Genomic DNA, 72089 nt, shown 5'->3' on the forward strand with positions numbered 1-72089 from the left:
TCAGAGTAAACAAAATCTATCCATCTATCTATCTATCTATCTATCTATCTATCTATCTATCTATCTATCTATCTATCTATCTATCTATCTATCTATCTATCTATCTATCTATCTTGTACATTTTCTGCTCTGTATTGAAAATGTGCAAGGTCACATTTCAAATTGTGTCATTTCCACACACACACACACACACACACACACACACACACACACAACACACACACACCATAACTGCAGAACAAGAGGTTAGCTGCAGTTCACATCCTCACTTGTCCTTCTTAAGCAAGGTTGGCAAAGGATCACTCCAAAAATGTGTTGAGAGAGTGTAAGCAAGTGTTTGTGTGGGTTTCTGGGTTCACAAGAGTCAGTGAGTGAGTCTGTATTCTTACCAACACTAAGACTGACTGACTGTATGTCTGTGCCTGGGTTCCTGTGCAAATACTGAGAAGGTATTTGAAATGCTGAATGTGTGTGTGTGTGTGTGTGTGTGTGTGTGTGTGTGTGTGTGTGTGCGCTCACACGTTGAAGTTTGAGTAACTCTTGCAGGGGGAGCAGCTACAGTTGACAGAGTAAAGTAGCTGGATGTCACTTTCCCAATAATGAGTCAGGGTCAGATGTTTTCAGAGGAGGAGGGGAAGGTCAAGAGTTTGAATAGGACAATCGACACCCTTTGCTTCTACACACACATAAACACACACATTAATCAACTCCTATCTCCTTCCTCTACCTTTAACATTTCCCCTCTAGCTTCTTTCCATTTCCTTTCACCCTTCACCACTCTCCACTTACTTCCTCTAAAAGGGAAAAAAGTCAAGTGTGTCCATCCACATGTGAGTGTGTGTGTGTGGTGTGTGGAGGGGTAAGATGGGAGTAAGATAGTCTCAGCAGGAGGTCGCCTTTGCCTGAAGCAGACCCAGAAGAAGAAAGAAGAGAGGGGCGGAGAGACAGAGTTAGGCAGGAAAGAAAAAAGGGGTGAATAAGGCTACGTTCAAACTGCAAGCCGTGGTGATCGATTCTGATTATTGATCAGATCAGATTTTTTGGGGTTTGGGACGTTATTTTGAAAACATGGTCCATTTCAGATTCCAGTGTGAACAGGTTGGAAGCCAAATAGCTGATCCGAACAGTCACAGTCGAACGTGGAGTGAAAAGCTGGGTGTCGTAGAGAGGGGGGAGACAATATCATTTAAATATGGGGTTAACGTCACACATTCTCAGTCTCTGCTGGAAGGTATTCATGTTGTTAAACACATGAACAGTGAAAAAATAGCTGTGTTAAGAATGAAAAAAGGGAGCGCTAGGGAGAAGTTCAAACCATGGCTCCTTCCTCACCTCCGCACAGCTGGCCCGTTACTGCGCGAAGTGGGTGTGAATGTCGGATTGTCAGTTTCAGAAAGTTACAGAAATGGTTAGACACAGCCCACACAATTCAAATGTTGACGAGATGTTGGGGGAGCATGGTACCGAAGCTGTTTAACCATTCAACAAACACCACTGCTGAAGAACACCAGACAGATTTTAAAATTCATCTTTTTCTCTCAGTTTTGATCGATTTTCTCTATAATGGATACACCTGGAAACTGACATTTAAATGAGTGATTACAGAGAAAGTTGTTTTAACTTTTCTGCTAGGTTTAGCTGTATTACTCTTCTTTATGTCTTTGAATGTGCACAGAGGGCTTTACAAAAACAACATTACACTTTTAGATTGAGCCGGTTTAGTGTGAAAAGTCTAAACATTGGAGTATGCTTCTGCAGGTTGCACATAGGCGTAACAATTTTAGGGTTTTTGAGTATAACATTTACTTCCATGACGTCACTCGTAGGTTTCTGAAGAGCTGTTGTGAAGTGTGGTCAAGTTTGGAGAATTTAGACATAGGCCCCCTTATGCTACTTTTCAAAATTGATTAATGAGTCATAAAAATAAAACATCACTGATTTGTATGATGAATTGTTGAGGAAGGAAATGTCTTTAAGTCTGGTGGTATGGCAGCGAAAGCTTCTGTTCCTCTTCCCAGATGGCAGCAGGGAGAACAGGTTGTGGCTGGGTTGGGTTCTGACTTTTAGCATCCTTTGGGCTCTGCTCAGACAGACAGTTTCTGTTACTTCCGTGCTGGCTTCATTTACCAGCCAGTTGCTACATGCATGACACACTGGTAAAGACTTGGGCAATGTGTGAGCCTCTACGACCTATGGTTACCAGAAATGGAGTAAATAAAAGCACTGTTACTTCCAAGAAATTTCACTCAAGTAAAAGTAAAATAGTACATCAGTAACACTGAGTAAACATTACTGCCTTTTATGACTAACCGTACCCATAAAACCCTTTGCTGTATAGGTCTGTGAAGTCTTTTTTTGTGTATCTTTGCAGAAGTATAGTTTCAGTCTAAGAAGGAAGAGAGACAGATAGAAGAAGCAGCAGTAGTGAGAATGAGAGAAGGAAGAGAGTGAGAGATGAAGAGAGAGAATGAGAAACTGAGATAGTGTCAGAGGGAAAACCTAAATACCCCCTGCTGAGGAAGAGCTGCAGAGAAATGGATGAGAGAGGTGATGGGGGGTACTTAGTGGGAGGCCCCTCTTTTGAACTAGATGTCAGGAGAGGGAGAGAGAGAGAGGGAGAGAGAGAGAGAGAAAGGGGGGGCATCGCAGAAAAGATCAGAATGTAGCAGAGCACATTAAAGAGGGAGAGATCACAACAGAGTTAAAGAGAAGAGAGAAAAAGTAGAGACTGATGGTCATAAAAAAGAAGACACTTCAACAGCTCCAGAAAAAGGAGGAGGAGGAGGAGAGGAGAGGAGAGGATGCTGAAGGTCTCACCTCCTCCGGTGCCTCTGAGCTGCAGCCAGGTCTTTGATCCTGCACTTCATTTAGCTCCACTGTAGGAGACCCTCCCAGTCTGATGCACAGGATTAAAGGCCCATTCCAGAGTTTATTTGACATATAAATTATTATTCACACAGATTCACAAGGAGTGTGAGTTGAAATTGACCTGTGCTATGTTTGAGAACGCTACTTGTGGCATCCTAATTCCGAATACAGCATGACATGCTTGTGGCTGAGCAATGTGAGAAGTCAGAGAAGTCCACAAGTCTGGGTTTAGTCCGCTGCTGTTACATGTCACATTTTTGTGCCCTCCCAGGTTTCTTATTTACAGATATACAAGCAAAACATGAATGCAAATTTGAAAACAAATAAACATTTACTTCAGAAGATTTGTCTTTGACTTATACCACCATCAATACACAGCAAGGTAGCTGCATAAGTATCATGAAGAGCTATGAGAAAACTGTACGCTTTTGTAGGACACCATAACCACTAATCATGAATTATATTGCAATCGCAATATCTGTCAAAATAATCACAATATGATATTTTGGGGCATATATTGTGCAGCCCTAACACTTTGTATAGCTCGGAAGAGGAAAAAAGTTCTCCATCGTCAAATGGTTTCTGCAGGTTTCAACAGGTTAAATTTAACACTTTTTAAGACCCTGTTAAGACCATTAATTAAAGACCTACTGTAATTTACTGCACACTGGCAAAAAAGTATGATGGATACGAAGGAAAATCAGTATTGGTTCCATATTGGTTTAATTTGTAGTTTTACAACATGAGCAATACAAATTTTCCCCAGAACACATTTAAAAGCAAGACTGAAATATGCAACTTTATACGTATCATGTTAACTTCATTAATTCAATCAATTTTGAAGACCTGTCTAAAACATATTTATAGAATTCAGCTAAAGTTGGAACACTTTTGGTTATTTCACATAAGAGATTTCTGTATTTGTGTCTTTGTCTCTACTTTTCTCACTGGTCTGAAATGGGCAGAGCTTATTAAGTCAGAAAATCTAAATCTGATGGCAGTCAGTGTGTTGTTCGTTTTATGTTGCCAGGATTTAACCACACCCAGACAGTCTTTATGAAGTTTTTGTGAAATCTGACTAAATCACATATCAGGATGTTTTTTTCCCCCAAAAAAAGAACAGCTGGTACACACAAATGACAATACATGTACTGTGACAGCTCCATGCTGTATAGACTTCACAGTATCACTAGGAATTAAGCCCTTACAGGACTATTCTGCATCCCAGGATTTACAACCAATGCCTGTGTTCATTGCCAATACAGGAACTAATATGCCCTTTAGGCAAGGTAAAAAGTAACGGTGGGTGATGGGTGTGTAGCTAATCTGACTTTCATGCCTGTTTATTAACTGTAACCATGATCTTTCCCTAACCTCAAACTGTTTAAGTTTCCAGTTTTAGTTGCCTGACCTCACCCCTACCCTAGTTTTGGAAAGTTACAGAAATGGCTCTGCAAAGCCTGTTGGGCATATCACTTTTAGATCAGCAAGAACTTGGTACACTCAAATGTTGGCACAGCAACTATAACAACAAAATACTCAAATTCAAGTATAGAGACATTCGAATCTATAAGAAAACACCGTGAGACAGCTGAACCATCATCTGGCATGAGTGCTGTTAAGGACTGTCAGAGAATCTGAGACAGATGGCAGATCTGTGGCTGTTGCTATGCACAGTGTATGTCATGGCACCAGTGTCATCATCTACGGCTAACACAGGTCACATTGTGCAAAAACAGTTCAGCTTCCCTGGCTCTTGAGAAGCATGCAAGATCCATAATTTTAGTTTTTCCCCTCCAGCATCAGGCTGCTCAAAGCACTTTGGGTTGATTTTTCAAGAGTTTAGCCACCTCTTTGAAGTCTGCAAATTGATTCTAAAGCTGCCCTGCAAAAAAACCCAAAAAACATTAAGGTGTCAAAACATACCTCAGCTTTAAAGCAACTCTCCTGAATTGGCCCAACCACTGTGTCCTCTATCTAAAATCCCTATTCTGTCTGGGTCTCATTCACCTCAGTTAACTCTGTGGTTGTGCTGAGATCCTCTGCAGTACTCCCTACTGTGTTTATAAATGTGCGTAATTCCCTAATCAGATTCAAAGCCTATATAGATCTTTAGAAGAAGTGTGCATGTTATCAAGTTAAATTGAATTAAACAAACGAGCGAGGATTTGAATTTTAATGCAATTCTTTTGTAGAATTTGTATACAAGCTGAATGTGACATAAGACATCAAGCACTTCAGTCCTGTTTCCTGAAGGCCCTCTTCTGCATTGTGAGGCTCTTGACTAACGTATCCTGTTTTTCCATGAACTATCTTAGACTTGTATGGCTCAGAGTTAGAAGGCAGTACACGCTCTCTAATGTGAAATGAAAACTACCTGTGCACTACTTAGCGAGTACCTGACATGCATTTACATTTGATTTTGATGTCTGTGTTGTCGGAGTTACAGTGCTGTTAAGTGACCAGACATCAAAAGCTTTGTTTATACTAGATTAACACCAAATTCCTCTTCTTGTTGACTCTGCCATCTGGAAATTCTTCTGATTTGTTCCCATTACTGACTGAGAAATCTGTCTTTTCTTGTTATCTTCTGTCAAGAAAAGGAAAAAAAAAATGTTGCCCACATTTATATTTGTACTGAAGTGTCTGTTTCTCTTTCTGTTACTGAGGAATTTTAAACATCTATTATTTGCCTGGTGCTGTTGAAACGTTCGGTCATAGTGTGTGAATAACACAAAAACATACAAAAAGTCCCTAGTGCTTGTGATCCCAGAGTACCAGGCTCTGACAAACTAATACAAGAGTGGCATTAACAACAATGGTGCTGTCCTGATGCAGTAAAATCAATGTTTGATTTTATCGTGTATTTAAATAATTTTCCTGTATTGTTTTGAAGCATGTGGGCTTGATTTATTGAAAATAGTTTTAGTGTAAAAATAAAGGGGGGTTGAAAAAAAAAAAAATATATATATTAAGATGAAATTAAATTATTTTTAAAACGTAGGTTTTTATTTAAGATATAAACTTTGAAGATCTGAACACTAACTATATTTAGAGAGCCTTCACTCTCTGATACACAGCCTCATCCCGCATTAGAAAAGTACACAATGAAAACAATCTAAGTTCATAGAATAATGGCCAAGCGGCAGGGAGAAGAAAACACAGAATTTGTCAAAAAAAAAAGCCTATTAAGTATGATTGTTAAAGATATAAAACATAGAGACAGAGAATTGTTAAAATATCAGGAACAATCATATCTAATGTAATAGTCACAGGAAAAAATCTTCTCAAAATTCATACAAATTGCTTGTTTTACACAAACTCCACAAATCATGTCAGTAGTCAGTAGTTGTCAGTTTTATAGATACTGTCAATGGTTTTAGGCAATGATTAAGAAAAGGGGTCCCTTAAGGAAAAAGGTTTGGAGACCACTGCCTAACCTGTGAATGGCCCGCCCACTCTTTAACAGGTGGTCTGAGGTGCTGCTCATCAGCAAACTCTCATTAGTTTGCCCCATGTTGCTTACATAGCGTACTGTAGGAGGCAAGAAAAGAAAAGAGAAACAAGAGAAACCACAGTAGTTAAATGGGTGAAATCATCAGCTTGCTTGGCTAAACAAACTCTTAATCCAAGAAATTACTATTGCCAAATATGGCGGAGGGACACTAGTTATATGAGGCGGTGGATAGGTCAAAAACTAAACCACAGACCCCTCAACAAGGTGGGCTTTTCTCAGACATAACATAGCTGTTACTGCTACTGATGCTACTCATGTTAGAGTAATATAAAAACCAGCTAGTATGATTTATTATATGATTTGAACCGTCGGCTCTGAACGCCACTTCAAGATGGAAGCCCAGTTTCCTGTCCACCTGTTGGCAGCCAGACATCTTCCCAACGGATCTGCTTTACTTCATAGAGCTACTGTAGTCTAAGTACAAGCTTAAGAGAAGTTATGTGCATCTGCTGGCTGACTGTCACTACATATGTGATGCATATGTTTGCATCGATATTAAGTTACTTTCTTGATGTGGGCTGAGCTTATTTTTGTCTTTGGCTGTTGTTTGACAAGTGTGATATGATGTTTAAATGCGTGTTGACTCTGGTGAAAGTGACTAGTTTTATTATTATTACTGTTCTGTTATGAGATCTGATGTGGGTGCTCCTCTTGCCTCTGTAGGAATGTAAATATTGCTGTTTATTGGTGGTGGAATTTAAATAAGTAGCCTATATTTAAGTTACTTCAATATGAATGTGGAATACTTTTCTTTTCAAGTCACTTTCTACTTATGCTTATAAATAAACTTATAAATATTGTAGGCAAGTTAATAACAATTATTTGACAGCTTTAATTACTTTAGAAATCAGGATTTTGTCCTGCTTTTATATAGTAATACGTGAGTATAGTACACTAATAGTATATAATATTGATCTAATGATATAATAACTAATAGTATAATGATCACAGAGGCCAGTTTTATTCATTGAGACTGATTTTGAGTCTGAAACTGTTTTAAGTACATTTACCTGATTATTCTTGCATACTAAAAAAAAACAAAACTATTGTTTTAAATAATTGTCTGCTGCATTGCTAAAATGATTTATCCTGCTGTTGTTTGTCAGTTGGACTGGTGGGTTGTATATTTATCCACTTACTCCCATTAGAGATTATTTTATGGAATGGTTGGGGAAGGCCACATGGCGGCTAGTGTTCGACCCTCACATAGTGGACATGTACTGTAATAACTGGAGTCCTGCTCGGTGTCTAATGAAGTTTTGGCGGGTATGTTTATTAAGGTCACTGCAGCCCCTGCTGCGTTGAGGTTGGTGTTTGCTTTTGGGGAGTGACAAGGTCAGAGCTGTTCCATGTGAGTTTGCTAACTGGACACATTTTCCACATAATATTAAAGAAGTATTATCAAATTTTGCTGTTCCCATCCACTGAAATTTCAGTTCATGATTATGAGTCATCAAAAATACTGTTATGAAACCGTGGCAGCCAGTTGTTTCTCTCCTGTCTCTCTTATCTTATCTTTCAGCACTCCTCTCAGCTGTAATAATATATTGAGGTAAAACCTGTGATGTGCCACTTCATCCACATCCTCTAAAAGCTTCCCAGCTTTAATTGCGAGTAGAATTTCTTTAGACACTAAACCAAGCACATACTTCAAAATCATCAAAATGTCAGTCTTTTTTTTTGGCCTTTGCCTTTATTTGATATTGACAGCTGAAGATAGACAGGAAAGGGGGGGTAGAGGGAGTGGGGATGACACGCAGCGAAAGGCCGCAGGTCAGACTCGAACCCTGGGCCGCTGCTGCAAGGACTTCAGCACATGGGTCGCCAGCTCTACCGACTGAGCTAACCAGGTGCCCAAAATGTCAGCCCCCAGTTTGAAAACCGCTGTTTTAGTAGAGTTTGGTGTAAGCAATTGAAAAACAGATTCCCACATTAAGACCTTTCTTACATGAAGTTCAGTTATTTTGGTACCTCTCTCTCAAATGCTTCCCTTCTCTTTTTCCCTCTCTCCCTTTTAGTTTGAATAAATGTTATGATTTGAGTGTGATTTCTGGAGTGATGGATGACTACAGTGCCCAGAGGCAACTATTTCAACTTACAAGCCTGCCTCTGTTTTCAAACCAGCTTTCAGAAGACACCCACATGTACACACACACACACACACACACACACAGACAATGGAGTTGGTATCATTAGTGTTCACCACTGCTCTGCTTTTGACTGGACCTCCTAGAGATACACAGTGACTGCTGGGATGAGTATGTGTGTGTAGGGCATTTGAAATGAGTGTGGGTGTGCGTATATCGAACTTAATTTGTCTCAAACACACTGCCCTCATCGGGGAAGAATTATGTTTTCTGTGTTGTTAAGATGCATAGTGCCTCTCCGCCATCGCTTAGTGTTGCAGAGGAGGGAATAATATGCCGAATCTCATTAGCAGGGAGACTGTGACATCTTCAGTGTGCTGCTTGTACCTTAACCACCCGTGTGTGTGTGTGTGTGTGTGAGACAGTGGATTTAGCTGTTTTATTTATGCCTATCTATGCATTTGTTTGCATCTGTCTGTTAATATGCATTTGCTATTGCATCTCTTCTTAAACATTTGTGTGTGTCTGTGTGTATGTTCCAGTCAATATCTGGCAGTTAGTATGCGCTGACTGTAGGTCCAGATTACCGTTGTGATTGATGAAGCTGTGTACACACTAGATCTCAGCGCTGTATGCCAAAATGGATCAGCCATTCCCTCCATTCTGTTTTCTCATCAGCTTCTTCCTTGTTGTCCTCTTCTTCCTCCTCCTTCATCCTCCCTCCCATTCTTTTTTCCTCCGACTCTTTTCCGTCTGAGACCATAATCTTTGACGAGAAAAGGCTGAAAGCTTAATTTGATTCAGAAAGCAGTGTCTCAGTGCATGAACAGACTTGTCGATGTTTGAGCTCTTGAGTGTGTATGCGAGATGGCTCAGGTGCTTGCATTGATAACAGTTACGACCTTGCTGAGTGCTTAACTTTGACTGCCTCTCCTTCAGTTCTGATTCTATTATTCTAGCGAGGAAAATTAATTGACACACATTTTCACAACTGATTAAATATGCTTTTTCAAGGTTTTTCAAGAATTTATTATTATTTTTAGTGTAATTTTATTTACCAGAAGAAGCTGGAGATTTGCTGCTTCTCTCATCATTGTAACCTGAATCTCTTTGAGTTGTAGACTGCTGGTTGGACAAAACAGACAATTTGAATATGTCACCTTGGGCTTTGGGAACTGATGTGTTGTTTTTTTGACAATTGTATTTGTTGTAGACTAAACAAATAATTGATTAATTGGAAAAAAATAATCAACAAATTATTTGATTCTGGCCTGGCTTTGCTGACCACTGTGTAAAAACTACAGTGACTCTGTACTTCTAAAGGGGAAATTTCTCTTGTAGACAGCTTTAAACATATAATACACATAAGACACATAACTCATAAAAAAACTAAATAAAACATATGATAATATATTTATATATGTAAAACAGGGATGCTGAGCAATTTAAGAACTGCACAATTGATCAGGACTCTTTAATTTCATTACATCTCCTTTCCACCTGAATTTTTTCCCTGGTTTGCTAACAGCTGTACTTTTGAATACTTCGCATCAACCCCGAGCAGCCGATGCCCCGCTGTCCGGCTTCACACTACCCTCCGTTAACTTTCACTTCCATCACAGTTAGTGTAATGGTGTGTGGTCATTTTGAGGTTCGGTTAAGTAAAGTTTACAGCCTGCCATGCTGTTGCTCCTGCATTGCTGAGTGTATATCATTACGGGCCGCCACAGTCTATAATTAATGGGAAAGGTTTCTTGTACGTGTATATTAATACCTGTCACGTCTGGAAGAATTGAATTCTTCTGTAATTGCGGTACTGTAGAAAAATTAAAATCACGTTTTCAGAACCTTCGACTTGGTACCTAAGTATCGATTCTGATGACATTCCTCAGGTTGGCTTAACTTAGTTAATTGTTACTGTGACCATTAAAGGCTGGCCTAACATCAGTTTGTTGTTTGTAATATACACTTTTTCCATTATTTTTCTATTTCAAAATAGCTAAGCTGCTCTGCAATCTTTCCATAGGACCCCTGCCAACTGCAGCAGGGCCATTATCCCTGGTTTTAAGATTTCAGACAATTTGGATATGAGCAAATTCCTTGTGGCTTTATCTGGTAGTCTCTGTATTGTGCATAGGGATAAAAAGGCTGAATTACTTGCTCAGTTCCTGCTTTGTGACTGCAGTTCATCTTTGGAAAAGGTACTCTGTCTTGAATCTGCTCTCCTGCTTTCCAGTTCAAATCGATTCTCAGTGTTGCTCATGTTGTTTTTTTTATCAGTGCAGGTGAGATGGGACAGTGTATACCAGCAGTTGGGTGATTAACGTCTATTCAAGTCCGCTACAGGCAAGATGATTACTTAGTATACAGTAGAGATACCAGCACCGTAGCAAGTGCAAACTGTGATCAGAGCCTGTGATGAGAGCCCGATGCAAGGGCAAAAATGCAATGGTAATGGAGGGAGTGTTAAAGCCTTGATGTTCTTCCAAACTGTAATTGGCGCTGGTCATGTGCACCTCTGCTCACCAATGGTGTGTGTGTGTGTGTGTGTGTGTGTGTGTGTGTGTGTGCGCACGCTTGTATGTGAGACCTTAGAAGGGCAAGTGGAGGTGAATGATCACCTCGTCCTGCTCTGTTTAATCGGATGGAGACTATGTGCCCCTGGCTACGACTCTCTCTACCAACACACACACACACACACACACACACACACGCACACACACCCCTAGCCCATCAATGACTCGTGTGTAGCACTCAGCCATTTGGAGTCATTTCAATGCAACAGTCATTTTCCTTCAGGCCACTAAAGCTGTTGATTTGCCCAGGGGCACATATAATTTTTTGCAATCTGAAGTCTATCTTGCTCCACTTCTGACTGATAGACTTGGTGACTCTAGATGTCTCTCATTCCTTCCTTACTGGTTCAGTGTCCTTTCTCTTTTATACCAGTGGCCCTCTTGTTTTTTCTCTCTTTTTGCCTCCTCAGATTGTGGAGGAAATATTTTTAGAGCAGGTGTGAGATCATTTACACCTCTGTGGTGTAGAGGCACCAGTTATTAAAAGAAAGCTGTGTTTTTAGCCGTATTCTGGCAAAATTATGTGAGTGTTTGGAACATGGATTTTAGATTTGTTTGATTTGTTCTGCTAAGAAAACTCTGCTATTTAAAGCAACCACTTTTTTCAATAGTGCCATCTTCCTTGTGATTAGTGCAGAAACTCAACAGAAAATAAACCAACAACTGATTTGATAATATATGCATACATTTCCTAGTTCCAGCTTCACAATTTTAAGCATTTCCTGCCTTTTCTTTGTCTTATGTGATAGTAAACTGCATATGTTTTGATTAAGGACTGTTGGTCAAACTAAACAATACATTTGAAGATCCTCCTTGGGCTTTAGGAAACTGTGGCCAAACAATCAATTAATCAAGAAAATCACTGTCAGATTAATTGATGATAGTTATTTGCGGCCCAAGAAAGTAGACCCCTTTGTCTCAGGGGACTTTATATACTCAATGTGACATGCTCTTATTAAAGAAATTAGATCAGTCTGTAATGAGAATAATCATATAGGCCTTTTTCACCGAAGACATTTTGACCTCACACAGTATGAAATGAATGTCATGGCTCCCTGGAACATCGTGATGTTGTTAGTAACACCTGTGCTTTTCCTTCTATGACAAGTTAAAATGTCATGCTGTGGAAAAGGTCTGTTCTTGTCCTTGGAGACTGCACCAGATAGTTCATTACACTGAACCATCTGGGAAGTCATCGACGGAAACAGTGTGGAAAAGGGCAGGCACTTTAAAAAAAATACTCTGCAGGTAATTAGATGAACCATCTGTCTATCACTGTCTATCAATAGCAAAATACAACCAAGCAGATCAACCAACCATATAACATAGTCAAACTCTTACCAAAGCCAGTTGGGAGAAGACATCTTTTCTATCGAGAAAACCCTTCTTAGTTGTTCTTCACTCTTCTATCAGTGCAGATATACTGTCCAGTTCTGATAGAACTGATCCTAGCAGCATCCATGCTAACCTCTGTGAGAACCGCTATTGTTGTTTTTGAACGAACACTCACTTTTCCCAAATGTAGCCGTAGGTAGGGTAGTCGTGTTGAAGGGATTTTCCCTGCAGTGATTTAGGGTGGCATGATATGCGATATTACCACCACTTTTGTTGTTTTTGATAATTACTTTTGTAAGGGGTACAACAAGATAATTCTTCTAAGTATTTGCTTGTACTGATCATTTGCACTCTTCCTCCCCCTGCTGACTGGGTCTGTGAACCTGTTAACTGATGACTTTCAGCTGAATAAAATTGCCAGTTAAAGAGGGTCACTCCTTAAACCCAGACAGTGGATAATTACAGCCTGTGTTTTCTGCTTCAAGACTGCTGGTGTCTCCAGTCGAGAGTTTTTTTCCAGAGTGAGGTGGAGGCTATGGGAGTTTCTCTTGTCTGGTAATGTTTACTGGAATCCTGCGGTTAGCTTCTCAATAGTGTTATTTCGTTATTGCGGTTATTACAACAGCCCTAGCTGTAGCTGTACTGGCCAGAAACACAAATGGAAGCCTGACAAGATGGATACTCACATGATCTTGTGATTTTGCGAATTCAGCTGCCTCTCAAGGTTATTTGGAAACAGCTTTTGACAAAAACAATTCTCAACACAATGTCCAACCACATCTCGTGGCCTTCCTCAGTGGATGGAGTTGCTCAGTTTTAGGGTTGCAAAATTCCTGGAAGTTGGAAACTTTCCATGGGAATTAATGGAAATTAATGGGAATAAACTGGATATTTTTAATATTGCTTGTTATAATACTGTTAGTCTATAACAGGGAACTTACATGTAGTTGAAAAGAAACATCTTGCTTAAAACAACCTGATTTAATGCAACTTCAGTTGAATGTCCTCCCTATATTCATCAATGACATGCACACACGCAGTAATCAGCATAGGCTACTACATACTTGCCAATATTAATTTTTTAAAATATGGGAGTTTTTTCTTTTTTTGGGGGGGGGTTAATTGTATTGTACACATATAACCATAACCATAGCCATAGTAAATCAAAGGCAGCATGCTAGCCACCATCATATGTTAAGCTAAAGGTCAATGGTTTGGGCTACTACTTATGGTGCTATCCATTTGTCTCGTAAATCCCCCGCCCGAGTTGCTCTGACGCGAGGACGTGACGTAATTGCCTGGCTTGTACCACTTGTAGCGTTCCATTTGTCTTTGGGCATTACGAGTCGGAAAGAACATGGACGCCACCAGGGCAGCAGCTGTCTTGTTATTGTTTGTGGCTCATCTAAACAAGCTCAATGTGAAATAATATGTTTTTCTACAGAAACACTAACATTTCAAGTAATTCCGTTATTGCAAGTCTTACATTTCAATAATATTTTGCCATTTTTGCCTATTTCAACTTCAACAAGTGCTGTCGCGTTTTTCTCGAGCCACCAGGGGCAGTGGCAGGCTAGTGTTATTGTTAGCTACAAACCAGCTCAAAAACAAAACTTTACATGGTATTGCACGCACAGCAACACCGTGCAATGCATAAATTGGTGACCGGACTAAAGCAGCAATGTAAACAAGTGTGCAAGAGCATTTAAAATCGACATTAAAACAACCAACGTAGTACAAATACAAAGAAAACACATTTCAATATTGTATGAATTACCCAACTTTTCCAGTTAATTCTCCTAAATTCCCATTAATTTCCATTAATTCCCATGAAAGTTCCCAAATTGGAATGTTTCCAAAATTCCCCAGCTTATCTTTCCATAGAAAGTGTCTGGAAAGTTTCCAGAAATCTACCGGAAAATTTCCACCCCTTTGTAACCCTACTCAGTTTTCACAGAGATGGTTTAGTTATTATCACATGAACTAAGAATTTAATTTCACTTACATGAAAAAAAGTATTTGTACCTGGGGGAACTTTTTAAACCTTGAAATGATTCAGTTTGATACACAGCGGTTATATATGGGATGTTTCTGCTACGAGATGGTTTCTGATGTCGGATGTGAATGACGTCCTTGAGCTTTTTCTGGCCGTCCGCTGACTCTTGTTCAATGACTTGAACCCTTTTCAAGTCAGCACTGTGTTTGTTTGTACAAAACCAATCTAACTGAATAAGAAGAATAAGAAGAAAATGGTTTACTAATTCAAATGCAAACTGACTTAGAATTTGAGTTACCTTGGTTATCATCCTGTGGGTGTTTGCTGTGTGGGCCTTTTGTCTGCTTGTTGGAGCATAACAAAAATTGCAGCAGGTGTAAGACACTGCAGAGGTGTGTTCATAGGTTTATGGAAACTTGAATTATGGTAATGTGTGTGTTTGGGAGTTTGCATGCAGATATGAGAGGTCCTGTGCAACAGTGTCTGAGTGCTCATTACCTGCTAAATTACCCAGGATCCTGTGGGAGGTCTGCCCTGTCTGTGCTGCTACAGTAACTCAGTAGTATATGGAGAAGCCCAGACTGCAGACTCTGAAGTACTTCACAACCCTGGATGACTGGACCTGACTCTGCATCCAACTCTGATGCTACCATGAGAATTGAATTGTATTCTATGTCATGTAGTGTTTAAAATGGAATCAAATTGGCCTGTTCAGTCTGATCTGCTACTCAGCCATTTTTAATTTGTTTATCGGGGGAATGTCTGACTGAGAACAAATGCTGTTTAGACACCCTGCTTTAGATTCTTGATTTTGGTCTACCCTGTACAAGCATAACTCTCTGTTGACCACTGAGAAACTTGACAATTGACTTTGCTCAAGGGCACTCCAGCAGTAGTGGGTGTATTATACAATTATACAGTAAATATTTCCTAACCTTTAGCTCTATGATCTTATTGCTCCCGTCAGTCGTTGTTTGGTTCAAGCCTCCTTCACTCCCTCTTGTTATTGTAATATTTTTCATCAAAGTGTTTTTCCTTGCTCATTGATCTGCACTGACTTTTGTGAACTGTGTGATCAAAGCTAGATCCTACCATACAGTCTGAGGAAATGACCCCGACCCCCCCCAGAGTATTCGGGCTGAGCTGTTATGGGTTTAACTTCTGCTTGAAATTAGCCACATCAGATCAATACCACAACAGCTCAGCCAATTTATCGGTCTTGCTCTAGTATTAAGAATATAGAATGTTTTTACAGAAAGTTTATCGAAGCTTTTATTGGAATATAGAAATACAGGGCTGTTTTGTGCTGCATAAGACAAGTTAAAGCAACTTCTCTTTACTTTACTGGCTGTATTGTCTACCGATGTCAGGTCTTGTGTGACATTTCCAAGCAATCAATATTTTGTTTGCGTGTGGCATTTGCAAACAGTTCAAAATTTGATATGTTTGCAGATTTAATGGTTTTGACCAGGGCGTACTAGAGAAGGTTGAACCAGTGATCCAGACTGTAGAAATCTCCAGATAACACATGCTGATTACACACCATATATAGATGCTCGCTTACAAGAAATCTTTGCAGCCTTTTAAGATGGAGCCAAGAAGCAAATGCCAGAACGCTTGTGAGGCTGTGGAAAAGGAAATTAATCCATGACCTTGAGTTGGAAAGGTTGAAGCATTGTCAGGCTTGTGGTGTATCGCAAGGACCTGACAGTCTTGTTATAAATGAAACACAGTTATTTACCAGTACACGGCATCTGATATAAGCAATCATTGTTCTACATTTAGAGAAGTCTTTATTAAAAACTCAGATTGGATGTTCGAGGGAATGGTGTGTGAGAGTGGGTTTGATTTGATGAAGTGACTTTAACCACACTATTCCTATAAGAAGTCTGACTGTTCTGACATCAAGGAGCACTTATTACATAGATGGGTTCATTACATATGAAAGTGTTTTTCTGAAGCAATCTAGTGGCTACCTTCCTGATAGCTACCTTCTCGATTGTCCCCAAAAGTGAACATTTTGTTGCTTTTTATTTAGTTGAAGTAGTTTATATTTTTGTAATTTAGAAATGATTTAGAGACCAATGCACGCCAAACACAACAACCAAAAAAGATACCAATAAAAGAGGAGTAGTTAAGATGATAAAGGATAGCAATTAAAGCAATAAAAAATAAAATTAAAGCTGCAAGCAGCGTTGGGCGGGACCTCGCTCTACATGCAACTCGTGGCGTGCTGCTCCAGAAGCTGAGGGAGACAGCTCTACATTGTCACACGTTTTACAATGGTCGCAAATATCTGGTCAAAGTAGTTAATAATGTCTCACTTTTGGTTTTGGGTATGGGTGCACATTTTTTGTATGTCTATGTATGTTAGTTTTGTGCATCTGGGTGATAGTGTTATCTGTGACGCTTTTTGAAGTTTTCTTGGGTGAGCTATAGTGTCATTATGACACACTCATGTGCAAGAGGTATATCAGATGGATTGTATTTTAACAGGAGGTTTAGCTAAATGGTCAGCTAGAGGTGTAGGAGCATGGTCATTTGCAGGTGTAGCATTTAGTGGATCTGCAGTAAGAGCAGAGCTGTAAGAGGATCAGGCTGAGTTTAGCCAGGAGGATCATCATGAGCAATAAGTGTATTTCAGGAAGATCAGAGCCACCACGGGAATGTCGTTTGATATTTTTTTTAAATAACAAATTGTTTATAGCTTTTTTGAATTAAATGTAAAGCTTTGCATGTATTTCCTGTTACACACTGCACATATTAGAAACTACTCTAACTGAGTTATGTTAACACATTAACTCAGTTTCCCTGTGGATCTACCTCAATTTTATAACTAAAGCACTAAAGAGGTGGGTAGAGTAACCTAAAATTGTAGTCAAGTAAAAGTTCTGTTACTTCAGAATAATATGAGTCAGTGAAAATAGATGCGGTTTTGCGCGCTGGATGGAGCGGGTCATATTATTAAATAAATGCGGGACCCGCGGGTTGGACAAAACCCCATCACTAGAGATCTATGCCATTCAATGTGAGGCCAGGGGTGTTCCTCCTCGTCTGTGTCTGCATTGCCGACAGTTGATTCTGACATTTTTGTTTGTTATGACTGTAAAGCTAACCCTTGCCTCCGCTGAGATTGAGTATGGTCCTGTGACGGATGAAACGGCACAACTACGTTTGATTGGTGAAACACAGTCACGTGGTAGAGCCTTTAGCGAAAGTCTCTCTCTCAGTCAAAATAAAACATTAAAATGAGGCGTACGCGGGGGGATAAAAACTACGATGCGTAGAATACCAAAGAGGTCAAAAGAAAAGTAACGAGCTCAGTGTCGCCTAATGTAGCGGAGAAAGAGTACAGTTTCTTCTTCACAAATCTACTTAAGTAAAAGCAAAAGTATAGTGATTTAAAAGAACTCGTAGAAGTATATTTTTTTCAAGAACTTACTCAAGTAAATGTAACGGAGTAAATGTAACTCGTTAGTACCCACCTCTGACTAACATTAATGTTATTGGAGATTAAGATTAACTTCCAAATGATGAAAATATTTATTTTCTACTGATATTATGTTAAGAAATTAGTATCTCATCTTTTCAAGTCATATTTCATTTCTACACATACACTTTTACATAACCACCAAATAAACAGTAAATAAGCACAACGCACAAATAAGCCACACTAAAACATTTATTATCTAAAAACTATGTACAAAGTCTTATTTACATTTAGACACTGGTGTCCTTTTGCAGCTCTGGTCTGTCTTTAATCTTGCTGAGTGCTGTGGTTCAGCACAACATCCTGTTGTTGGCTACGGCTCCTCCAGGGTGACTTCAGCCTCTGCCTCCTCATCTTCTTCCTCCTCCTGGTTTCCATCATTCGTTTCAGGTTGCATCTCCCCTTGAGGATCCTGCCATTGACCTGCACACATACAAAGAAATATATATTCTCAATTGTGACAGAATGGTTTTATTCCATCTAATGTGTTGTTCAAAAAGTTCACCCACATACATTATTAAAACATAACAAACGTACCATCTCTGACGAAGAGCAGCTCCGTTTCTAGGTCTTCTACCTGTGTTTGTAAGGCAGAGTTGTGCAATCTTAAGATTAGATAGACTACAAATGAACAATATAATTTTTTAACACTGTCATAATAAAACCCCTATAAAACAGAAACACATGTAATACTTACAGAAGCCAACTGAAGCTCCCGCCTGACGCTTTCAACTACGCCTTCAGCGGCCAAAGAGTTGTATCTCGCCATGTTCTCTATAACAACATAAAATCATAATCAGGTTAACCCACTAATGCATACTATCAGCATTGGAATACAGAGGAAAAAACATTGCAAATCACTTTCTCACAGGCACATAAACTACAAATCACGGAAAACACAAATGCGACTTACCTGTGAGATATAGAAGCAACACAGTACATCAGAGACAAAACTTGCGCATGTCTTAGAGCGAGGACTTACTCAAAACACATCCATGATTACAAGCCTGTACGCCTATTTCTTTTATGTCAGCACATATAAGCACGAATCACATCCATCCTTTTAGACATGATGACTGCAGCAAAACATGGCAGGAAATACAATTCAGCACCAAAATTGAGCGCGTCATTACATTAGAAATAGCCTAATTTTACACATGATCCATGATTATGACAATACAAAAAAACAAGAAACAAAAGAAAAAGGAAATGCATGGGAAAAAACAGAACTTTGCCAATATTTTAGAGACCCCCCACAAAATTTCACAAATCATGTTTTCAGGTGAGCTCATGTCTCATTAAGGGGGGCCGAGAACCCCCTGGGGTTCACTGTCTGAGTGCCACACCCTATCACTGCCATGATGAGCATCAGACAACTATTTACATAGCTGAAGTCTCTCACACGTGAATAAGTTGTAATCTGTGTATGAAAGAAGGGTTCACTGTCTGACTACCACAGCCTTTCACACCTTGTCTCACAATTGGTGACTTTGGTGCTGTTCTCTTTGTATGAGCACAAATCAGAGCAGCTATTGTGTGCATTTCTATGAAAACAATGTGGTGTTTAATTATCAGTGGTGTTCACAAACATTTTCCACACCTGGGAGTAAGCATTGACTGGTGATCACCAGTTTCAGCCATTTTGTTTGTATATTTTGTAAGGCAGGTTTATTTATCTCACGGTCAGTATCATATATTTCTTCAGTACACTGATGAAGAAAAACATTAACTATATCTGATAACAGTTACATGAATTTAGAGATGTATAGGAGTACTGCTGATGTGGTAAAATTGCCTAATTTTCACTCACTAATGTAGGTATATAATAACGTAGGTGAGTTTAAGGAAAGTAAATGCCATGTACATGAATGGTGAACTGCTAGCATTTATATTTAGATTACGGAAATGTACATGAAAGATTAGTATGAGAAAGATTTTCTTAACCACAGACTTTCATGAAGAAGCAAAGTCACCTACAGATTTCCACATTATGCATATGGATAATAAGCTTCAGCATCAATGGAGATTATTTTCAGTAATTAAATAATGAGTTTATAGGAAGTAGTTTTACTGGTCAATGTGTATTTCCTGTACAAATATCAGTTTGGGAGATGGAGATGGAGGTTTATGTAATTATTTGTAGTACATTGTTAGTTATAATTAATATTACAATAGTTAACAATTATGTGTTTGTGTTATGTGTGTATGATCTTTCACTGACACCTTTGTATTGTGATAGTGGCACAGATGTAAATAATAAAGAACCTATTTCAGTCACTTGTGTGTTTTTTAATTAGAATGATATTGTATAGTGAGAAGCAAAAGCTTATTAGTTAAAAAGATATATTTAAATGTAACATTGACTAAGACCTCTCTGAAGAATTTTATCTTTATAACAATAAGTAAGTGTGTCAGTAAAATAATAATATCATTATATGGTAAAGTATATTGTACTTTAGTTGTTGTGTTCCATGTCAGACTGCTGTCCCAGTCCATGTCCACCAACACACTCAAAGTCTTTTGTCCCCCTGGCCATCAGACTGTTGAAACAGCTCTCAGTAAAGGCAGGGAGGACAACAGATGATAGGTCTATATTTGTGATTAATGTGTTTGAGTAATTTGGTAAGTTACTAAATTGTATTACAGTTTACAATTATAGTCATTATGATATGAGTTTGTGTTGCAAGTTAAGATTGCAATCATTGTCATAACTTCTGTATCATGTTGTGTTTCCAGGTGTTTGTGTCCATGCCCCGCCTCCTTCCATCCCTGTGTTGTGATTGGCTGAATTCAAACTGTGTGGCGCTAAGGTATAAATGGCTTGTTCCAAGTTTAGGACTGATCTTGCTTTTTGCAAAAACAAAAAGGAGAGGAGCTGTGTCTGCATTTGCAAGGCTTAGAGACAGTGTGAGAGAGTGATTTAACCCTTTTCAAGGATTATAACTACGTGATCTTTATTCCAAATAAGGTGAGTTTATTTCTCATTCTTCATTTAAACTTGTTATGAGTCTAAACTGTTGTCAGTAGTTGATTATATGTGAACTGTTGCGTTGTAAATAATTGAACAGCAGCAGTTTTTGTCATTGTTACTATAATGTTGGTTACTAGCACTGCATATACTCAACACACAGTGTTTAACAAGCTGAGACGTAATGCAGATGAAATGTGTGTGCCAACCCCCGGCTCTTGCCTGGTTTCATGCGGCTCTTTCGTTCATATTGAATTTTGTGTTGTGTATAGCCCCTTTCACACTGCCCAAAAAACGTATGTAAACCCGCTAACACCCGATATAAATCGGCTTCACCTCCGATCGGCATTGATCTGAACGTCACCCCTGGGTGAACCTGCTGATGTGCGCCATGACGGGGGAAAGGAAGGCTCGACGCCTCCGTCAGTAACTGTTGTTCCCCACCAGCTGTACTAAAGATACCTCCCGCTTGTAGCTAGCTCGCTTGGCCTAGCTAGAGTGTGGTGATTTTTATTTCGGAATTGGACCTGAAGCGTGTACGTAAAGCACGTTTCCTGTCTGGGAATCGAACCTTAACAGCCGTGGTAAGAGCAACACAGAGTGATAATTGGCATGTTTTGTATGTGAGACAGGGAGGATAAACTTACATGGACCTTCTGGACAATTGCTGTCCTTGGTGATAGTGAGATTGTAAGGAGTGTTAATCTGACACCATTAAAGTCGGTATCAGTGTAAGATGACAACAGGCCTGGCACTGTTATATGGACTATGTGGCTGTTTGTGGCATGCTTTGTTGTTTGGGCCTGGTGACCACACATTTTTAGCAAAGTGTAGGAGTCCACACACAGGCAGGGTCCCAAAAAGTGGAAAAAAGTGTGTATGATGTGACTCTTTGTAGTAACACAGTAAAAGATTTGGCTCTGACTGGTTGGCCACCCCTGATGTATAGTATATAGCCTCTATCTCTCTATCTATCTATCTATGAAGCCTTCCCATAATAAATGCACTTTAGGTTGAATTAAATTCTCACAGTACCATCACAAACATTAACCTGTATTCACTTATATATTAGTTAATGGGTAACCATAAATATAAACTACATATGGACATGTTTCATTGGAATTATTTTTTGTCTTTACAACTAATGAGTAATTGTGAGGAGTTGTGTAGTGAAGGGGAAATGTAAAGTGTATGTAGGTTGAAGAAAAGTCACCAACAGTACAATTAGTAGCTTCAGTGGTTGTTTCAGTCATCAGCTGTGTTTTTGCTTTTAAAGATGAATGTTAAACACACACAACCATTTACACAGCTAAAGCCCATTTTTTCAATAATCGTGTGGAATAAGTAATCTGTATATGAATGAAAGGTACACTGTCTGAGTGCCACACCCTATCACACCTTGTACAAGTCAACAGACACAGTTTCATAACTGGTCACTTTGGTTCTGCTCTCATTGTCCAGTACTGTCTTCATGTGCTGGGAACATGCAGGACTTTTGTCAAGCAATCACAGCAGCTATTATTAGCATCTGTTTGTCAAATCTGTGAATGTGTACAGCAACTGTCTTTATCATGGTTTGCACATGGCAGCTCATTTTACTCATAGAGTGGTAGTAAAGATGCCAATATGTTTCATTATAGGTTTCATTAGCTGTTTATAATCTTAATGTTAGCATAAAGTGTCTTGATGTATGGTCATCATTAACCAATTATGTTTATATGTTTTTAGATGCCACGTGGCAAATCCTACCGTATTTCTCAGGCTGCTAAGAGGAGACAGCAGGCCAACGACCATGGGATGTGGAGCTGCTGCCACCATGTCCTGAGTTTGTTCCACGTAAGTAGCCTGTTGTTCCCCCCCTATTTTTCATCAAGTTCTATGTGCACAGTAAAGTTTTTGCAATTGTAAATTAGGTCAATATTTGTGTAATCTAGATGAGTAATATTTTTCTTTCTGTTAATAGGCCATGGTACAGGGACACGCCGTCGTGTGAAACAGTATCCAGTTTCTGTGTCTGGAAAGAGACACAAGCTGGTTGTTCCTGCTCATTCTGCTGATAAGAAGGTAATTTATTGTTTAAGAATTTGTTTATTCTGAGTAAAAACGTGATTTCTAAATAGGTTTTTCTATTTTTCCAGTTCGTCCTTCTCTTTGGGGATTCACATCTGCGTCCCTTTGCAGATGGAACTGTCGGGATTTCAAAGGGAAACCTTTCCTTTGGCATCATGTCGACCCCAGGGGCGAGTGCGTGTCATCTGAGGACCGAGTTGATCCATGCGCCACTGCCGAGGACACCCGATGCAGTGTGCATCTTGGCTCCCGGCAACAACCTGACGCCCAGCAGTACCCATGATGTGGCCAAAGAAGAGTTCCAGGAGCTTTTGATCAGTGCACGTAATCGTTGTGAAAATGTAAGTTATTTTGTTTATTCTGTGTAACATTATAAGTTTTGTTCAGTAATTAAAATGCTGAAATGAGGTGTTGTAGTATAACGTATATGTATTTAAATGGATGGTCATTTTGAACAAAACTAGATTTGTATTTAAAAACTGCTGTTGTGTTTTAGGTGTTTGTGGTTGACTTTGTTCCACGTCTGACTGTTGCACCAAAACTGCAGGAGCACATGAGCCAGGAGTTTCATTCTGTGGCGCACAAAATGGGTATGTTTCAAGTAGATGTTTAAGTTATATGTTTCATTGTTTCAACATGAGTTATATTTTCTCAGATAGTATTTGACTGAACATTACAATGTATTACAAATAGATTTATGCTTTCTTATTTTGCTGAAGTTAATATATGTAAGTATATTAATGATTCATATATATTTGTTTATTTCTTAGGTATTGCGTACTACTCCACGTTTGAACATTTCCCCTTCAGTCAACTGGATCTGTGGGTCAGAGATAGTGTAAGTAGCATATACTGCGTGCAAATGAGATCTTTTCATTTCAGTTATTTGTAGTTGAATTAATAATAGATATTTATTGAAAGTCAATGTTATGTTTACTGAATGAATTATTCTAACATTTCAGGTTCACTTGAGCGATGAGGAGGGCGTAGGCATTCTTGCCAAGTTGCTGTGGGATGCTGCCTACAAGCAACTGGAGGTGCCAGCACCGAAGGCGAATGATGCTCCCAGAACACCACCCCCAGTTCCAAGGGCCCCCCCAAGGTTGATTGTGAAGGAAGAGGTCTTTGATTCTCCCCCTTCGTCTCCCCCCTCTGACCCGTATGTCTGGATGGAAATGATGAAGGGCAAGAAGGTAATATTTGCATACTGTACTTGTGTTATTCCCACTGATATTTGCTAAATAGTTAATTCAAAAATGTTCACCATGCATTTATTTCAATAAAATAATTGTTATTTGTCATTGCAGAGGATCCAATCTGAGGAACAGCTCTCTAATCCATCAAAAAGGAAACATTCTGTTTCTATGTTTATTTCACAGGTGGATGGATGTCCAATTGTGCTGAAGGAGTGTTTCATAACACTGAATCCTGTCATGTTCAGCATTTCCATGTTGGCTGCAATGGATGCTGTGGTTCCAGCACATCTTCCGAGCCCTGACTGCCCAGCTGTTCCACAAGACGCAATGGTAAGCTGAAAATTAGTGATGAGTTGATTGAGTTTTTTTAAACCGTATTCTTTCCCTTAAAACACTCCTATATCTGTTCTAAAAGTGTGTTTGATTTTCTTACACCAGACACCAAGTGTGGAGCAAAGACTGAAACGTGTTGTCTGCAAGAGGAGACTTGCAATGTGCCAGGTTTGTTTTTATTTCATTAATGTAATCATTGAATTGCACAGTATAAATAGTAGGCACCACTAATGCAAGAGTTTCTTTACTTGTTTAGTACATTGGCAATTATTGAAAACAATAAGTAAATACATGGTTTTGTTTTGCGTAAACAGGTCAAGCCAACCCCCGGTTTTGAGGAGGTGTCTCCCAGGCTGACACCTGCCAATGTTGTGGAAGTGGTTGCAAAGGAAGAGGTCAGTACACTTTATTCTTAATCAGTTCAATTCTATGTGAATGTGTGCCTTTGGCCAAAACAAATTGTGTAATACACATATTAAATTGTTGTTATAACTTGCAGGTTCTCTCAAATGCAAATTGACAATTTTGATAATGTATTTTCTTTTTTTTTAGGTGGATGCAACTCCAAGTGCTGTGACCATGTCCTCAGAGCCATCATCTACCACTGCTGTGGAAGAGGTTTTGGAGGAGGAGGTCACCAGGTCAGGCTTTCCTATTCAGCGCCCAGCAACATTCGTCAAAAGTAAGTGTGATGCTAACCCTCACTCTTGCATGTGTGCAGAGAAACAGCAAGTGCCTTTTGTTTCTGGTACTGCTGTCAGAGTTGCGCCGACAACTGCTGATGTTTGTGGTACTAATGTCATGGTTGCGCCGTCAACAACTGATGTATCTATTGCGTGCAGTGTTGTTGCTGCGCTTAAACATGTTATTGCTCCTGTGTGTACATGGTGAGGCAGAGATGTTGATAACATTTGTTCAGAAGGCGAGACACTGGCTATTTTTGTAGCTCAATCAAATAGGAATACTGGCTTTGAAAATGAACTATGTGAGTTCATTAAACAGCACAGTGTTTTTGGCAAGAAGTGGAATGTAGCTATTGGTCCATCAGTCTACAGAGGTTTTGACTTGGACGAGTCTGTGTTATTTGAAAAATTACAGGAACCTTTGTTGACTGATGGAATGTGTCTCTTGAACCTCCACGGTGCTGTGAGTGCTATTATTGAGCACAATCAATACTTTGTGGTAGTTGATTGTGGTACTTGTGATCCATCTGGTTTGGCATCTCTTGCTGTAGTTGATTCACATGCACGCAGTGTGGATGGGATGGTAGATGAGCAAGGGAAGAGGTTGTTGTGTATTTTACTTGTCTGGATGATGTCTTTGCTCACATCTGCAAATTTGCTACTTCATGTAAACGTCCCAAACGGTTTGAGATTGCTGGTGTTTGTGTAATCCACAGAAGTTCAGTTCCACCCAGTAATTTGACATCCAGTTCAAAACTAGCAGTAGAAAGCAGGGAAAGTCCGTTGGCTTGTGATTTACCCGTTCAGCAAACATTTGGCTGCACAAGTATAAAGTGTAACATTTCGAGGAGTGTGTCTCCGTTAAAAAACAGTGATTATGCTGCAGCTAATTCAGATGTTGTTTTTGTAGGTGATGTTTTGAGTAAAGCCCTCCAGTTTAAACCGCTTTGTGGGGAAGTTGTAGAATCTCTGTGCAAACAGTTAAATGTTAACTCAGAGAAAGTAGATTTACTTTGTACAGAAGTTGGTCTGTTGGGTGCTCCTTGTCTGAAGGAGAAAATAGTTGAGGATGGTAACTGTTTCTTTAGAGCAGTTGGTCAGGCTGTGTGTGGTACACAGGAGCATCACAGAAAAATTTGACTTGCTGTTGTAAAGCATTTGAAAGCCAATGGTGGTATGTTTAGATCTGAGTATTCTTCAATGCAGCAATATCTCACAATGTCAAAAATGGCCAATGTCGGTAGTTGGGCTACTGAAGTAGAGATTCAAGCAGCAGCTGACATTTTTGGTGTAAGTATATTCACTTACTGTGACGGTCGCTGGCTTGAATATAGTTGTAAGTACAGACCGTTGTCAAATCAGGGAATTTATTTAGAAAAGTGTAATGGTAACCATTATGAGACTGTTGTTTGTGTTCAGCAGCCAAACATGCAGTGTTGCCATGGGTATTGCAAAGTGGGTAGGTACAATTTTAGGAAACTTAGTGTTTGTGCAGACAATTTGACTTCAGTTGCATCCACATCATCTGTAAAAGACCAATCCCTAGGTAAGTTGACCCTGTCTAAGCATTTGGTAAATAAAAAGAAGTTAAAAAAAAAATATATCAGGAAAACAGGCAAAAAATTCTAGAAAAGATTAAAATGAATTATCCGGGCAAAAAAGTAAATAAAAAGTAAATAAGTAAAACTAAATATCATAACAATAAGTCTCACAGGGACAGAGTAAAGGAAATGAGTAAAAATAAATATCGTAAAAATATTGTAAAAAAAATCTCACATGGACAGAGTAATGGAAACGAGTAAAAATAAATATCGTAAAAAATAAATCTCACAGGGGCAGAGTAAAGGAAATGAGTAAAAATAAATATCGTAAAAATAAATATCGTAAAAATAAATCTCACAGGGACAGAGTAATGGAAACGAGTAAAAATAAATACCGTAAAAATAAGTCTCACAGGCGGAATGTGAAATCCATGAGTAGAAAGAAATACCATGGAAATCGTCAGCAATAGGCAGTGTCTTATTTCACATATCAAATTGAAGAGGCAACATATAAAAGACACATTAACAGAGTTTGATGTAGTTATGCAGCACGTTTTGGCTAAAGTAAGTGATGGCCCAGATTTTGTCTGTTGTGTGTGTGTTTTTAGAAAGTTGTTTAGAAATCAAGTTTCACCTTGTAGCATAAAGGATTATAGCACAAGGAAAGAAATAGGTTTAGTTGCAGGTAAATGTATTAGTGAAGAATATTTGCATAAATGTAGTACAGATTGTGTAATACCCTGTCAGTGGTTAGATACGACTAGGGGTAAGTTGTGGATTTGTTTCAGCTGTCACTAAAAAATGAGTAGAGGTAAAATGCCACCTGAATGTGCTATAAATAATTTGGCGACATGTTCCATTCCCCCAGAATTAGCATGCTTGAATAATTTAGAGCAACATTTAATTGCACTGCATATTCCGTTCATGAAGATGCTAGCGTTGCCAAAAGGTGGCCAAAATGGCGTCCATGGGCCCGTCACCTGCGTCCCTGCTAATATTGTGCAGACAAGCAATTTGCTGCTGCGTTCAAACATGGAAGGATCTTTGCTACCTGTAAAACTGAAGCACAAGCTCACATACAAAGGGCATTATGAGTACCAGTATGTTGATAGTATGCACATCAAGCAGGCTATGCAGTATTTGAAACGGACTAACGTACATTATAAGGATGTAGATTTTAATGAAGCGTGGTTAAATGAGTTTTGTAGGTAACAAGACAGTGTGGCAGAACTGGATAGTACAGCAGTAGATGGTATTGGTAATGATGACAGTAATGCTGCTGCTGAGGAAGATGAGCTTCTGCATGACAGGACACTTGGTCAAGAAGCTCTTGATCAATATTTTGGTAACATATTAAATTTAGCTCCAGCAGAAGGCAACACTCCATTCAAGTTGTTGTCTGATCATTCCAATGAAGCAAAATGTTTCCCAGTGTTGTTTCCAACTGGATCTGCAACGTACCCTGACAGCAGACCTCAACGCTTGACTTTGTGCCGTTATTTTAATAACCGTATTTTACATGCTGATGGTAGATTTGCACAAAATGTTGATTATATCTTCTTTGCTCAGTACGTCTGAGGTTCAACAGGTTGTGTCAAATGTATCAATAGCATTACGAAAGGGAAAAGAAGGGCAATTTGAAAAAATAACCACAAATGTATTGATGATGAGGAACAATTAAAGCAGTTGTTGGAGTTTGATGATGGGTATCGCTTTATTAAACCTATTAGAGGTACCCCATCTTTTTGGCAGGGCATGCAGCGTGATTTGTTAGCTTGTGTTAGTCAGCTGGGGATCCCGACATGGTTTTGTTTTTTTTCTTCTGCTGATATGCGGTGGAAAAATCTTTTGAATAGCATTTTGAAACAGGAAGGCAGGACAGAGACTGCTGAAGAGCTGGAGTGGGCAGATAGATGTGAACTTTTGCGCCGTAATCCTGTTACTGTAGCGAGGATGTTCCATTTTCGCTGGCATTGTTTTTTGAGAGGTTTTAATGTCTCCATCTAATCCTATTGGTAAAATAAAAGATTATTTCTATAGGGTTGAATTCCAGCAGCGTGGTTCACCACATGTTCACTGCCTGTTTTGGATTGAAAATGCGCCAATAATTGATAAAAACACTGAAGAAGTAATTCAATTTATTGATAATTATGTAACATGTGAATTACCTGCACAAGATGAGACTATTGGACATAGTTTCATCTGTGCAAAAGCATTCCAAACAGCATTCTAAAACATGCAAAAAAATAGAACTGTTTGTCGTTTTAATTATCTTAAGCCTCCGTCTGCGAGAACTTTTATATCTCGCCCGCCTATTGAAGATGAGGAGGAGGATAAAACATGCACATGTCAGAAAGATGGAAAAAAATTGGCAGATTGTGCATGCAAAACTAAGAAACAGAAAAAATCACAAGACAAAGAAATGGCAGTGAAAATTACAACAATAATTAAAAAGGCCCTTTCAGATGACGATGCCAGTTTTGATAGTGTAGAACAATTGTTTACATATTTACAGATAAATCAAAGGATGTTTGAGAAGGCGTACAATATTTGTGCTAAGAAGACTCATGTTCTTTTAAGAAGGCAAGCTAATGAAGTTTGGATTAATCAATTTAGTAAACCACTTTTAAAATGTTGGAATGTGAATATTGATATCCAATATGTTGTTGACGCATATGCTTGTGTAGTGTACATTATTTCCTACATTTCTAAAGCAGAGCGTGAGATAGGATTATTATTAGGGAATGCACAGAGGGAGGCAGCTAGAGAGGGAAATGGCAGCGCTAAAGACACACTTAAAAATTTAGGAAGTGTGTATTTACATAATAGAGATGTGTGTGCACAAGAGGCTGTCTACAGGTTGACTGGCATGTATCTGAGGGAGTGTTCTAGGAAAGTTGTATTTGTTCCAGTTGGGGATAATGCTGTTAAAATGAGTTTGCCTTTATCTGTGTTAAAACAAAAGGCATCAACACATGACCTTACCACAGACGATATGTGGATGACTAGTTCTGTTGACAGATATAAGAATAGGCCAAGAGACAGTACCTTTAATGATGATTCCATGGAATGGCGCCGGCGACAATGGCAGCCTGTCATGGCAGCTCCTTTCATTGCTGTAGTTTTAGTGTGTTTTTGCTATTTTGAACTCTTTTCTTACTTTCTTACTACTTTGTTCATGTCGCCTAAATACTTTTTTGGCGTTTTTGAGCACTTTTTATTTTCTGTTTACGCTGGTCTCCATGGCGACGGGGAGTCGCATTGTTTTCACCCGCGACCAGATGATCGCCCTGAGGCCCCCTAGCATCCTGACTGGAGAGAGACCCTCCATACCGGAGGAGCTGAGGAGACGGTGAGGCTGCAGAGCGGGGGTTAAACGGAGGATGAAGAAGAGGAGATTTAAACTCTACATCCCTGCAATCATCGAGCAGATACCGGACTCCATCGTCAACATTCCCCGCTTCCAGACGGTTCGAGCAGACAGGGACACCACCGCGACCGGCATGAAGAAAGGAGGGGGACTGTCTGTGCTCATAAACAACAGGTGGTGTAACGCCGGGCACGTCTGTGTGGAAGAGCGTCTGCAGCCCCGGACATCGAGCTCGTCGCCGTCGGACTTCGTCCGTGTTGTCTGCCATGGGAACTTTCCAGTGTTGTCGCCATCACTGTCTATATTCCTCACAGTGGTCTTCATCATCACCATCACTGTTTACATTTATGATGTCCTATTTATTCTCCTGTACAGCACTTTGGTCAACTTTGGTTGTTTTTAAAGTGCTTAACAAATAAAGTTGGATTGGATATGTGTATGGGAACATTTGCCTCCGAGTACCGTGTTTTGAGCAAATCTGAGATGACTGTTAACGGGATAGAACTAGAAAACAATTGTGGCTTAATTTTGAAAAGAACACGTTCCGAACCTGCAGTTGTTCGTTATGCGCGCTTTTCAGAAACCAAGAATCCAGAATTGTTTTATCAGGGTATTATGCAGTTGTTTTTACCGTATCGTACAGATATGCACCTGAAACCAGCAGGTTTCGAAATGTTTGAACTCTTCTATAGTAATGGGTATGTGAGATTAAATGATGAACTGCTGCATTCAGTTAAGTCAATTGTCAATTCAAATTGCAGCAGATTTGAAATTGATGCTGAAGAGTTGGATAATATCCAGACTTCCATTGACACTGATGCAGTTCTAGAAGATGCCTGGAGTGAGCTCTGCCCAGAGCAAGAACTGGAGTCTACAGTGTTTGGAAGAGTGTAGGGAGAGTGAGCAACATTCAGATGAGCCTGTAGAAGGTATTCCTGATTTAGCAGTCAGTAAAAGAGAAGTTTCTCATTTAGAGAAAAGACAGAATGTCCTTTGCAGAAGTAATGGCTTGGCCTTAATTAGATCTCTTAATGACACACAGTGCTCTATCTTTTACCAGATTAGACAGTGGTGTTTAAGTAAGGTTAATGGCGAAAAAATAGCTCCTTTGCGCGTTTTTGTTACAGGTGGATTCAGATATACAATTATTAAAGCATTGTGAAACTGGTGAAGTCCGCTCAGCTTTACACATTTTTCCTACCAACGGACAAGTAAATGAGCATAATATTACACAGTTAATCACGAGTTGTCCTGGATATGTTAAGATCGATGCAAAAGATTTTGTACATAGTAAGAGAACAGGCAAGCTTGAGTTGAAGGAAGGACATCATACCAAAACATACAATATGTGTCTGGATGAGACCCTGCTTTTGGGAATAGATGCTCATGTAATGCTGTTAAAAAATCTGGATGTCGATGATGGTTTAGTGAATGGTGTGTGCGGCATAATCACACATATAGTTTATCCTGATAATAATGATAAGTTCTTAAAGATGATTTATGTTAAGTTTGATGATCATGAAGTTGCAACAAAAAGGAGGAATTGCTCTGCATTTGCCTCCGCTGTTGAAATGGGTTCCACTGGCATTGAACCAGAAGAGGAAAGGGTGACTAAACATGGTGGGTTGCGCCGGCAATTTCCGCTAAAGCTTGCCTGGGCTTGTACGGTCCATAAAGTCCAAGGACTGACTGTAGATAAAGCTGCAGTTTCGCTAAAGAAAATCTTTACAGCTGGTTCAAGCATATGTGGCTTTAAGTCGAGTTAGAGGTTTGTCGGGTTTAGTTATTCAGGATTTTGACGAGAAAGCCATATACCGGAAAGACAACATTCAGGATGCAATTGCAACCATGCCTCCCTTCTTGGTCACAAATACTACAGGTTGTTATTTCCCTACATCACCTTTTAATGTGTTTTTGATGAATGTGCAAAATTTGACTCAACATGTAACATATTTGGCTTTGTGTACAAAACATCTGCAGCTTAACTGTATTGCTATTACTGAAACATGGCTGCCTGCAGTTTCCTCATTGGAGACTGTAAAAATGGATGGTTATGCTTTTCACAATCATCCAAGGAGTTTGTCCTACAATAGCAGCAACCCATTTTACAAAAACATTCAAGACCAACAACATGGTGGAGTTGGCATGTATAGTGTAGATAATTTGGCATACAATATTATCCAGGTACCAAATGTAAATTTAGAATGTTTAGTTTACCACTGCACTACATACAATATATTAATCACAGTTATTTACCACCATCTTATACCATAACGTTGTTCAAAGACAACCTTGACAAACTACTTGATGGGATAAATCACCTAAGTACCACAATTGCAGTCATGGGAGATTTCGTTGACAACATTTTGAAATCAACTGTCTGCAAATTCATGACTGATAAAGGGTTTAACCAAATTGTCAAACAAGCTACAAAGACACATTTATTGATCATATGTATGTGAAAACTACACATTATGATGTACAGTCTGTTGTCTTGCTGACTTATTTCAGTGACCATGAAGGGATTCTATGTTCATTTACATCTAGGAGTTTGAATCATGAACAGGTACAACTGGAATAACTGTAAAATGAGTTTTATGAAATATCTTAAATAAATATAATAATGTGTACATAATAATGCTTATTTATGCATAGTGTTTTCTTAGTTTTTAATATTCATGTACTTCCATTGTTCAATTAAATATCTTGTGTTATCATATTATGTGTATATAATGTGAATTGCCTTGTCTAAGTCTATTATACATGTTGTCATGACTATCTGTTCTATAAATTACCTTGTATAATTCTATAATGTGCATGCAGTAATGTGTATGTTTTATTAATTCTTTCTCATAATAGTTAATGTGCATGTCATAATATGTGATTTATGAATTATCTAATATAAATAAAATAGTTAATATTAATAAAAGCTCTTGCATGCTGTTCGCTCTTGATCATAGTGCTTTGGCTTTTATCTATCATGTTAACATATAATATTATAATATGCATGTTTTTTTGTTGGTTCTTCAACTGCAAGTTAAATATCATAAAAGGGTTTCCTTTCTGCATCACAACAGCATTTGTAGCTAAAACATCTATTGATAATCATTTCTATTAAACAACACATTAATAAATGTAGTTATTTACATTAAACATCCAAATTGCAGTGCAGCTAGAATTTGAACCTTAAACACCTTAAATGAACCTCACCTTATAAGTTTCATGTTCATCTTGCAAACATTTAACAAACATTTAACAAACAATAACTACATTAGCATCACTGAGGCTCCTGCAGCTAACAACGGTTAGCATGTGCTAGAGTAACACGAACAATGATTAAAACAGCATCAATTCTTAAAAACACTTCCAGTTTGTTCCTCTGCCGTCTCTCCACAGACAGTTTTTTTTAATGTAAAAATTTTGTTTATGGTACAATCCCTCTTTCCTGAAGTTTAGGAACAGTCTTTGGAGAGAGGGAGGAAAATGGAAGTTTTTTTAAGAATTATGTTTTTTTTTTGTATTTTAAATAATTTTTTTAGAGATAAATATATTTATTTTTTAAAAATATAAAAATTTTTTTCAGCCAGTCCACTGTTGTACTGGGTAGGTGGACCGTTATTAAGGTTGTGAGCTTAAAGTAAGTAAATAAAATGAAATAAAAACTTAGTCCAACACAAAGTGGTTCACACACGAAACCAATAAATTAAAAATAAAATATAAAAAAAAAAAAAAATTATTTTATATTATAATAAAATAAAAAAAAAAAAATTAAAAAAAAAAAAAAAATTTTAAAAAAAAAAAAAAAAATTTTTAAATTTTTTTTTTTTTTAAAAAAAAAAAAAAAAAAAAAAAAAAAAAAAAAAAAGTTTTTAGAGTTTTTCCATAAAAAAAAATGGAGAAAAATAAAAAAATACAATTATGAACCTGAAAAGGGGAATAATATGACTCCTTTAAGCATGTTTTTCTCTAGCCAATGTCTACAGGTCCAGGAAATGTTCAAAACAAACGTGCTGCTTAGCCAAAAAGGAGCTCTGTGCATCTGCACTCCATTGCTCTTACTGAACACCTTGACCCGTCTGTGACCTTAGAAGTGTAATCTAGTGGTTTGAAATTGAGTTGAGATTACGACATTTGAATTTAGAGAGCTGAATTTGAATTTAGAAATCTGAATTTGAATTTAGAGAGGTGAATTTGAAAGCACATAAAAAGTTGAATTTTTAGTGAGGCTCAAATTCAGTTTCAAACCAATGAATTCAAATTCAAATTATGCTATTCAGATTCAGTTTTTTAATGCAATTACTCAAGTTGAGCAATTCAGATTCAGTTTCTACTGACACAAAAAGTCAGCCCATAGATAACACCCAACCGATACCCAACCCTAACACTCATACAGTAACATATAGCACAAATTTCATTCAGCAAGCGCCAGGGCTGCTTTTTTAAATCCTGTAGTGGGCGCTACAAACACGACAAACACGATTTTTGGTATGTGAGCTACAGGCCCCAGTCTACACGTACCCTGTGAATTTCATATTCATAACTATTACGGTCTCCGCAGAGTGATTTACCCTGCCACCAGATGCTACGTGCAAAGTTTCGTGCGAATCGGACAAAAGTGCATGGATGGAACATGAAAACGTAGTTTTTGGACATTTCATGCTCTAGCGGGAAAAAAAATCTAGGTGGAAGTGGGCGTGGCCTATATAGGGAGATTCAGCTCCATTCACCAAATGCGTGGATATAAGGTCTTTGAATGTGAGACAAACGATGCGGGAGTTATTAGCCTATCAAAATTTGCCTAAAAGTAGCGCCACCTAGTGGCCTTCCTAGTGGCTGACCTGAATGTGACGCATAGAATATCCGATATTGCACTAGGCCCGACAAATTTGCCAAATAAAACTCACGCAAAGTTTACGTTCAGGGGGTCAAAAATGCAGTGACAGTTCTTAAACGTAATAATAATAATAAACATAGCAAAAACAATAGGGACCTTCCAGTTGTCACTGGCTCGGTCCCTTATTATAAAATTACCCAAAATAATAAAACAGTACAATGTAAATATGAAATAGAATAGAATTAAATAAATAATGCTCAACAGTAAAATGTTGATGAACCAAAATAGAATAAAAATGATGATAAATAAAATGAGTATACATATTAAAACACTACATAAAAGACAGACTGAATAGATGAGTTTTTTGTTTCTGTTTAAACAAAAACAACCAATATTTCAGCTCCTTAAAAACAGGTGTAATGTGCGCTCTCCTTTTGGTCTCAGTCACCACTTGTGCAGCAGAATTAATTGTAGCTGATTTAAAATCAATAATTCTAATGTCACTTTAAATATGATGTTATTTTTGACACTCTGAGAAAGTGTGTTGTGTTACTATGACAACTGGCTCCAGTTTGTCACCAGTCTCAGCTGTGACATAAATGTGCATATGTTACAATCATATAAAAGTATAAAGGTTGCCTTGTATTTTAATGTTGTGAAAAATCCACCCATCAAAACTAAACACAGAAAAGTGCAGAAACATTGGCGATGACAGTTCTAGGAGCTGATGACCAGGCTATCAACACCTGTCCCATTTCTGTGTGTGTACAATCTTCTTTACCTCTCTCGTACTTGGCTCTTGCTAGCAGTATAGTCTTGGATGTCTCACAGCACAGGAGCTGTTTTGTGATCCAGTGTTCATTATCATGAGGAAGTTAATCAAAATGCTTTGAATAATTCAAATGAATTATGTCTTTCCAGACATATCAGTATAACTAGTTTATAAATATCTCCCGGCATTATTTGATTGCCAGCACTTCCTTGAACATTGAACAGAGAAAACACACAGCGGGGTTTCAACTTTCACAGACTTTCCCTAATCAGATCTTAACTGGCAGGTTATGAGTTGTGCCAGACAGAAGAGACTGCCAGTAATTCTGACTTAGAGGAAGAAGGCCCTTTTAGAATTTGTGTGTGTGCATGTTTGTGTTGTGAGCACATTTATTTGTACCTTGAAGAAATGTTGCTTCATAGGAATATCCACACCACCACATTCTTGGAGGTTCTGTCAGTTGGTTGCTGTGATCAATGACTCTGTGGTGCGTGTGTTTTTGTTTGAGTGCACTTGTTGTTTGTAGGTGGTAAGGTCAGACTTCGCTGCTCGGGGTCGCAGCACCTTAGTTCTGCCAATTAGGAGAAAGTTGGCGAGAGGATATAGAAGGTTTACGAAAAGGAAAGGAGGAGACGGAAAAGGGGGCAAGACCCCTTTCAGGAGGTGAAGGATGCAGGAAAGGAGGAGCTGTTTAAAGGTAATAAGTCAACACATATAAGTGATGGCTGAACAGAAACCGCAGTTTTATTGACCCTAGCTTGGCGGTGGTTGCCTTTAGTAAACAAAAGAGGTCCCTCTCTGTTTTCCCAGAAACTGAAGTTATAAATGCTGTGACACATCCGTCACACACACACACACACACACACACACACACACCATTGCCACAGTCCCACAGTTCACCCCCTGCAATGCCTACACACCCTGTGCCACCTGCATTATTGAAATAAACCTGTCACTGCAAAAGTAGGGGGGCCCAGACCCAGATCAAACAGCAGTCTGTGAGACAGAGACAGAGGGGGGAGGCCCTGCTGAACTTTAAAGACTTAGTTCACAGCAGGGCTGTGAAAATGACTTTTTGACAAAAGTTGGAAAGAATTTATTTTTTATCCCTGCTAAAGGAACAGTTCACCCAAAAGGAAAAGTCTGTCACCTTGAGTTAAAATGTTATGTTTTGGGTTGTTGGTCAGACAAATTAAGACATTTGAAAATGGATGTGAACACAACAGTAAACAACATATAGTGTCGTTATACAGGTCAAGTGTAGATTGTAAACAACTATCAATAGTACAAAGTAATAAATTGAAAGGGTAAGTTAGTAATTACTTTATATACTAGATATAAGTAAGTGATTATGTAGACTATATGCATGTATATACAATATACAGGTTACCAGATTCGACAGTGGTAGATTATATGTATATAAACTATATTTTAGAAAGTTTTCCTGTATCTGGTTGTTTTGGCATACAGTGCTGTATAGTGCATACCAGAGGGGAGAAGTTAGAACAACTTGTGTCCAGGATTTGATGCCCATTTTTCAGGCTCTGGAGAAGTGTAAAATCTGGATGGAGGACAGGTTGGCACCAATGATTTTTTCTGCAGTCCTGACTGTCCGTTTTAGTCTGGTCCTGTCCTGTTTGGTGGCTGATCCAAACTGGACTGTGATGGATGTACAGAGACTGGATGAATTTTAATCAAAAATAGAGTAAACACACTCAGAATAGCATTGCATTTTTACATCCCCTGTGTAACAAGTGAGCTTGAACAAACATAAAAAAAGACAACTAGAAGATTGAATGTCCCTTTCTTTTCCTGCACCTCAAAGGTGCCAAAACTATCACTTCGTTTTCGGCCTGGAAGGTGAGCACAGCTGTTCAACTGGCAGACTGCTGCTATCACACATGGGTGTGGGAGGAGAGAGGGAGGGACAGGATAAATGACAAGAGAAAGGCATTGAGAAAGAGATAATGCAGCGAAAAAAACAGAGTGGCAAGTCAATGACAAAGCATGAGGAATGCAGATGTGAACTTTTAAGCATTACAACAAGGATAGAGGCATAAAGAGAGGATGGAGAAGGCAGACATTCAGGAAACAGAGACTCTAAAGAGAGTAACAGATTGAAGGGGAAAAATGAAAAGAATTGATGGTGGAAAGACAAAAGGAAATATGCAAAGAAATAAATAGCATTGGCAGTGCATTTCTTCAATTAACAACGACCTAGGCTTGGCAATGATTCGTCTAATGGTGATTTTTAAAATTTTCTTTTATGTCCCAGCAGCAGCTGACGATAAAGAATGATAATAATCTAAGGACTTAAAAGGCACTCAGTTGCACAGCCTTTTTTACTGACAAAAAGGCAGATTTATCTAATTAGCATTTTTGTCAAAGGTTTGTGTAAAAATTCAGTTGCCAAATGGATTAAAACTGCAAGGAAAGAAAAGCTGATGGGGACATACTGAGAGGAGAGAAAGGAGGGCATATAAGTGAGAGGAGAGTAACTGAAAAGCTGTCTTGACTTTGGCTTTATGGACCACCTGCTGAGACCTCGGTTCACATAGTGTATGTGACTCTTGTCTTTTTGATTGTCAAGAATGATTTTCTTCTGTCTTTGTCTGTCACCACCTCTGTCTTTCTTTCTTACGCACATAGACTCACTCACGCTCTTTTATCTCACATATAGTATATCGTCCCTCACTCACATCCCAGTTTTCTGCCCTGCTATTCATCTCTGTGGCAAGACGCACCTGAGACCTCCACTCTATTGTCGTGCTCGTACTTCATCTCAGTGGGGTGTGCTTCGAGGTCACCGATCTTTGTTACTGTGTGTGCCAAAGAGGTAGAGGTCAAGCTGACAGAGGTGAAGTGTGAAGATTAGTTCATGAACCAGGCCTGAAATTAGGTAGCAGACTAGGCTAGTGAAAAGTGAGGCCACTGATTTGATCTTTACAAAAGCTAAAATGTCATTCATTGATAAAGCAAGCTAAATCATCAAAATGTTAATGTAAAATGAGTTAGTGGATGGTGATATCCGCTAGTATATCGCTAATTGTATTTTCATGGTCTTCGCAATATGAACATTTTATGTAGGACTGAGTACAGAAATCTGGTATTAAACAGGCCCTGGAGCTAAAGACAGGAGTATTTATTACAGTGGTCTCTCTGTAGAGGCCGATCTCCTCCACATACACACACACACACACACACACACACACACACACACACACGTTAAATGAACAAAGTGAAGTTAACTTGAAAATGACTAAAGTTGACGACAACTACGCTCGCTACAAGAAGTGCAATAAAACTGTTGTTGGTAAAAAGCCAACAATTTATCAATACACAGGCATAAACATCTAAACTTCAAATCAAAAACTGTAGCTCGGCTAATAGCGAATTGTAAAAATAAAATAAAATATTTTGATGTCAGTGATATGATTTTTTTTCATTGTAAGATTAGTTTACAGTGAGATATTATTGAGTTTTTATAGTGATTTTGCTGTACAGTATTACAGTGGCTGCTCTAGAAACAACAAAAATATTCAATTCTTATCCAGTTCTGAATTTAAAGCCAACTAGGCTTACATAGGAACTGTATAGATATGCACTCGTCAATATTTGTTTATCTATCACAAGTCATATGTTCATCGCAGTATTCTTACCGCACATTGCAGCTTCTCCTCATATCATGCATGCCTAATACATACAGTATTTATACTGAAATCTCTAGTCCTCATTGCTAACAAGTGGAAGCATCCATCCATTTCTGAGTGGCTTACTGTGGTCATGGATAGTGCAAGCAGAGCATACCAAATATATGTAATTTTTTTTCTTAACTTATTCTAGGTGCTCCCAAGAGATTCCCAAACACTCCCACTCCATCAGGGAGTTGCATCTTCCCTTGGTTCTCCTTCCAAGTGGTCTTCCCCCAGAACACCTCCAGAGGGATTAAACCAGGGGGCATCTTTAGTGTTGCTCCTGTTGGCTTCCTCTCAGTATAAAAGAGCAGCAGCTTGATATCAAGGTCCTCCCAAATAGCTGAGCTCACTCAATCTATCACGTAGTGTGAGACCAGCCACCCTGCGGAGGAATATCATCTTGGCCACTTGTCTGTGAAATCATTCTTTCAATCACTGCCAAAAGCTTGTGACCACATATGAGGGGCGGTTCAATGATGAGTGACCGGTAAATTGCAGCTAAGGCTCTTAATGCTGGTTAGGATTCCTAATCGGTATTCAATCATATATGTTTTATCATCACTTCTGATAAGATACATTGAGTCTTATTCATAAGGGTATATTGGAACCTTGACTCACTTTCTGGATGTGAAGTTCAAAATTTCCAAGGATATTGCTGTTTCAGATTTTGCCTCCACTGCCTGCATGGACTTTATGAGAAAGGCCCCTCAAACCTGGTGAGGTATAATGAGATGCTCTTTAAAAATCTGTTAATCGGCTGATTACATTTTTACTCTAATTAGATACTCTGAATGTGTAATTCTACATGCATTTTAAGGTGTAACTGATAATAATAGGACCTGTAGTTGTACCTCTCTGCCAGCTCTGACTCTGACTATGGACTGTGAAAATAGGCTCAGGATTTGAGACTGTTTTTCTCCATTAGCTGTGCATCAATAGCACTTCCAATGCATGCCAGACCTAATAAGTGACCAGCTGGTGCTTAGAAACCAAGTGCCTGAAGCCTTGTCAGGAAGCCTGCCGTCACAGTCTAGTCCCCGCCACAAAACAAATTTCTGGTGACAGCATGACATACGCTTAAAACAAAGAGGACCATGGCACTCATGTCCTCACTATTAATTAGCAGTAGGTGTGTCAGTGCCAGAAGTGGAAACTGTTGACAAAGTGTGTGGGCACCTGTACCTTTTTTATTAGTTTTTTTTTTTTTTTTTATGGAAGTAACGAAAAGTGCCCAAATTTCTATTTCTGGACAATGCACTAAGAGGTCAGAGTAGAAGGAAGCACCGCACATCTTTATATAGTTAAAACTGGCTTCCTGCCAATACATCTGAGCCAACTAATATTGATATACAGTATAGGTTGGCTAAATGGATATTGATATACCCAATTATGTTCTTTACTAGAGAATATAAATATTGGTGAAGCTGCAGCTGCTACGTTATGAACATGTGGCAACACTTAGCACATTTCCACCATGGATATTTGTGTGTGATGTTGATAGAGTTGATGGAAACATAAGCAAAATTGGTGTAAATAATAATACTGTAGAAAACACTTCAAAATGAGCTGTTGAACAAGCAGCCTGCTGCCCCTACTCTAATAGCTTTATTTTTCACATGTGGGGCAATTTCTGGTATGAAAATTTCCATCACAAGTTCTCTCCATCATAATGCGCACTCAGTCAGCTGCGGGAAATGCTGAACATTGTTTTTTCTACGTTTACATATCAAAATAACGGCTGGCCCAACACAGTTTTGAGGCCCTAAGCTGTTTTTTTGCCCCACCTATCCACCTGACATTATGTTGTATCTCAAATGGCTATGCAAAAACTTATCAAGTTACCTTGATCAAAAAGTTGATCAGGTTCTTTATTAAACCAAATTTTTGTCCCAGGCTTGTCGCTCAACTCTCCTTACTCTTGTCATGTGATAACTGAAAGTCACTCTTGCTATTCTGTGCACCAAGTCTGCTGCTGCTACTGTATGGAGCAGACACCTTCACTATATAATTGTAGTGTCTTTTGTCTGACTCTTTTGATAAAAGCAAAGCTACAATGGGGGCAGTGGGCAAGTAATGTTATCTGTGTATGCCCGAACCCCAGTATCACCGACTACTGTGGCAAGCCTACTGATTATTCTTATGAGCTGTGGCAAAAAACCAGATGGCGAAGTGTAATACAGGACCAAATGGCTCATGTAAAAATACAAATATGCTGTCAAATGCACTGATTATGGGGTGCACAAACCCAGTGTATTTCTAGATTACATTGTTAAAACTGAATTGCATTAATGTCCCATTTGTGTGCTTTGTGTTCCATATAGTGCAGCATGTTAAAGAAAGTCAGATGTTGTCAACAGCGGGTTCACTTTTAGTTTTTCGAAAACCACTAGTAAAACCAGGGAAAGTCACAAGGACCCAAAACATTCCTGACCTCACTTTTCAGACCTCAGATGGGATCCCTAGAAAGTGCTGCTGGAAGTATTTTGATTTTTACTTTTCCTCCAAACTACCAGCTTCAGAATCCCACACTAATGAAAGTCCCTTCTTATCTGTCCTCATGAATTTTAATACAGACACACAGATTACATTTCTGTAGATACTGCAAAGCCAGAGGAAAGAAATTGCCAAGATTCAGATGGTATGCATGTGGAAGAACACTTATTGTTTTCTATGAATATATCAGCAAGCCCAGGGAGGGATAAAGCAAAATTAAATTGTTCCTCTAAAAAGGGATAAGTGAAAATGGTGAATCTCAAAATACATCTTTTTGCCAAGATTCAAAATACATTATCAATCTACTTTCAAACTTTGATCTTTCAATTTTGGGATGATAAATTGTTTGATACTGTGATCAGAGTGTTTTCTTTCTCTGCTGGTGTAGTGCAGCATTTTGTCATTACTGCTTCCTCTTGGGAGTGAGGAGGATAATCTTAAAATCATAATGAAGACGAGTGATTCATTCTGTAGATGATGTATATCTAAATGTTTAGCATCTTTTCTAATAAGCCATTATCTTGCATTGTCATTTTGTATAGTCCCTTAAAAGCTCTGATTACGGCACAATTAATCACCCATAAAGACTCACACCCGACGCAAAAACTGTGAAGCTTCGAATTTTTATTTGGCTGCTTCTTTCAAGGCTTTGTGTGAGTTACCACCATACAACCTTGACCAAATTGTCCTTCGTGTCATTGCCAACAAGCGCAAGTTTTCCCTTATTCTCACACTGCATCAAACACTTTCCTTTGTTGCTATGCTGATGGGAGGATGCCTATTTGTCTTGTTTAATATCCCCAGAAGATCAGATGCTCTCAATTTTTCCCGTTTTTTTAGTGTCAATGGCAAGGGGTCACCTTGTCCTTGAAGATGAAAACAAGTTGCACTTAGCCGCCAAGCTGCAGTAGTGTGTCAGGAGATGCTTTGCTCTACATTTGGAAAGCAGCTCAGGGACCAGCAAGAGCATCTTTACTAACACAACAATATATGACAAGGGAAATTACTGCCACTGAATGACTGCCAGCCTGCACACATACACAACATACGTGCGCACACACTTGTTTCGTGTTTTGTGCAAACATGGAAATGCATAAAACCACCTTCTGGCCCTCTCATCTGTTCCCAGTTGGCTTTTTCCCTGTTCATATAAAACCAGGAAAATAAAGCTGTTTTGTGACTTTCTTTCGACTTGTGGCAATTTCTCCAATTTCCGACGCTCAATTACTGACCCCTGAGAGAAAGGGACAGAAAATTGCAAAGAAAGGCAGTGACCCCCCATCTCAGTGGAGGTTCAACTCATTTTCGATATTTTCACCCCCTTTGCAGCAATGGCGTCCTCTGGAAAGACCTATATGCCACAATGGGGGTGTGATGATACGATTTACCATTAGTGTGTATGTGTATGTCGTGTGCCACCTCTGCCGCTCAGAACACCATTTAGATTACTTTCACCTCATCAGCACACCCACACTTGGCTGAGGCCAATGGGACATACTCTCCTGAGGATAGATGTTTTCATAGCGCCACAAGCATATGTTCCTTAGTGTGTATATGTGTGTGTGTGTGTTTTGTCTGTATGTGAGGAGATAAGGAGAGAGGGAGAAAGAGGGGGGGAAAAAACAGCTCTGCAGGTGAGATGTGGAGAAGGCAGTGACTCAGAGAAATAGAGGGAACTCCATAAACACAGAAAATTGTCTGTGGACATCTAGAATGCCTGTCTGTCGCTATTGCCACAATGACTCTGTTGACTAATTCAGGCAAATTACATTTTCATCCTTCCAAATTATGCTTCAGTTTCAGCTACTTGCTGTAATCTGAGCACAGACCCATCTTTTGGTATGACAGATTAAAAAAAACAACATAATTTTTGGAAAAAGTAATAATTCAACAAACTTTATGAGCATCTAACCGCGTCACTTCATCCCAGTATAGAGTGTCCATCAGACTTTTACTTTTAGGTGTGTAAGGAAATATCCAAAAATATATTTTGATTTGTGATTTTGTGTTTAAACCCCCAACTGCTACATAAGAGTGTAAGGGCTGTGATGCTGGATATTATAGGTACCTTGAAAAATACAAATGCAGATCTCACTGTTCTGGTTGCATAAAATAAACATTGTGGTCTCAATGTTTAAACATTTTATGCATATGGTGGTGTTTTTTTAACCATATCTCATGTTATAGCTAAAATTTGTGAATATTTATGCACTATCCATAAATATCAGATGGCTCAGTTATGGATGCCTTCGCTATTGGGGTAACTCCGATGACCCCAAACCTTGGCTGCAAAATTGAGAACGGGGCAAACCCTGGCCTGAGGGGGCTCAGTATGTGTGAGAAATTCAATAACTTACAATGACTTAGTTGCCAATAACTCCCAAAGTCCCCTTCTTGCAGACTCTGAGAGAGTGGTGTATCTCACCCAAAAATGATATGCTGTCATCCAAATACTTTTATAACTTATAAAAAGTTTCAGAAAATGTATTATTTTGGTTTACATTTATAAATGAAAGTTGTATGTCATTTTCATCCTGTACAGGGCCAGAACTGAAACGAATAGCGATTTATTTGCTTAGTTGATCGAATTTAATGAACTCTTTTGATAATTGATCAATCTAAAATCAAGCTAAAATGCTAAACTGTGCTTCTTACATTACAGTAAACTCAACATCTTTGGGTTTGATGACAGACGCCACTTTTTTTTCACAATTTTTCAACTAAAAAATGATTAGTCAATGAATTGAAAACGTGATTGAGATACATTTATAAAATATAGTTGTTATGATCCTAGACAGGAGAACAACATCATCAGCATATAACATTGCCTCTGCCTTTACACTGAAATTGATGCATGTGCCAAGTCATTAACATAAACTGCAATTAAAGGGGGATTAAAAGTTCCTCCTTGTTTTATCCTCAAGAAGGTTGGAAACAAACCAGAATTTAACTAATTTATTACAACACAAACTTCAGGGGCACTATAAATAGAATGTAATGGTTTATAAATGTCTCATTCACAGTATATGCTGTTCTAGTCTATATGCTGGAAACTGTCACATCTGATCATTGTACATCATAAATGCCACTGCTCCTGATATTTTTTATGCTTAGTGCATGTGAATACTGTCTTCAGTCTCAAAATATAAAGCAGTGACAAACAAGGAGCTGCATCAGTATGAGACTTGACTGCAGGGCCACAGCTTTTCACACCCACACAAAATGCTAACTTAAGTCTGAGCACCAGTCCTCCAAGGTCGCGGGCGAAGCAATTCGAGGCTGTCAATCATATCACATTCATTGAATAAAAATAATATTTTCTGTGGTTGGCTCATGCGGCTCTCACCTCTAAATGACACTGAGCCCCTTGGTGGCTGTCCACAGGAAGCACAGAGGAGATGGCCGACTATCAGATAAATTAGACATTTTGAGCATTTTAATGCATCGCTGCCTCCTCCTTCTCCTCATTACATGTGCTGGCTAGATGTCCTCTGTTTGGCTGGGTGGGGGGTGATTGGAGGACATTGAGGTGGATGGGTCAAAAGACAGGTAGACGGGTTGACAGGATGACCAATAGCCTGTCAGTTTGGAGGGGACACAGACTTCCTTTTTCTGTTCAATCTTGTTATTCCAGCGTTTGATTAGTGGCAATGAGCAGGGGATCCTTCATGACATTTCCCTGTTTACGACGTACTTAGCTGCTGCATTTACATAATATAGATACAGAAATGCATATAGAGATCAAATGTTTTCAGTTTCATTGGGCATTTACAATTTCTCTGGTCGATTTGTGAAGGATCAAGGAGAAATAGATTGCACTCGTTATCTCAACTCATTAAATCCATTCACCTCATGAGCAATTGATTTTACGAATAATCTAAATGAAAACAGATATTGACCTTCTTGCCAGCCTTGTTGTTTAGCGTGAACCAATGAGCCGCTTGGTGTTTAGTCTGCTTTTTAGAAAATGTGTAGATGGAGTGTGTTTAAAATGAGAATGTCTCTCTTGGCCAAGTATAATAAATGTACATGATTTTCACTGGTTGTGTAGAGACATCAATGTGCACAGTAACTCTCATATTTTGTGGCATGGTATATTGTCAACTATTCTGTCCATGCAGAACTAACTGGATTGTGCAGGATGTGGAATAGGCAGCGCACAATGCAGCACATATCACTACACTCACCACATAGGTATATTCAGTTAAAATGGAACATAAGGGCATAGCCTTCATGATTTTATGGAAAGCAGTAAGCCAAGAGAAACCAATCTTTACAAGGAATATTTATTGTGAATATGAAAGCCAGGCATCCAATGTAATGACATATTGAATCATTTCATATCACTTGCAAGGCAAACATCCAAAGTCTGAAAGCCAATTTCCAATCTTGTAGTATCAGATGCTGCTACAAGATGTGTGCTATCTTTCATAATGCAAATAGAGGTTCACATATACATTGTCCCTCAGTATTGTTGCTTTTTGCACTTTTTATACATGGCATATGATGGCCCAGGAGTCCTTTCCCTGTTCATAAAACATGCCTATCTAGGGTTCTCACTTGTTTGACAACAACCCAATACAGATGACAGCAGAGATCTGACACACTGGCTGAGTTGTTATAACACTGGCGGATGATTTTCCACCATCTTTCCTACGTGTGAGTCAGTCACAGTCATTTGTTAGGCCTTGGACCTGCTTCTTTCAGGAAAGCTTATGTTCCACCCCTCGATCCTTCTTTCCCTCCCCACTGCGTCCCTTTCATCCATCCCTTTTGCCAGCCCATAGGGATCTACGGCCACAGCCAACCTCATTAAACTTACAACCATCAAGATAAGACTCAATTACAGCAAGACTCTGCATTGGCATCCAAGATCAATATTGAACTAAAAAAGGGGACATCTAATAGTCTGATGTGCTTGCAGCCGACACACGGAAGATGAGTAAAACGAGCAAACCAGGTTTCCAGCACACACCAGAACATGCAGTCTGGTTTACCATCCTAGATAATGGCTAAATTACATGCATGTCCACTTTGAAGCAGCTTTCCACAGATTAGAAAGGGTTTACTCAAGCAACTGAGCCTTTTGCTGACTAAAGAGTATTTGAAGTTGCCTCTGTTTGCTCAGGCAATGTGAAATATCTTTAATCACTGTTCTGTAAAACTATGAGCAAGTATACTTTATGTGAGGCCAGTTCCAATTATGGGTATTATGTAGTCATTGTGAGAAGAGCATGCAAATATAAAATCTAACACAGCACAAGATTTTAAAGTATGTAGAGTACTTGGGATGCTTCACTCACTCCCACACCAATCAGGTAAACCTTTTGTTCACTAATTTGGTAGTGTCAATTTGCTTTTGTAATATGTATTTATTATGTACATTTTGGATCCATTTTATTTGATTTATGATGTTTTCATTCAAATACTTTCTGTCTTGCTTTGATTTCTACTGTACCTTGCTAGTAGAAAACAATGCCATTGGTGATTTCCCCTAAGGAGGATGAATTTGCTGTTGGCGGGGTGTTGTTTACCTCAGTTCTTGGGTCAGTTTCACCCTTCTGAATTTGGCATTTTCAACAATGCTGTATGTGCAACATGCATGGCTTCAGAAGCTGTTAACAGCCTGCAACTGAGATGCATAATTGCCAAGCTAATTGTTATCCACACCCCACCAGTACACACTCTGGAAGATGCATTTAGACAGGGGGGTCTCCCAGTAGTTTGTTTGCAGGTTTACATGCATGTTCACAAATCATTTACGTTTTGGATCAGGTGTGATTGCTGTAGTTATCCTCTCAACACACAAATAAGTCTTTATACAAATCAGAAATATTATTTATATAACCTTTATTTGTACAAAGTAGGATGGCTGAGCATGGTATTTTATAGCAACCCCCTGTTAACGGTTAATAAAGTTATAGAGACAACATAAGACAGACACATACATTAATCATTAACATAAATCAGACAATAAACAATGTAAAAAACCCCACTGGCTTTTAAGGTAACAGTACTACATACTGTTAGATAGTACTTTCACCAATGATAACTGCTGCTCAAAAATGTGAAGAAATAAGCAGCATCATTAAATATTAATATATTGTCACTGGGGAAATATTTACCTGTTCAAATTCAGATCAAAGTGCTTACAGTGTATTTGTGTATCTAGACTATCTGCATAGAGCTATAACTGGAGGTTAATTTTGGTTTATGATGATGGTATTTCAGTTCTAATTAAATCCCTGTTAAATTATGAAACATGGTGTTCTGGTTGTGTCTATTACGCTAACCTAATAGATGCATCGTACTCTCTTCTGTCTTTTCCACACTTGCATTTCACACACACACACACACACACACACACACACACACACACACACATCTCCCTCTCTCTTGCTGTTTCTGTCACTGTGTCTCTCTCCGTATCCCTGCTGCTGCGATGAGCATAAATAGCATATCAGAGATATTCAGATTGGGCCGTGCTTAGGGGAGCATGAAATATGTATAACTCTGGTCTCCTAAGTTCTTGCCTGTCCATTAGGTTTTTCTCGCTCTTGCTGCAATACACTCATGCTGCCTGGACGTCGACATCATCTCATCGGCTCAGTTGGGGGGTGGCTACGATATTGAAAATTGTCAGAGTAGAACAGAATAACGTTAGGGTAGGGAATCAACACATCGGCCTACTTCGTAAAGCAAAATAGAATTGCGTTACTTAACTCTATGTACAGTATACCCTGTCAGGGGAATAACAAATTTCCCCCCGGGGATCAATAAAGCATTTCTGATTCTTATTCTGATTCTGAATCTTAATGTCCCAAATGCACTATTTACTCCTGTTTGAGTGATGTTTGCTAAAAACTAGATTTTCCACCAGTTTTTGAAAAATACTGAGCATTAAAGTATGTTTGTGACCTGATTTTTTTTTTTTAAAGATTTACAGCGTTTTGTCTTGTCATGGGCTTTGTTAATATATTTATTTTCAGCCATGCCCTTTAAAATTGAGATTTTAGGGGTTAAACCAATAAAAGACATCAAAGTTCCAAAATACCATTGATTAATGATTCAAGGAGACTGACTGGAATTATATGCTCATAGAAAACAAAATACAAACATGTCTGCTGAACAAGATAGCATCATTTTGGCATTCAAACAACATTTTTCACTCAAAGGATGCCAGTGGGCTAGAAAAAGATGGCCACCTAGTTTATCAGCCAAATGAGATAAGCCTAGTTAATAGAAATCCAAAAATGTAATATTGTATTGTTGTATTGTACGATAAGAGCTCTGAAATCTGGCGGAGATCTCGCTCCTGGAATCTCATTATTTATTATATAAGTTTTGGTATTACTTTTATCCTTTTAAGTTTTCTCTCACAGAAATAATTAATCTCTCAGTGGCATTGCAGGTATCTAAGTATGGCAGTGGGTTAACTGAACAACATGTGTGTCGATGGAAGTAAGAGTTTGAGAAAGTTCAGTGTGAGGTTGTACAAGGTCACGAACAACCAGTAAAAAGCCTGGCCGTAGGGTGGATACAGGCAAAGAACTGGTCTCTACTCAAACAGCACCTAGGCTGTCTTCATTCCATTTTTATTTTTCAACTTTATTATGATTTTCATTGAGGCAGAAGGAAAGAAAAAATCCTGTGCAGATATTTTCAGCTTCAGTCTGCCTCTGTGTTTTGGCTCTAGGGATAGATACAGAAGGTACTGCTAGTAGGGTGCAAGGTTGTTTTATATCACTTACACACTGCAAGCTTCACAAGCACACAGTGGGGGCAAATGATGTTGAAGAGGCCAATGAGGAAGAGTAGTGAAGAAGACTGGTGCAAAATGTGGGGGCTTTAGGTATCTCTCATGGGGTTCAGTGAGTCTCAGTGAGAGCCAGTGCACGGCTTGACTCCCTGACCAGGTTTACTCCTAAGTCCTCCACACACATAATGGCCATTACAGGGTCCTTTAGGGGCTGCAAGGTGAAAGCAACAACACTCCTGACTCGTCAGAAAATGGGAGGGAGGCATCAATGAAACAAGACCCTGTGATTATTTAGGCTCACAGGCTGTTAGTGCGATGGCTTTTTAATCGTTGCTAATGGAGTTCCCGCTAACATAAGCACCCAGTGGGAGTTTAGAGAGTGAGTTTGGCCTACTCCTTCCCTCTATTCTCTCAATATCTGTATCACTTTTTGATAGCCTCTAGTCCTTCATTGTTCCCTCTCTCTCGTTCTCTTACTCTCTCTTTTTACCTTTCCCCTCCTTGGACAGCAATTATGCACTGGAAAAGGAGTGGCTGTTATTTTTAATGTAGCACCAGCCTTTTAAAAAGCAAACACAAACACAATATTGCACTCAGCAGCAGCCAGACTCACCCCAGGGTAATGTATTAGCTGCTGAAGTGGCTATTTAGAGTGAAAGTAAATGAGTCAAGGGATGACAGGTGAGCCGAACATTTGAGCACGCAACAACCAAGGACATCCCTCCGTCACATGCCATTTCCTCATTTTCTTTTTTTATTAAATAGAAAGACGGACAGGGAGATTTTTTTTCACCATAATCTGTTTTTTTCCCCCCTTCACCTACCTCTCTATTCTCTCACTTCTCCCTGAGTCTGCCATAGTGAAGGGCATCCTGCTGTGGCTGTGCCTTTCCTGCCCTCCCACTATCCCTCCCTTTTTCTCTCACTCTCTGTCTCTCATCCTCTCTCTCTCCACCTTTCCACTTGCTGGTGCTGACTGTAGGTAAAAGCTGATATGAGATTTGAAAGGCCTACGTGTTGGAAAAGTGCACTGCATTGTGCACAGCTCCCGACACCCAAACCTCCCCTGCTGTGCTCCAAGTTGAGCCGTCAGGCAGACCGTGCATGGATAAAACCAGGTGGGGAGTAGAGAAGACACACTGTCAGGGAAACTAATAAGAGCATCAAAGTAAAATGTCTGAGGAAGGAAAAAGTAAGAAAAGCAAGTTAAGGCATGCAAAATGAATATCAGTGGATAGACTGTCATCAGATTTTTATAGCTGTGACAAACTAAAGAAAATTTAAGTTAATGGCTTTCCATACAGGCTTCAATGGGACATTACTAACTCACAATAAACTAGTAAGAATGCAGTAAACATCTCATCCCTGCTGTATAATGGAATTAATAGACTTGATTAATTAAATTAACTGAATTTTTCCAACAAAAAGCAAAATGGTGCGAGAGAGCAACTAAAGGGTGACTTTGCTACAAATGTTCTCCATCTAACCTCCGCAAACCTAGCCCCAGTGCTCTACTACTGACTCAGCATACCTAAGCATTTCCCTTTCATATGCCTCATTGGCGCATCCTCCCATGGCGCCATGAGCACTGCTGCAGTCCAACCACAACACCAACTCTGGCCTTAAGCTAGTGCTCATGATTTCCCATAGGATTATTTGCACTCTCCTAAAATCCACCATCATGCCTCCATTTCCCATTTTTTGTCCACCCCGAGCACGTGCCCATCTGACTGAGCGGTAGAAACTCTCCAGGAGAACACAATCAATACACTATCCTTACACTAGACTAAGCTGGAAGGAAAAGCAGGGAAACTTGGTCAGGTTGGTGAAGTATTAAGTGGCCTTCAGGAATTTTTGAATAAACAGTCCAGTTTTAGGGTCCGAGGACATGCTCATGAAATTCAGGAAAAAACTTTTTTTAGGTCTGCTTAGGTTAAATCGGCTCTCATTTAACTACTATCAGATTTTTCATTTGTCAGTGGTGGCTTTATTGAATTTATCCAGGACACAGTGGTGTATTCTCTAAACAGATACAGGGGCCAGGTCTTTATTGATGAATTCCTCATCTGTGGTGCATTGTCCCGTCTGTGAATTTCCACCCTAACGTAGAAGAGGTGTCTGAGACAGAGATTTCCAAAGCAAATTGCTCTTATGCAAGGCCCTAGTCTAAGAGTAATTCAAGGACCACCATTATGGGATTCCCCTTCTGGAGCCATGCCTGGGAAGGGATCTAGTGGGTGGTTAGGCCTGGTTAGATGCCTGTAAAAACAATGCAAGGCTTCCATGATGTGCTCATCTGCAAGGACACAAGGATGGGCCCAGGGCATTTACATGGAACACAGTCCTTCAGTTTAGGGTATTTGGTATGTTTTAATGGAGCCAGATCTTTATTTGCTCTTGCGGTGTGACCAGACAGGGACCAGATGAAGGCAAGGTAGTTTATAGATTTTGGCCTTAGCCTTCACTCATAGCTGGACTTTGCCCCTATCCTTGGCTTGCCGCGCTGTTTCTGGTTTCATATCATGCAAACGCAAACGTGTGGTGAGGCTACATGTCTGGACTCTGATGTTGAAAAGTATGAAGGGTGGAATTGGGCAGCTTGGGGAAATATGTGTTTTCTTTCATTCCTATTGGAGCAGCAGCTTATTTTGATCTTAACTTGTAGCACATGTGTGTTCTGCGGTGGCTATTTTCTATCTCTATGATTGTAGGCTCACTGTTCAGTTCAACTGGGGATGCAAAATGGCAGCATTGGGAATATCCCATTGAAGAGCGGGAACACCTTATTCCTATTTCTTTCCTATTGTTTTCTGTCATTAATGGATGCCATACCAGCCCTAATTACCCCCAGCAGTGCTTTTGCTATTACACAGTATAATTTAAGGTATATGAGGTTATCTATTTTAATAATCTGATCAAATGTCTCTTGGCAGCCATATTGTATGTCCTCAAGGAATCTATTTGATGTGTGCTCAGAGTCCATATCTGTTACCTCATCTTGACTGCTGTAGCGAGATATTAGAAATCTATACACTCAAAATATGATGTATGACTCGGCAGTGGTGGAATTGACTGGGGCTTTGGTGTGTTGCAGCACATTTTCTTTTCTGGGGGAGGAGAAAAGGAAAGAGAAGGGCTACAAGATCAAGAATAATTTGCACATTCAGTACAGTGGAAAAGGTCAGACCCATAAGGCAGCTTAAGAAAAAGGCTATTATTCTTGATGAGGACAGATAGCATGTATTCATGGGCCGCATGTGACGCTTAAGTGGCTCAGATGGCTGTGCAGACATAGCATGGCTGAAGGCAATTTGGCGAAATTTCAACCATGTATGTGTCACCATACTTTCACAGTTGGATGGGGATTTGTCACATGTCTTATTACTGTCATTTAAGTAAATTACCCAGATAAGAACGCAGCTGAGGGCCATGTATGGATATGACATGCTATACATGTCATATCCATACAGAGGTAACATTCAAAGTCCATACCTCAACCTACTCTATTGTGCCACTGGCTGTTAGTTTAGCCAGGAGGTTGTTATTTCCCAGTTATATAGGTAAGTTTCATTACCAACCAGGTTGAGAGAGAGAGACTGGGATCATTTTAAGTATGAAAAAGAGAAAATGGTGTAAAAAAAGGAGGGGCAAAGAGATCACTTTTCTCATAGCTAGGAGGATCATAGAAATGGTACATTTGGCCCTTTATATTTATTAATTGATACTGATGATAAAAAAAATCATTGATCTGCGTCATAGGCATCTGTATATTCCATTTTTAATCACAAAAAAAGGAAAAGAAATTTCATTTTAAAGTTAGTCATAATATAAAGACAATTTATTAAGTGTGTTTTATAACATTGATTTCTTTTTAAAGAATAATAGCAATAGAGTAATCATCATAATAATATTTAATACTCCTGATATACAAATAGGTGTTAAAATAAAAAAAGCTTCATGCTATTCTCTTTTCTTTGTCTCAGAGCCATTATACTCTTATGATTCTGACATCATCTTCTGCCAAACCGCCCTACCCCTCAGTACTCTGCTCTCTCTATCATGTAGATCCCTGTTTCAATGCTCTTGGCAACTTTTGTGTGCAGTCGTAACACCAGCTGAACCAACTGCAACACTTGGCACGCTTTGACTGCAAGTATGTGATAGAGTGAATGAGAAAGAGGGCTTTGGATGTTAGGTTAATGTGAGAAAGTGAGATAAAGATTATATGGGTGTGGAAGTATCTATTTGTTCTTGGCAGTGCACTAATGCATACTGTACTGTATCTTTCTACTTAGAATTTTGGGCTAGAATCTGATAGATTAAGCTCTTTGTGTGCTGTTAGAATTGCAAATGTTGGAGTATGGCTTGGCTTTTGCCCTTCTTGCCCACACCTAAAAATGTTGAAATTCAACTCTGCACATCTCCAAACAGGGAAAAAAAACACTACCAGAAGTCATGCTTCCAGATAGACAAAAGTGTATGTTATCAAAGTTATTTTACAAATAGATGTTTTATATGTAAATTTTAAATACATTTTCAGATCTGTGTGTCCACATCCTCTATGTCTGTTTGTGTGTGTGCAGTTTGAGCAAAGTATGTGTAAAATGGTGCGAGACTGGATTATTTCACTGTTTTATTGCCCGTCCCAAGACAGACGTTTGCGGAGGCCGTCCAGTAAATGCTGCATATGCCATCCTAATCTGTTTCCCCTGCTGTGCCAGGTGTGCGGGCAGCAGGCACTTCTGCAAGGACACCCAAGTACGTGGATACTCTGCACTCAAGGCAAAGCTGAGTGACAGTAGTGGCATAAATCCTCTTGTAATTATGTTGTAAACCGAGTTGGAACAATAAAGCTTTGTTTTGATGTTCGCTGCAACAGAGTGGGAGGCCCAATCTCAGACAAATCACTTCCTACTGGGCCATTGATGGCCTTCTATGCTCTTCTTGTCACTGCATGTGGAAGTGATTGAACTCTGGTAATGCTGGTTGCCAAGTGATGGATTGGTCCACAGGACCCTCTATCAGCTGTCCATGCTGACTAACCATCTGGTACATAAGAGACTGTTAGTGAAAAAACCAAAAGGCAGTGATACCAGCCAAATGCTGTCCGTCATCGTTTAAGTATGTGAGTTATTAGATTACGTACCTACCTTTTTTATTGAACACCATCAAAAAGCACATGGATGATACTTACCGAGGAAGTCCAATCTTATTTTTGTACCCAATCCTTTAGTATTATACCAAACCTAGGTTTACTGTTTTTCCGACATAATACTGCTGCACACAATGCAGCCTTAAAGCTGGCCTACGTTAAAATTGGTGGAGGAGTTTAAATATGTTTGATGGGTGAATAGCTCTGCATTGAGAGATTATACAGCCCACCTTTACTTTCATTGTTTCCTATAATGTTTTGTGTAATACTTTACAGTGTATTGTTCAATTGTCAATCTGAATCTGATGAGAGAGGAAGGAATTTGGATGGGATTTTGGCAGTTTATCTTTTGACCAGAAAGTAATATTTTAGAGGTGTGTAAAATATCACTGAAATACAACTTACGACTTTTTTCTCTATAAATGCAGATGTGCTTGTATTGCTCACTTACACATGCTGACATGAAACGCACAATGAGGTACAGCTGTCAAACCAATGAATCGGGCTTTAAATAGCTGATTCCTGGATTGCTCCCATTTCCAATCCTGTAGGGCTGAGCGGCACAATACATATCATTAACAAACTTGCATATCAAGTTTCATCTAGTGTACAGTGTCACTGCACAAGAGTGTGCACTTATTCTAAAACAATAAAATGTAAATTTAAAGTAATGCCCAGGAATAGTCTGGGAGTGAAAAATTCTATCTGTGAGCTACATGTTCGCCTCTGATTGTCTGAGAATGAATCCGAACATTGATTTCTCTTCGCATGTCCCTTTGTCTGCCTTCAAACTGTAGAAAGACTTATCTGTATCAAAATTCTCTGATTCTGTTACACTGGGACAAATTCACCGTCTACCTGTGCAAATTACCCCTTTCCCTGAAAGTCGCTACATTTCACACAAGTCCATTTCTCAGTAGTAATCTAATATTCTCCTGAACACCAGACAGAACTATCTTCAGACTTTTCAGAGAAACCAATCATATTTTCATTCTGTCTGCTTTCAGTGGCAGTAAAGGAGAGGAGGGAGGGAGGGGGGCATGTTGTTTGAGCTGTCTTCACGCTGACCTGTTGTCATATCTCACATTGCACTGAGGGAGATAAAGGCATAAAATGTGTTCTGCCTCGTCCTGATAGATCCCCAGCACTGAGATCGCCACTTGTGTGCCTGCATTTGTTTGAGGTTGTGAAACACTGTGGGCTCTTTGGTTGATTATCTCTCCAAGATTGTGTCTCTTTATTTGCCTCTCATGCCTTTTGAAGTAGACAAAGTGGTTTCCTAGTGTTAACATGAGAGAATGCAGGAACATTTTTTGTCATGTTCTTCAGGTTATCTGACACATCTGTAACTAATGGCTGCACTCCACTATGAGATAGTGTTTAGTTTGATCTGGTCAAGGCTGAGTCTTTTGCTGGTGTGTAGTGTTTTAAACACACAAATATTCATTTACATAAAACAGTTTGTTTCTCTGGCACCCAATGGGATGATTCAATACCTGTGTCCTTTATGCATCTAATAGCATTTAACTTCATCTTCCAGTTGGATTTAGACTGAGTCTGTGGGAAGAGAGGCTGATTGAAAGGTGGACCCTTATACCAGAGAAGCAAAATCCACTGAATCCTTCAACCAGGCTGGTCCATAGTTTGGGATCATTTCTAGCTAAAAAACTCTGTACACTATGTCTATTGTAAAATGGAGCTAGTCTACAACGACGTCAATGCTTCGCTGTGAAAAAGTAGTTGGGTAGTTAACAGCTAAAAGTAATTGTTTCCCCACGGAAAAAACAATCACAAGAGAAACACAGTCAATCGTCTGATTGTTCCAGCTCCACAGCTCCAAAATGTGTTTGGAAGACCTTCAGTTTAGGCTATTTTAAACTGACTTGTAGCTTCTACCTAACTAGCTGTTCACAGTCTGAACCAACCCTGCTGTGAATGCTACAAGACGCCATAGTAATGATACATGAACAGGGCTTTCTTTTCTGTGGCAGAAAACACAACACCAAGCCTTTCCAGTAACTAGTATACTATAACTTGTGGGTGTGTTAACTGAGGTGGAGGTTTGGGTCAGTTTGGTTACCATATCCCAGTTTGGGGAGTTTATCAGTTTATTTTAAACAAGAACAAACTCACAAGTGTTGGAGTGCTCTGAAACTGTACTATATATGAGTGCCTTTCTTTCCAGTATGTAGATGTAGCCTCATAGCCCATTTAACTGTCAATTGAGAAAATCATGGAGTAGCACCAAGCTGATCTGTTCTTGAGTTACATCTTGACTGAAAAACTGTGTTTTAATGGATAAAATGTTGTGCCAGGCTGTTTTTTTTAAAGTTGTGAAAGCCTGCATTTTATTCAATTTCCTCTCACATGGGTGGGTACCATGTACCTACCAGAGAGGACTGGAATGTCCTTTTTGATGGACATGCCTGAGAGGCATAGTGGGAGCCGAATTGAGCAAGAAAAAAAGGAATGAGTGGGAGAAGTAAGGACACGAAAAAAGGGTAAAATTGTTGAAAAAGGAAAGAATATGTTTTCCTGCTTCTCATCCTGAATTTGGGATGACAGTTTAATATTTTTTTTTTAATTAATACACTTTGAATGAAGGGAGATGGGGACTTGTGTGAGCAGCTGTTAATTAATATAATCGTCAGAGGTATCAGAGTGCGTCCGTGGCCTTTCCGTGGCCGTTTCTTCTTGGGACCACTGAGAGCCAGATGCACAATTTAACACCAGATTACTAAGCAAAAAGAGACGCAGTTTCTTGCTCTTGAAAGTACTGCCAAATTTCCCTATCTTTCCTCTGAGACATCACTTTATCATCACAATACAAGCTGCCTCCCAAGACTGATCAACCTGACTCAACAAGCTCTCCCAAGAAACAACCTGAGCTTGCCCACACAAGGTCAGTCTCCCCATCATCTCCTTCTGTGGCGATGACTGTAAGCTCATTCTCTGGGTATTGTTCTGTGCTCTATATAGTGTAATCAGTAGTCACATTATTTTCCCTTATACTTTTCCTTTATACTGAGTTAAATGCCTGTCTGTGTCCTATATGTGCTTGTATTCTTGGGTTACTACACATGAGGTCTTGGAAGTGTTTAGTTATACATTTAAGTATACCTATGTGATTTAAGTGAATTGGTAGAAAGTCTTTGATTGTACAGAGGATAGATGAGAGACTTTCCCTCCCTGAACAATTATTGTGAAAGTGTCATTGTGTAAGGTAGCTTCCTGCTGTTCCACTGGAGCTAATAAATAGCCAACAACATAAAGTTGAAACCAGTAGCAGAGACAAGTTGGATCACATCTAGCTATAGTATACACATTTAAAACGGACATTATTCTCTTAAAATAATGCAAATAACTTTCACAGAAATTAAAATCAGCCACATAGCTTGTACTGTTGTTAAATACAACAAAACCTTATCAAACAAACTGCACCACATTGAAAGCCCTAATACATCAATGAAACATTAATGGCAATGGATAAATCAAAGACAACCAGCTGTGGAGTAAATTAGTACAAGGCTTTCAACATGAAGCCAGATTAATTTGTCTTGCAAAATATGGCAAATGGGCTAAATGTAGTTAAGATTTTGCTGTAAAACTGCAACATGGAACTCAAGGACAAAGGAGCACATTTATGTTTCAGGTATCACTGAAAGCGCTAGTAAAGCATCAGTCATCTACTGTCTATTTCCTTGTGACTATGGAGAGTGACTGCCCCTGTTCAAATGTTTTTGAGTATAAATATACTAATACTAAATGGCTTGCACTTGCATTATATATATCTGTGTGAAAAACATTGATATCGAACATTTCACTGAATAAATAACACCAGTAATTGGAGCTAGATGAAAACTATTCTGAACTGCTTTGTGGGTGTTGATTAATATAGTAATGTCGTAGTTAAAATTACATATGTTCTGTGTTATTGAAACAGCAAAGTTGAGTTTCCAAATGTTGTATCCGAGCTGAGAGCTGAGGTCCTTGACTTTCTGCCAGAGGTGTGGAGCCCATCTATAGATGTGGAAGAAACAAATTCCCAATTACTCCGCACGCAATAAGGTGATTGAGAGCCTTTTTCGAGTTACTGGAGGGAAGCTAATGGGCTCTATTCAAATTAGAGTTGGCATTTGGTTCTTCTCGATGGACCTGAAAGGTGAGTTGACGGGGTCAAGAGGGAGGGACAGTCATTACCATGACTCATATGAAGGCCACAGCCATATCCATGTTCTTCACATCTTTGGCCTTGAGGGTGGGGAAAGAAATTAGAGAGCACAAAGGGGTCAAGGAGTTGCTGAAGGAAAGAAATTGAGAGTAACAACATGCAGAGAAAACGAGAGAAAGAATGAGAGAGAACTGGAAGGAAAATGAGAAAAAGAGAAGGGCATAAACACAAGATGGAGCACAGAGGAAAGAAGGGGAGGAGTTGCCCTGTCCTTGCTATTAGTCACTCCGTTACAGCTCCCTGGGTTTATGGAGAGTTTCCTGTCATGGTACTGCTTTTTAATTGACAATAAAATGCACTGACCAGTGTGTCCCCCTCTCCCTCGCGCTATACCCTCACTCCTCTTTTCTCTCTCCATCTCTTTAACTCTCTGCGCTTGACTGACGTGGGCTGTCATTTACATACAGTGTGGCGTGACAGAAATGGCACCCTTACCTCACATCTCACCAGCAGTTGTGACGGCCAGCAGTTCCTTCCCGTCAGAGTGGTTTTGCTTGTAAAACCTTGTTCTGTATTCTGCCTATCTGTACAAGCACCAGCTTCTGTGTGTCAGTGTCATATTTCATGGACTTGTCATGTGTAGAAAAAAAATGTCCTCTTGCCAAGACGAAAAGCGGAGCATTCCCATAGGAATGTGATTCTGGCTCCCACGGGTGCAGCGGAGCTTTCAGATGTTATGAAGGGGAGAAGATGGAGACTAATGCCTTTTGAGGTCAAAGGAATGCAGATCTATGAGGCAGAAAGTGTGCACTATTAAGGCAGAGATAACGCTTGGCGGAGATGATGGGAGAATAGTGTGGAAATGTATCTTGGCTGATAAATCGTAAAAGTTTTTTAAAGTAGTCACATGCAAGATCTGTTTTCCCTCTCTGTTGTAGTGATAGTTGATACACTCTCCAAAGTCCTTGTCTGTTTGTTTATTTATTTATTTATTTCCAACACATTTTTTGCAACACCTTTCAGAATTGTACTAGCAGTTGCACAGTCTGTAGAGGCTGGTAGTGTGATGTAGACATATTCACAGGTACAGGATTTCAGACTTGATCTGAATCAGATTTGTGGAAAAGCTGCATTAACCCTACATGCATATATTCATTTTCAAAAAAGGACACCTGATCTGAAAGGGAGCCAAGTATAGTCAGAGCCTGTCTGAAGTAGACCCGAGGATAAATAGACCCAATCCAAAATTTGGTGGAGCCAAACTGAATCAAACAGAAAGAAAATGTGTTCTCCTGCATGAAAAAGTGAGCTTTTTTCCATTTTTTTTCACCATGACACCAAACCATTTGAGAAGTAATGTGTGGAAAATTTGTGCATTCAACACCACAGATGGAAACATTGCAGATAAACACTGTTTGATACCTGTTATAAAATGCAACTGCCTCAACATTGACTTGGCACTGAAGTGGAGGCAAATAAATGAATTTCTACATAATTTATGATTAGGCCGTGTGGGTTGTGTTCAGATAAGTTTTAACAAATTAGTTAGTTTTAATAAGGCTGAATTATATTTTCTAAATCCATGACAGCTCTAACCAGTTTGAAGGTGAATTTTAATTAATCTAATTAAATTAGAATAGCTAAAATAAGCTAAAGCCAGGAAAATGAATTTATTATTTATAAAAGTGTCATAGATTTTGACATGAAAATGGAACGTTAATAAGCTGTAAAATCTTAAAGTTTAGACTAGATGTTTTGAATATTAATTTATAGGGCATTGGTAGATTCTGCCAGCAGTTTTGTTCACTGTGAGTGTTTTTCATGTTGTTGGCAGATGCAAAACAAAGTTTATATGCTTGTAAGTATGAACGACTTTATGTGCCTTACACCAGCACATCTTTGTTTAAAATGTGACTTACTGGAGCACAGTTCTTTGTGAAACGTGTTCAGTAGTTTGAGCAGTTTGAGCATGGAACAGCCTCACCTCAGCATTTTACGTTCCGCTCCTTTCTGCTCCACTTCTTCAGATCAATGAAATGATATACTGCTGAAAGAGGACTGACTTCCTCTGCCGTAGTAGAGTAAATGATTGTGTGTCTGTGTGTGAGTAAGGTTAATGTTCGCCTGTGTGTTCAAAGTATGCACACGTTTGTGCATGTATGCATGCCTGGGCATAATATGATCCTGAGTGTGTTGACGCATGTTGATGTCCCAATGAGTGCATCATCCCGTCCGTGTGTGTTTTAGGCTTTAGTTTAAGTGTGTGTTTGCATATGTGATGCACTTGTGTGTTGTTGTTTATGTTTGTGTGTGTTTTTGCATCTCAAATAATTTTTCCATGGAAGATGACTAATCTCTTCATACAAACAAACACACACATTCAGAACAGCACAGCTCTCGGAGCAATTAGAAGGTCCAGTGAGTGGTTTGTAGAGGTCAGTTAGTGGAGTCACTTGTTGGATAAGTACTAACAGACAGAGGAATGAGAGGAAGATGGAGGAGGGAATGACAGGAAGAGACAGATGGGCTATTAGATACGGATAAAAGAGGAGCGATGGATAAATAGGGAGATAATAGGGAGATACTGAGAGTGTAGACGTCGTACTGTGCAGCCAGCGTGCCAAAGCCATTTCAAGGACACGCTCGTCCTACTGGTCTTCTTCCCAGTGGCAGAGATGTTCCTGGATCCGAAGTATAGGGGTTCATGTCCTGCAAGACTCCTCCCCCACTCTGCTTCGCCTGTATATCTTAAAACATATAGCATGTAGTCTGAAGTGCATACACTCACAGACCTACCTTACTTACTAATAGTTTCCCTGGTTCACTACGAATCATGGTCTCATGATGCTGATTCTGCTGCAGTCTTAGCCAGAAAACAGAGACAGATTCTGCCAATTAGCTCCCCTCGCTCTTAATGATGATGATGATGGCCATGGCTGAGCATTAATTAAGAATAACTTCCTTTGCAGCTGTGCCCTATGACACACATGTGAGCCAGAGATGACTGATGCATGCCTTAGAAAGTGTGTAAAGCTATCAAAAAAGGAAAAAAGAATTGTACTTTGATGACTCACCTTGAACCTATTCTGTGTTATTATGACATCTCCTTCTTGTGTGATATTTGGACAGGTGCCAGACAATATCTTCTTCATTTCAGTGATGGAAAATATTTCTGGCATGACCTGAAATCCTTTTTCAGATTTTTGAAAGTTACTTTTCAAACAGGAAAAACAACTCTCATTTGAAAAGAATGTTTTTATAGTGAAAGCAGGTCGACACCACACCTGTAGCTCAGATAAAAAAGAAATATATTGTTTTCTTTCAGTTCTGGTTCATGTTCCTGCTGACATTTTTTCAAATGAACCTAGAGCTGTAAACATGTAGTCATATGTATGGATCCAATTTATAGGACAATTTAGATGGTTCTTAAGTGTTTATCTCACAAAGCTTGCAAAAAAGTATTATTAGTCGAGACCGAACTGTTACTGTGGGGTTTCTGGATTTCACTCACTTTTTAATGAGGAAATGATAAACGGAGGAGGACACAAACACAATGCAGAGCTGATTTCATTTTCTGATTTGATTTAGGTAATTTCTCCACTCAAACACATGTGTTACCATGGTTACCAAATGAGATGTATAAATATATATATATTGCTTATAAGATTGCTTTTTTTAGTAGTTCACAATCAGCCGATAAAAAGTTTGCTTTTCAAATTATGCTGGAATAACATTCTGTGATTGGACTGCTTAACAAACTGCACCAGAGTCGGACCAATGCAACTTTTCATACGGTCTTGGTCCGCTTGACCAGTTCGCACCAGAGTTTGACTGACTGCTTTCATGCAAGGCTAAACAAACTGGTTAGGTGTGAACGCACCGTAACTATTTGTAATCTTCTGTCTTCTTTAGCCTCCATCAATCATGTGTCACTATATATATGAATAATATCTAATAATATAGTCATGTGAGATACAGTATTGAGCCATATGAGAGCTGGATTGAGACTCAGAAAGTTATCCTGTGAGTGAAAACAACAAAAACAGTAAAGAGTTAAATTCAGTTTTACTTGTAGTAACTGCTCCATTTTGAAATGTCTGAACTACCGCAGGTGATGTGCCAGACCAGAGGCTCATATTGTCAAGAAATACCTTTTCAGCATCTGAGTCATAATCCCTCCCCCATATCTACCTCCTCAACTCATTCTAGCATATACTCAACTTGAAAGAAAAATACTTCACCTCTCTCTTTCTGCACTTTTACTTTTCACTAAGAAATATCTTTCTGGCCAGAATTGGTTGTTTGCATGTTGTTGATCCTAGATAATTTATTCCGCTGGTGCACTCATTGAAAGTTACTCTGGATAAGAGTGACAGATAAATGCCTAAAATTTAAACGCCTTGTGGTTAGCTTGAATAGTTGCCAGCTTCCAGATATGCCGGCTGCTAGTGGAGATGGCAGATAATGATACGGGCAAGTGCTTTTTCAGCCGTGGAGATGAAAAAGAACCTGCTGCAGTTTCCAGAGTCAGGTTTATTACACAGATAAATGCTTTCTTTTAGTGGGTGATCATGACTTTCTAATCCTTCTGTAGAGAAATGGAAGATTTAAATATGTTATGTACGTACTATACACCATCTGCTGAAGAGCTGATAAATGAGAACATTAATACACACATTTCTATTATCGATTAATCATTTAAAGTAATATATCAAATAAAAATGCCCAACATCTGTCTGTTCTAGCTTCTCCAGTGTGAGGCTTCTCTATCTCATATAATTGATTATAGACTGAATTCTTTTTACCTTTTTAACTGTTGTTGAGACACAATAGGTAATTGTAATATGACACTTTGACCTTTGGGACCATGCAAAGGATGGACATTTGCCTTTAACATTTAATAGATCAAACAATTCATTCATTCTCCTGGAAAAATAAAAAAATACATGAATCTTTTCTAATTTCTACAATCTTGTTGGTTTCCTTCTACTTTTCACAATACTCTAGTTTAGGAATTGCACTTTCTGCTCAATATGTGGCAGGAATACCACACTTGAGAATAGAGGCTGTTGGAAGTGGGAGATGCATGCTATTTTTGTTATTTATATATTTTTCAGATAGTGACGAGTGTACTTCAGTCTTTAATATTCAGATACAGATATTCCACTGTATACTCATTCTGATGGATAAGTAAAAGTGTGACATGAGCACTGTTATTTTCCAATTTCCATAGTATAACTAGACCCAGCATGAGCAGTATTGGCTGCTTCAGATTATACCACTGGTGATTTCCCAGTCCTTATACATACATATATTAAATGAGATAATTGTCTCCAATTGTCTTCTAAACTATAAACTATAAATTCTAGTACATTCTTGGTCTTGACTTATTTTGACCTCCTTTAGACCCCATCAGACTTTCAGCTCCAATCGGGGACTTAATGTGAACTTGCCAAAATTGATCTTGACTTCAGCTCTGTCAGAGTCTGTGCTGGTTCTCTGGGGACTGGAGCCTGATTTCATAGCTCCGCAGAAGCTGTGTTTTGTTGATGTCAGCATATAATTGGGTTTGTGGAACAAGCTGTGTCACTTGATGGCACACAAACCCTTACACATACACACACGCTTCGATGGCTGCATTGTTTTGAGCAACCAAGCCTGTAAAAGTAATAATGTGTGACATTTTCACATACATTAATTCATGTTTTGCTACCCTCTGTCACCTATTGATAATGCACAGTGGTGATTTAACCTATAGCCAGCTCTTCATAGATTTTCACATTTAGTGTTGAAAATAGCAGACTTGTTTTTTGGGTTTTCGCAGTAAAAGTCTTTTTCGGCCCACAGAAAGTGGTTCATTTTACGTTTCTGGAAGCAGCATACTACATTACATATAGTTTTAATATGACGGATATGAATCTAAAGGTTTATTTCAACAGAAGTGATGTGCATGTGTCTTGTGACTGCGGAGGTATTCAGCTTAACATTTTTGTTGGAAGAAGAGAAGTAAAAGGACGCACTCAAGTAGAACCTGTATAATGTTGTCTGATGGAGGGTAATCTCCTCTATCATGTGCACTGGACAGGAGAAAAGCCTTGGACTTCTCTTCTATTGCATCCTTTTCTTTCTTTTTATCTGTCTTTTCATATCTTTATCACTTCTCCTCTTCTGTCCACATATATCTGATTTCCTTCTCACTTCTACTCTTTTCCCTACTTAATTTCTCTCCTTTTGGCTTCAAAGGTACTTCCAGTAGCATCCTTTTTTCTCTTGTTGCAAAGAAAATGTTGCTGCTTGTTCGTTTTCTCCTTCCCTGGTAGTGTTACATTTGAATTTTGTTCTGAACACTGAGGACAAAGATAAGCACTGATAATAGGCCTTGATAATGGGCAAATCTGAATTTTGCTGAGTCACACTAAGGTGACTTTCAGTGTCTGTAGTTGAAATAGTGGGACTAACAATAAATTATGTATTATTGAGAAACAAAATGTTGTGCTACATAACAATCTCTCTTTGTACTGGAAACAAACAATTTAGATTTCTGGCACACACTGCAGTTTGGGTAATGAACTATACGTCAACATGGAGAAATATATATTATATATAATTATATGAGTTATATATGGATGTTTTAATCCTTAATAAAAATCTGGGTGGCACAGAAATTATTATATATGCATAAAAATGCATCTAACTAGACAATAAGGGGCTATTTTATGTACCAATACATAACTATACAGTGTTTGGAATTCAGGTGGTGATGAAATAGATTAAATAGTATTCTGTGTATCCAACATTTTTCTTATTCCTGCAGGTAAAGTAACAAAGACACTAAAGGTGTTCCAAACTAACCCTAACATATAGACACAATAAACTAGTGGACAATATCAGAGAAGGTAACAACACTGGAGTAGCCAAGTGTATGTGTGAAAGAATTACATTTGGGCCAGTGATCAGTGGGGACTGCTCCCTCCCTCCCTCCCCTCTCTCTCTCTCTCTCTCTCTCTCTCTCTCTCTCTCTCTCTCTCTCTCGCTCGCTCTCTCGCTCTTTGAGTCTGTCCTGTCCGTCTCACCCTGTCTCTCACTCTCTTGTACCTCACCTGGCATCTTACTGAAGAAGGATGCTGTCTTTCTCTTCATTTTATTTCTCTGACATAAAACATCTTGGAAAAATGCACATTTCAACCTTACCATCATTCTAAGAAATCCTAGCAAAATTAACTAAAAGTACACAACAACACAAATACACATTAAATAAAAATAATAAAAAATACAAGAAATTAAATAGAAATGCTATAAATAAGAGTTATATGTACACTTTATGCACCTTTTGTATCTACAGATGTTATATACATATGTTAAACCTAAACCTTAAAACTATGATTTATTTCACATTACTAGCAATAGGTTAAATCTAGCAGCATAGGAAGGTATTTAAGCAGGGGTTAGATTGTGTTTGCTCTCATGTTGTTTTTTTTTTTTTTTGATCTTCTAAAAACAAGCCCCTACTAGGAAGCCAGGCAGAAATGATACTGGTGAATTACTCTTTGAAATAATTATTATTGGAATGTTAATGGAAATGTCAAACATACACTAATGAGCAGTGAGTAAACGCCTCACGAACAATAGGTTGGCATTGTGCAGTCATTGTGCAAAAACACTGTGTCCAATTTCCCTGATAATAATTATTCAAAATATAAAATTACTTAAATTGATGTGACTCAAAATGTAACAATACATAAATTTGTTTTAATTACAGTTTGCTATTTTGTTTTCTCCTGGCATGCTAGGGGCTCTAAACTTCGCTAAATACAAAGTTACGGATTGAATAATTAAGAACCTTTTGAAAAGCATTCTTCCTTCTGATACTATGTAGCTTACCTGTAATCATTCGTTGGTTTGCCAGTTGTAAAGTAAAGAAACCTGCAGTTGGTCTGCAGCCCCAGCAACCATCAACCAGGACAATCTGAACCATCTTATCCGTCCAGATTAATCTTCTTATCCCCCACCAGGAATGACAATGAAATGGGAACTGGTTGTCTTGGGACTGCTGTTATATTTTATGAAATATAGGAGAAATAAAAGTTTGGACATTTTGTAACACACCTTCACCAGAAAGTAAACTTGAAATTGAATTGTATCCCATTCCTATTTTGTCTCTATGCTGCAACTTATTTATGATCCTATTGTCTGTCTTACCTTACCATTTTCCCATTCTTTTCTCTCTCCTCTCAACCTCCCAGTCTGAACCGTACCGTTGTCAACACGTACAGATGCAGCCAGAAGAGGTGCTACTCGATAATGAGTCTTGCTTGCCCCTTCCTGCCATCCTAATCATCACCCAGCATTATTTCCACCTCTACCCATAACTTCTATCATCTCTGGCCCCCACCTCTTTCTCCCATCTGTAACATGATGGTTGTGGTGCAAATAGTTAATGATGAGTTAATAATGTTGCTTGCCTATGAGAACTGTAATAGATTGTGAACAAGTACAAACAAATGCAAAGAATCGTGTGTAAAATTTGTTGCCTTATGAACTTGCATATCGTCATATTGAAGATTTTCGGGTGCTAATTGGCCTCAGTGGAATGCCCATGTATAGACGGGGGACAAATTAAAGGAAAAACATGAATAAGTGGACTACAAACCCTTAAGGGTGGTGTTAATTCACCTTTTATCATTTGCTAAAATCATATTTTTTCCATAGTATCGATAGAAGGAATCTCATCCTACGAGGATTTATAGGATCGTAGGATGATGCAAGACAGAAACTGACTCTTTTGCAGTTGAGTCAGTAAGCTAGCTGAGCAATGTGTGGACCTGCAATCCTCAGGTGAGAACAGAAATGCATCATATGGTGAAAGCGAGTCGATGATGCTCTCTAGAAAGACAGAGGCTGGCCTCATCTGTGTTTGACTGGGAGTGCACAAGTATGAGATTTTTTTTACTGCATACAGCCTCAGTGGTTGAGCAAAACCTCAGTTAGCCTCGAGTTACTTTGTTTCAATACATGCTAAAAGTGGGCTAAATGTATCTGACAGAAATTGAGTTCCATGTGGGCTTTGCAAACCAGCTGCATCAATGATATATAGTACAAGGTCAGGTAAATGTGGCTTAACGTGAGCTTAGACATCTTACTGCTAAGAGCCAAGCAGCAGCGCAGAGTATTTTATTATTAAAGGAAAGTAAACTGAAAAAAATGTTTAGTCAACAAATACTTCTCTCTCTTTCTTTCTCTATTTCTCTCTCTCTTTCTTTCTCTATTTCTCTCTCTCTTTCTTTCTGTCTCTGGCTGTTTGGGTTAGAAGAAGTTTTAATGGCTGACAGGTTAACAAAAACTCACCTAATTTACACATCCAGCAAATACACCATGCCACATTACACATGCAACATTACTTCATTTAGAGATGATCCTCTGGCCACCTGATGAAGTCTATAATTCAACTTCATTTTAGCTCTGGTTTGGTCTGTTCACCATTTAGTTGGTAACTTTGTCAGCCGTTTGAAGCTGGGCATGTAGCTTATAGTGGGTTCATCAGAGTTTGCATGATGAGTGGTGCGTTACAATGAGAGGGGTAATGTGCCCTGATAGCACAACAATTAGCTATACTGGGCTCAAAAGTTTAGAAGAGCTGCAGACTTGGGTGTTGTCTGGATAGTGACTGCCAGTGACTTATTTCACATAGACATTTGATTCTTGTTAAATGTTCCCTGTTGAGTTTTTGACCTCTAGTTTGTTAACACTTAAGTAACACATAATGTGAACATAACTCTTATTATTTAGAAGAAGGACACCTTTTTTTTTTTTTAATATAAAAAAAAAAAAAATTAAAGAACCCACAACTGATCCAAGGTTGTTGAACTTGGATGCAATGCACTTGTTTATTGGAAACTTTATCAAACTACAACCTTTTTCTAGATGCCCGCTCAAAAAATTGATGTTGTGGTGGGGAATGGTTGCTCTCCCACAGTTTATGCATAATATTAGCATTTTAAGACCACACTCATCGTTTCACCAAATATTATGAGACAGACCAGGCTATTTAATCACTGTGAAGCCACATGGGAGTAATTGCTCACACAGCCATAAACTCAACGGAGGTGTGCCACCAAAGGATGAAATCTTCATATTTTCTGTCATGTAAATGAAATCTTCAAGCCAATAAATAGCTACTTCAGTGGGAGGACAGAAATATTGTTTGGTGAAGGAAACCAGCATACAAAACTGCACAGCTAACAGGCAGAACAAAGTTGTGGAGTACATCACCCACACGTTCCGAGTCAAACAATATTATTTTGAAGCCGTATGTGATACAAATCTTGGAATCACATGTTTTGTTAGCCTTTGACGATGACAGCCATGGAGCTTTACTTAATGTATTTGTCTCCACTGTTACTAAGGCCAGCTGACAAGCCTTCCTCCGCAGTGATATGACTGAAGGGAAGTGATAACTCTCACAGCTCCACAGCTCTCTTATGGTACAGCAACGGACTGTATTTACCTGTTTGTTTTAAAGTGGGTTTTATGGGATAAAGTTGATGATATTCTGTATTTTTCTTACTGCCAACAAATCCCATGAAAAGACCAAAAGCAACAATGAATTGATCCTACGTATTTCTGTGTATCTAAAGCCTCATGTCTCTTATCCCTCTGTGCTTTAGACCTCCATTGTTTTTCCAAAAACTATCACAAACTCATCAGCAACAAGTGACATGTTCCTTCATTGCAGGTGAACAGGTCGTAGTATATTTTGATTCAGTCCCACTTAAACTATGATGCTGCTGTGTAAATAATCACTAGAGCACCAAATTTGTATTAATCTGTGACCGACAATAACTTTCAACAAATGTATTATTTACTCCTGTTTTAGCAATGTTTATATAAAACTACAGTACTTAGCTGTTTTGGAAAATTATTTAGCCTTTTGTAAAAATGACACTATACATTTGTAACCCGTTTTTACGCCTTCAGTAGCAACGAATGGGTTTAGGTCTCAGTACAGACAGGGCAGGAAACTCAAAGTATTGAGAGATGGACTAACACATGGGATTGTGTGGGATTTGTTGATAATAAGAAAAATATAATAATACCATATAATACCATACAGTGTGTCAATGCTTTATTCTTTTAAAGACTTTAATATCATATAGTCAAGTCAGATTTTAAATAAGGACATTTAAAAGCAAAAGCTGTTGACCAAAGTTCTTAACAGAGAAGTTAAAAATAAAATTAGCTCAAATAGAAAAGAAATAAATACAATAAATCAGAATGAGCAATAATGAACATGTAGTCATGATAACATTTCTTAAGGCTCAAAAGAAGATTTTAAAAATAGGTCTTAGTACAAGAATTTATAATGGTGATGGACACACTAGACCTGATAGGGTGGAATAAACTGGCCTAGACGCAAAACTGAAAAGTGTATTTGAATTTTGAGTAATTTTCCAAAGATCTGAAGCTCTGGAGATAAAGTGAGTCCTGTGGAGACTGGGGAAACAACGTGGTGCCAATCATTTCAGTGCTTTTAATATAGTTCACTGTAACTTATTATATAAATTACTTAAGGAGTAAATTACCTGCTTCATAAAGGACGGATGAAAAGCACAGCTTCCTTTCATTACAGCAGGGCGTGATCAAGGTTTATAACAACTGAACAGGACTGATTTAATGACAGCCTATTTTAAGTATAAATACACGTATTAATGTTGCTGAGCAGAGAGGTGAATTATTGGTAATTTTCATGATGAAGTTTCCTGATGTTTTAATTGCACCTATGTTGACTTTTTCTCGTCTTGCACAGTACTTTGAGCATATTTGTCATTAACGTGTAACATGAAAAAACAAAGCATGTCCATATCCTTAACTAACTAGCTTAACTAGCTTACAAAAATAGGACATGTCCCTGTCTTATCAAAGCTTTCAAAGGGGTTTAGTGTTGATCCAGATAGTATCTGATGTGGTGCTACAATAACTGTTGGCTGGGAGTTGTTATATGATATGCCTTTTGACCATGTAACCATAAAAATGTTAAAATTAAATGTAATCCCTTGTCAATTCCTCTTGATAGTCAAAACGATTTTCTTTTATGGGATGTTTTTGCCATGTAACAAAACAAGCTGCAGACAGGCAGGAAAAATTCTTTCCATATAATCCTCTGATACACCCCAGCCCACACATACACACACACACACACACACACACACACACACACACACACATACACACACACACACACTTTAGTATTTTTCTCTCTGCGTCTGTCCTGGAGGCACAGGCACACACAGTCATACACAGGCACACACAAGAATATACACACACTCATCATGACTTTCTAACTGCGGCTGTCCTGCAGGTATTCCCTATCTGTTGATAAGGGTGAGCAGTTGTGTGCTGACCAAGCAGCCCCCTGCAGCCTGCAGCCCACAGCCCACAGAGAGAAAATGTTTAGTCCACTGACCTCCCATACATCACTGAGTGGCCGGTATCTGAGTAAGCACAGACAGGAAGATGTGTGTGTGTGTGTGTGTGTGTGTGTGTGTGTGTGTGTGTGTGTGTGTGTGAGTGTGTCTGAGTGAGTGGGTGTAGATATCTGTATGGTCACTATAAAGGGAATGCTGAGCAGGAAATACTGAGATTCTACTTGTGTGAGCCGGAAAGTGTATATCAGTTTGTAATTGTCTGTGTGTGTGTGTGTGTGGGTATATAGTATGTGTGCTTTAGGTCGTGTGTAGGTGTGTGTGTTTTTGTGTGTGTTCTTGTACTCCTCCCAATGTTTGGGAGACAGAGTGAGTGGTTTTTGAAGTGAGGGCAGTTCTGTAAATAAGGTTTTGGTAAACCATAAAAGAACAAATAGGATAACATTTTAGGTTAGGCTAAAAATGTATGGGAAAATATGACCTGAAACATTTTATTGATAATATATCCGTGGTGCTGTATATTTCAAGAAAATATTATGTGAGATGATGCCACGTAACATTAAGAGCCTAGAAACACTCATGTGTGAGTGCACATTTGCTTTTAGTTTTTTGCTTTGTACGGTTTTTGCTTTGTGTGGAGCATTTCCTGTGAGCAGAAAGAGAAGTACCTGAAAGGAGAAGAAAATGAAAGAGGACCTTAACTTTTCTTTCCTTGCGTCATTTTCACAAAGCCTGTCTGAGATGTGTCAATGAGAAAGTTTGGA

The 72089-nt window shown here is 38.9% G+C and overlaps 1 pseudogene; it reads left to right on the plus strand.

Moving 5' to 3' along the window:
* The first annotated feature begins 22565 nt into the window (after positions 1-22565).
* On the plus strand, positions 22566-39634 carry LOC127364574 (uncharacterized; annotated as a pseudogene).
* The last annotated feature ends 32455 nt before the right edge of the window (positions 39635-72089 follow it).

Source organism: Dicentrarchus labrax, unplaced genomic scaffold (genome assembly GCF_905237075.1).
Source record: "Dicentrarchus labrax unplaced genomic scaffold, dlabrax2021, whole genome shotgun sequence".
In the NCBI taxonomy this organism is placed as follows: Eukaryota; Metazoa; Chordata; class Actinopteri; family Moronidae; genus Dicentrarchus; species Dicentrarchus labrax.